General features: G+C 32.9%; 2 protein-coding genes across 2 annotated transcripts in view; both read left to right on the forward strand.

Moving 5' to 3' along the window:
* LOC18595542 (beta-amyrin synthase) lies at nt 6,553-13,894 on the forward strand. Its single transcript, XM_018123931.1, has 18 exons — nt 6,553-6,742; nt 7,088-7,324; nt 8,879-9,064; nt 9,744-9,833; nt 9,918-10,115; nt 10,255-10,339; nt 10,586-10,752; nt 10,860-11,051; nt 11,162-11,275; nt 11,562-11,681; nt 11,783-11,905; nt 12,009-12,107; nt 12,200-12,256; nt 12,384-12,574; nt 12,664-12,841; nt 12,956-13,036; nt 13,133-13,216; nt 13,436-13,894. Exons 2-18 carry the CDS (start codon nt 7,124-7,126, stop codon nt 13,544-13,546), a joined length of 2,277 nt encoding a protein of 758 aa, XP_017979420.1. The 5' UTR covers nt 6,553-6,742; nt 7,088-7,123; the 3' UTR covers nt 13,547-13,894.
* Nucleotides 64,848-72,089, forward strand: part of LOC18595543 (ABC transporter G family member 39) — an 8,862-nt gene continuing 1,620 nt past the window's right edge. Inside the window, exons 1-16 of the mRNA XM_018123879.1 lie at nt 64,848-65,515; nt 65,612-65,732; nt 66,491-66,579; nt 67,396-67,480; nt 67,579-67,869; nt 67,948-68,038; nt 68,361-69,261; nt 69,477-69,637; nt 69,837-69,940; nt 70,074-70,239; nt 70,412-70,498; nt 70,647-70,783; nt 70,912-71,244; nt 71,344-71,634; nt 71,742-71,825; nt 72,001-72,089. The exon at nt 72,001-72,089 is cut by the window's right edge and continues 45 nt beyond it. Coding sequence (XP_017979368.1) covers nt 65,157-65,515; nt 65,612-65,732; nt 66,491-66,579; nt 67,396-67,480; nt 67,579-67,869; nt 67,948-68,038; nt 68,361-69,261; nt 69,477-69,637; nt 69,837-69,940; nt 70,074-70,239; nt 70,412-70,498; nt 70,647-70,783; nt 70,912-71,244; nt 71,344-71,634; nt 71,742-71,825; nt 72,001-72,089 — 3,389 coding nt within the window. The 5' untranslated portion in view covers nt 64,848-65,156. The remainder of the gene's footprint in view (nt 65,516-65,611; nt 65,733-66,490; nt 66,580-67,395; nt 67,481-67,578; nt 67,870-67,947; nt 68,039-68,360; nt 69,262-69,476; nt 69,638-69,836; nt 69,941-70,073; nt 70,240-70,411; nt 70,499-70,646; nt 70,784-70,911; nt 71,245-71,343; nt 71,635-71,741; nt 71,826-72,000) is intronic.

Raw genomic sequence — 72,089 nt, forward strand, 5'->3', positions numbered from 1 at the left:
GTTAAAAGGTGACTTATATAGTTAGGTTAAAATAACTTCAATTTTTTAATTAAGCCCTAAATATTATAACACATTATAATATTGGACCCATTACTTAATTAAGCTCTTTTAATTAAGTCCTTGAAAATTAAAATCAAATTAATTTCCTTTATATTTTGCAATCAATGCCTTATAATTATAATTATTTATAATTATGTCTAAAACTTAATTAAACTCTTTTTAATTAAGTTTATAAAAGTTAATTATCTAGCATGTGATTTAAGTCTAACTTAAATCATTACTATCCCAATTTAATTCAAATGCAATCATTGTGTGTGACCTATTAAGTTCCCAACATTTTGGCGATGGAATTGATTAATGACTTAACTGATTAATATAAAATTTCAATCAATTAATTTATAATTAATTCCATAAACCAAGATTGATATTTAGCAATGCATCATAGCCACCCAAATATTACGAAAGTCAATATGGTTTGACTAACCATTTCGTGTACATTCTATTAGTATAATTCATTCCCTCAACATATATCCCAAAGATGATAAGACCTTGATACAGTGTCTACTCTTNTAAGAGCTTGGTACAGTGTCTACTTTTATTGACCTCCATATTTATTCCTGCAATTATAGCATTAGCTTTATAGAAAGTTATGAAACCTTTTTCCTAATCTCCATGTCGCCTTGGCCAAGGACTTCAATAAGCTAATGTTAACTAAGAATTAATTGGATATGTCTTTTAAAACACTTGAGGTGATGATTCCTATCTTAACCACTCATTTGCCTTCATATGCTTCATACTATACCAAAAAATATCCTGTTTTGGCATCCTTGGTTAGGCACCCTTAGGGATGAAATCAAAGCATAGCACTGCACACATAAGACAATCAGGTGTCTCAAGTCTAGGGAGTATTTACATAACTGACACATGATAAGTGTTTCATAGACGCTGGAGTGTATTATCAAATGCATTTCTTATGGCGGGTCATGTTCAGTGAACTTGCTCTCTTAGGCAAGCACCTATATACTAGTTCTAAGCATCTCTATACTTCAATCTATGAGATCGATTGTTTACTTTCAAAGTAAGGAACATAGAATATACCAGTCTCTAAGCATCATTGATGTCCAGTCTCAATGATACATTGACCAGGAACATTTTGAGATTATGTTTTGATGCATAGAAATCTCATAACTGCAACCCATTACAGTTTCTTTGCAGGGCATATTAATCCCATGGACTTCATCCAATTAGACTTATAACTCATTATAATTGATGTTTTATTAATGAAGGAAAATCTCTAATCATTCAACATGAATGATATTGTTGCATGATTGGAATCAAGCCTTAACCAATCCCAATTGGTTGCAGAGCTCATCCCAACATTTCTTTTGTAGAAGATTTTCAATGTTTGAAAATAAGAAAAGGAAAGAGGAAAAAATAAAAAGTCGAAGTGTGAAACTAAATAGTCAATGATCAATAACCGAAAGGAGCTGTTTGAGAATGGGAATGAAGTATGAGAGCATATAATGCCAAATTAACCAAATTAAGTACACGAAATGGCTTCAACAATAGACATTTTTAGGCAATCTAAGCTTTGAAATGGCTTCAACAATAGACATCTTTGGGCAATCTAAGCTTTGTCTTCCCCTTACAATGGTCTGTAATTACAACCTAGCTTGATACTTGGTGAATTTATCAAGTACCCATTATCTCCTTTTAAGATAAGTCATCTCTCCCTTTCCAATGAATCAGATTGATTTCAGCTTGACAGCAGCCAATTCAGACAAATCAAGGAGTCTCTATATATGTCTTTGTTCTTTGGATGAAGATCACGACCTTTTTAGTTTATTGATCATCTGTATTTTTTTGAAGTCAACATCTAAATTTATTTGTAATGTTATGAATTTTTTTGAGGAGTAACTTATTTCTTACCTTTTTGAATTTAAGTCAAAGTTTTATTGAAACAAAATTGGAGTATTGGAATTTATCTTCTAGCTTGCAACTAGCAATAGTCATAGAATTCAAATCATGCATTTCCCAATTTTTTAACATAATTGGATGTGTTACATATTTAAGAAGGTTGTTCCTTTCAATTAATTTCTTTACCTACGTCTATCATTTATCAAAATTTGAATTCAAAACTTTGTCATTTTTTCAAGATTCAATTCAAAACTTCTTTAGAAATAAGATATATCACTAAATCACTATCTGGTCATCAAGAAATTCTATATATATATTGCTTAGTATGTAAGTTAGTTCTTCTTGGTTTTGAATAAAGTGCTATTTCAATAATTTTAATTTGATTTTCAAGTTTTCCATGATTTCTCTGAAGAAATTCAAGTAATCATGAAAATATATCAAATTATAACATACCAAAAAGCAATATGATGTGCCATATATAGTTTGCCTGCAGCAAAGTGTAAAACAATTAATCCTGTTCTATGAAAACAACGTTAATTATAAAAGTAGTTACTATGTAATTGAAATAAATGCATCGAGTTAAGGAAATGGGTAAATGTTCCTGTCATGCTTCTGTCAAGTGTACTATCGGATGGCTTTAGATTGTAGCATTAAAATAAAAGTTTAAAACATATATATATATATATATATATATATATATATGCTAGAAGTGAAAATGTCAAAATAGAATGTGTGACAAGCATTTTAGGACTTTAAATTAATATTTGCAATAAAAAAACTAAGCTAGACAACATTTTAAAGAAAGTCATGGACAAATTAGTCAGCATATTGACTTCAAACAGCCCACAGGATTTTTGAAAAATAAAATTAACCTTATTCAAAGGTCTCCGAAATGTAGGTAGAGTCCCATATAACTAAAGCCATTGTTTTCCCACTGATAATGCTTGTGCCATGTGTCCAAATCTGAAAACACCAACTCACTTTTTCTTGTTGGGTAAATAATTAACTTGTGCTACCGTGCAGGAGTTAGTCAAATTAATAAAGCTACGGCTAAATTGGCTTAAACCAAGTTTCACAAGAAATAGGTTGACTTAAAAAATCATAGGGTATGATGCTGATTTGTAGATGTTTTCTTCTTGTTTTCAGATTAATTAACTTCCAACTTCACATGCCAACTTTGATAGAGTCCATTTGGTATCGCATTTGAAAGAGTAAAGGGCCCCTCCCCACCAAAGAATTCCTTTATTATAATTATTATTCCATGCTTACTTTCCCTTTCAAGTCTATCATCACATCACAAGTTAAACTAATCAATATTCTCAATTATCATAAACCCAAAATGAAAAAAAAAATTACCTGATCACTGGCTCTGAAATCGTTAGAGCAATTAAAATATTTATATCCTAATATTGAATATAATAATATATGTTCACCGTTGATAGGGCAAACTTGAACGAGCCAAGCACTTTACATAAGCAAGGATAGGAACAAGGCTAAAATGGTGTGTTTATGTGTGTTGTTTTATAATGCATATAATTATGCACTAACCTTTGAATACTTCCATCAAATTTTCATGACTTTTGCCAATTCAAACATATGGCGCCCTGTATGAAAACATTCAGACATTACTCAGTTGTATTTATCAATATTATGTCATATGAAATGACAAACATGAGTATGTAGATCCAAGAACTATAAGCTCCAATATCGCGTCATGACTAGAGAAGGGAAGAAAGATTCAAGGACTTGCATGGTTATAATTTTGACTAATTATTTCTATGTAATAGTGATTTAATATATATTAGATAGATGCTAAATAGTCCAAATTTGAAAAAAGAAGAAGATAGATTGCAATAATACAAGTATACTTAATAATACAAACTTTAATCAAGGTAAATATTTACACATTTTTTAAGATTATTTGGATTGCGGTAATTTTTAAATAAAAATTTATTAATATTTTAATAAATAAAAAATAAATATTTTAAATTAAAAGTCAAATTATTATAATAAAGGTTTATTTTTGTTTTTTCATCACTTATCTCTTTATTATTCTACTTTTCAAAAAAATCTCTTTATTATTCTAAAACTATTTTTACCAACCAAACATTAAGATAAATCATAATAATAATTTCTATCCTATTTCATTTCATAAACAAACTAAATAATAATTATTCATACTCTATTTTATTCCTATAGAATAATCATTTTATTCTCCTCTATTACATTCTATGAAGCAAACCTACCATCAGAGTGTTGTATAAAGATAGGAGTCTGGTCAAGAATTATGTGAATTTTTATTTATTTTTCTTAAAAAATAATTTTCTTTTCGCGGACAGAAAGACAAAAGTTAGCATGAAATACACGTTTTGCAAAAATGGAGCACCCCTTTTTCTGGTCTTCAAAGATGTGCTTTATCTTGACAGCATTTATTTCAATTATAAGATATAATATCAATATGATAATAAAGACGACATTACTATCAATGATCATAAAAAACATAACCATAGTCATTGTAAATATTGGTAAGTTTTAGGTAATATAAGAAGCTAATCAACCTATAAATGGCCAACTGCAATGGATATTGATTATTGATCTGAAAATAATTTGCTATACTGCAAGCTAATAGAGTGGTTGAGGACGCTATTTTTTCCACATTTTGTTTTCTAGGAAAAACAATTCCAAGTGGCTAAAATTCTATTTATCATCATTATAGGGTAGATTTCACAGAAAAAATGTGTGAATCTAGTTCAATTCTGGCCAAGTGCAACGAAAGAATATTAACAACAATTCAATTAATTGATATATTGATTTTTATTTTATTTATTTCCTGTTTGAAGTGGACCTAATACTATATATTATCAACATTTTACATATACATGGGAACCACTTTTGATCACTGGAAAGAATAATAACCAAGATCTTTTAGTTATTTCTTTGATTTAATTGCCATGAACACGACTTTTTAGCAGGCATATAACACGAGTCAACTTAACGTATAGTTTGATGCATCGCAAATCATCCACATAATTACCAATATTGGGAGAGCTATTTGTGGGCATGTGGGGTCTTTTCTCACTGATCACCATGGCCTGCCATCTTAGACTAACTTGCCTTTTTCACTTTGTTTTTCCACGAGTTACTTTTCTCCCTCTGATTCATTCGATATATATATATATATAACAAAGTAAATTAAATATAAATAGCTCAAAATTTTCAATATAGATTTTAGGATAAACACTCGTTCCAAAATCTAATTTATCAAAATTTTTTATTTACTGATTTAACATTTTTTTCTCTTGTATTAAATATGGAACGTTTTTTATTTTATATATATGAGAAAAATTGATAAAAAAAAGTTAATAATTACATTTTATGGAATTAAAGTTACCATGCATGTGAGAGTAACTTTCGCAGACATAGATTTACATTCGTTAGTTCAATAAATAATTAAATCAACAAAATAAAATAAAAAGTAATAAATGTTGAATCCTAAAATGATTATTAAGTCAAATTTTTATACTCTATTAATTTCGTTTGAGAAAAAGTTAACTAAAAGTAAAATAAAATCATGAGTTGCCATTTTCTCATGTGTTGGCTGAAGTGAAAAAAAGTGAGGGATGACTTTGTCAGTTAAAGCCATGTTTCCGCGGCTTAGAAAGCTTTGTGGCTTTCATATTAGCTGGAGACGTTAGACTCTTACTTTGGACTACCCCACTAACTATTGTCTATTAATTATATAAATTAAAAATGTCCTTTGGTAACTTGGTCTACTTTATTATCATATAATTATCATACACATAAATTTCAATTTCAACCTATGAAATTGAGGTTATTAAATTAAGATAGGTGTTTAATTATTTTTTAATGGAACAAAATAAATTTTATTAGTTCGCAAGTATTCGGTTATGTGCTTCTACCCATTGATTCCTTTTTTTTTTTATTAAGGAAAACAATTTTCCCTTTTCCCTTAATATTTTCCTTTGTTTAAAATTTTTTATGAGCCAAATAGGGTAATTAGAAAAGGTTAGGACGTAATTAATTAATGGTGTTCTTTTGGATACGTGGGAGGTTATTATGATGAAAAAGTAATTAATTTACTAGTAATGAAGGAAATATTTTTATTGTATCTAACAAACAACGTAAGAGATCCAACCCTTAAGTTCTTGTTCAAAGATAAATAGCAAAACAAAATGAATCAGTCAGCACTAATATATTATTATTATTATGCCTGACTTAAAGAACATATACATCATGCAGATTTAACCGACTGCATTAATTTGTTTCCTCAAAACCATCATGCATTTCATTTTGTTGGTGAGAAAAACCAAAGAAAAAGAAAACAATTAATCTGGTTAAATGTAGTAGTAAAGGGCCAAGGTAGCCTTTTTGTTTAGAGCAGCACCCATATGGTAGCGCACCCAAATTAATTAAAGTCATTAAGCACATTACCACCCACTTGAATTTCCTGTGAAAGTGCCAAAGACAATCTTTTCTTTTGCCGGTTCTTGCGTTGGTATTCCATTTTTTGTTTTATTAGTCTTTGTAACACACTGACTTCAACCACGAAAACAGAGGGAAAAGGGAATATAAGTAAGCCATAGTGGGCTGCCATCTTACTCTTAACTCTATATAAACCATTGTTCCCTTGGCACCCAAAAATCAAAACACCTGGTTTCCTGCCTTTGAGTTCCAGATCCAGGAAACAATAAACTCTTCTGTTTTCCTTTTCCCAAATCTTTTTGAGTATTGAGAGGTCGATAAAATTTCTGCTAATATTCCCTTGATCTTTTGGAAAGTAGTGCAGCACATACTATCTTATCAGGTTGAGTCCAAAATCTAATACCACTTGTTTGCAGCTGCTTTCTCCTTGTATATTTTTCCATCTTTGTCTCCTAAATGGTTTTGTTGACACCTTAAACGAAATTGCTGTTATGGAAAACGTCTCAGCCGTATAATCCTTTCAATGATTAGATTCCAATGGTTTTTTTAGTTGTTTCTTAGATATTACAAGACAACTTCCAATCGTTTCTTTGGGAAAACTTGCCGTTTCCAACTTATTTTCTTCAGATCTGTGTTCCCCTTTTAAGCTCTTGTTTCATTCAAGTAAAGTTTGTAGTTTTTGATGTTTTCCTGACTAGAGTATGTTATACGCATCTCCATGCAACAGGTGCTAGTTTGATTGTATAAGCCAAGTTTTAGAAGAATGTGGAAGCTTAAGATTGCAGAGGGTGTAGATGGCCCGTACTTGTACAGCACAAACAACTACGTGGGCAGGCAAACCTGGGAATTCGACCCTGATGCTGGCACCCCTGAAGAGCGAGCCGAGGTTGAAGAGGCTCGCCAAAATTTCTACAAAGACCGTTACCAAGTCAAGCCTAGTGGCGATCTCCTTTGGCGTATGCAGGTATCAATACACAGTTTTCTTTTTTGTCTTCCCTTTGGAGTTCTGAACCCAGAATCCTGCGAGAAATTATTAATTGCTTCCTTCCTCTGCCTAGTCTAAGTTATATTTGAATGAATAGATAGTTACACTTTTTCTTGTGGATCTCCATCGACAATCCAACAGAGCCATCTTCTCACTAATTGGGATTATTGCGCCTAATTATTGGAAGCTTCTCTTCTGACTACTATTAGATACCTCTTAGCTACTCAAGTACGGATTGTTTCTTCTTTCATTCAAACTGGTTTTTACTAAAATCTGGCTCTTATTCTATTTGCACTAAGTTTTATGTGATTTCTCTGGATGGGGTTGTAGGGAATTATTCTATTGTCAAAGTAGGTTACTTCTGATGACTTTTCTTTTTCCCCAAACTACTATTTGATCCAAAAGATGGAAAAGGAGAAATTGCCTCTCTTTTACAATGTCAATTCCTATTTTCTTTTTCTAAATGTGCAGATAAATATAACCCTAGTCCAAAGTTTAAACGTAAAATGGAAAAAGATAATATTATGATTACTCATTTGGCATAAACAAAACAAAGATGCCGATTTCGTTGACTAAAACATATGGCATGCATGGCGAAGACCCTTGCTGCATGTATAGAGACGAAATCCAGGGGCTAAAAACAAGTACAAAGGTCATGTTTTGATAGAGATGTGCATAACTGTGAATGTTGGCTGAAGGGGAAGACGTAAACGCATTTAGGCTGTGCCAAACTACGTTATTTCCAAATCAAATAGTACAAGAAAAAGAAAAGAAAATGACTGGGTCTTGCATGCCGGGCTGCCCTAGTTTACCTTGTTTTCCTACCGATACAAATGTCATATGATTTTTTTGCAATTAAAATACAAGTTATAGATGGGTAGAATTATAGGTGGAAATAAATAGAATTAATTTACGTTGAACAGAAAAAAAGTTGATTTCAAAATCGGGTAATCCTTAAAGAAAGACAAACTTTTGACTTTTAATATCTAGGGGAAAATCCAAGAATAAAAAATATATATATAAAAGAGGGTGGGGTGGGTGGAATGTTTTTCGTGTGGGAAAAGAGGAAAACAGCAAAAGTGGCGAAAGCGGAACAAAGGAGGAAATAGCAACGACTTGGAAAAGTTTGGGCAGCCTACACTTCTATCAAGGAAGGGACACGGCTTTGTTCTTATGGATTTTCTGTTTATATTCCATCTCTTCGGCTGCCTTCCATCTTTTCACTTCTTACTATGGCTCCTCACATCCTTAACCTTATCAAATCATAGACTGCCAGCCTAAAGCTACATCCGCAGTGTCGGACCCATTCCTTTTGGATGATTTATGACTACACTCCCTAGCATAAAATTTTATTAGGTGATGACAACAAATTTGTCAGATATAATAACCCTTCAGACAAGGTAGGCAGATCACTTTACAAGAAATTTATTGTACTGGTAATATAAATAATTTGGGTTGGTCACGCATACGATGAGTGTTTATAGCTTGAATGGATTTGTTGCCTAATTTCTTAATTTGACTTAAAATTTGCAGTTTCTGAGGGAAAAGAATTTCAAGCAAACCATCCCAGCAGTGAAAATTGAGGAGGGCGAGCAGATCTCGTATGAGAAGGCCACTGCAGCACTGAGGAGGGCTGTCCATTTCTTCTCAGCTTTGCAGGCTAGTGACGGTCATTGGCCGGCAGAAAATGCTGGTCCATTGTTTTTCCTTCCACCCTTGGTAAGCACGAGGGAGGGGAGCCCTACAAGCCCCCTCCTCCCAAAATTTTAAAAATTTATAATTTTATTATTTTATTTTAAATATTTATCTTTTTTTAATTTTTTTTAAAATTTTATAATTTTTATTTTCATTTCTTCAAATTTGAAATTCTGATTGCGGGACTGGGGAGCATCCTTCAGCTTTCATACTTAGTCACAAAATGATGCAACTTTTGACTATATCAGGCCCCCATAGGGTCAACAGTTGGCCTACCTAGATGGCGAGTGTGCCTCCTACAGTATAGGAAAATTAGTAATCATAATAATAATAAGAGAAAGGCACTCTAAACCGTACCAGGTGGGAAATGTGGTGGGCATATATTAATCTTATACTGGCAAAAAGAAATTCTACTCTCTTCTTCTGTAGCAATTACGATATAAATTTAGAATGGCTTAACAAACACAAGCAAAGAAACTGCACAACATAACAGAACAGCAACCCAGTGTGTTAACATACAAAGAGCAGCAGATAGAGGCTGTAGCAGAATCGAAACAATAATTCTGTAGCAAACTAGCTAGTTCATAATAATTGACTGTGCTAGTCGTAGTTCAATGAGTTCCGCAGTATTCCTGACTTGCCTATCCACTCTATCTAAATGCAAATGCTAATCACCATTATTGTTAACAACTCAAAATTGCAGGTTTTCAGTACATACATCACTGGACACCTTAACACTGTATTCCCTGAAGAGCATCGCAGAGAAATCCTTCGTTATATATACTACCATCAGGTACACACTCTATAATGTGTTAATTATATAAAATTGAATTGAAGGATTTAGGTCAAGCTTGGTGACGGCCTTTTTGTAATGCAGAATGAAGATGGCGGCTGGGGATTGCATATAGAGGGTCACAGCACCATGTTCTGTACGGCTCTTAGCTACATTTGCATGCGTATTCTTGGGGTAGAACCCGATGGCGGACAGGACAATGCTTGTGCAAGAGCCCGCAAGTGGATTCTTGATCATGGCAGTGTGACTCACATGCCCTCTTGGGGAAAGACTTGGCTTTCGGTATGATTCCCATGCGTTACAAGTTCACTTTTAAAATTTTAAGCCACCCACATTAGGGAAGAAAAAAACAATAAACTGTAGAGAGTAAAGTGAATGAAGGACAAACGTTTGCTAATTATACAAAGTTCTTTTGCTGCAGATACTTGGTGTTTTTGACTGGTCTGGAAGTAACCCAATGCCCCCAGAGTTCTGGATCCTTCCTTCTTTCCTTCCTATGCATCCAGGTTTGCATGACTTCTTTTCATTGCATTGTTGTACAAATATATGGTGTCAGCAACATCACTGCATACCGATAGAGGGCAATAGTAGATCTGATTAGTTTTGAATAGGACACTTGTTATGAAATCCTCTGTTGCTAACGGAGGCTATGCATTCCCTTGTTTGGTTTTGGTATAATGCTGTCCTCAATTTTTTTTGTTGATTTTGATATTAATCTAAGAGTTTTTTCTTTTTCCCTTTCAAATGCGCAGCTAAAATGTGGTGCTACTGTCGTATGGTGTACATGCCTATGTCATATCTATATGGCAAAAGGTTCGTCGGGCCAATCACACCTCTCATTGAACAATTGAGAGAAGAACTCTACCTTCAGCCTTACAATGAAATTAATTGGAGGAAAGTACGCCATTTATGTGCACCGGTAAGTTTTATCTTTGTCATGTGCAAACTGCAGAGGCATTTGAATAACACCACAATTATGCTCTTAAAACATTGATAAACGAATTAATAATTAATTTGTTATTACAGGAGGATATCTACTATCCACATCCTCTGATTCAGGATCTCATGTGGGACAGTCTTTATATATGTACCGAGCCTCTGCTTACTCGTTGGCCCTTGAACAAGTTGGTCAGAGAGAAGGCTCTTCAAGTAACAATAAAACACATCCATTACGAAGATGAGAATAGTAGATACATCACCATTGGTTGTGTGGAGAAGGTAATTTTACTATCATAGTTAATTCAAGTAAATAGGAATATTGAGGTCGTGCGTTCAATGCAAATGTGGCTATTTGGTTGCTAATGATCTGGTATCATTGGATGAAATAGGTGTTATGCATGCTTGCTTGCTGGGCTGAAGAACCAAATAGTGATTATTTTAAGAAGCATCTTGCTCGAATCCCAGATTATCTTTGGGTTGCTGAAGATGGAATGAAGATGCAGGTTTGTTCACAAGCATTCTCCAAAATATTCTTATTTATTTGTTTATTTAGTATGATGATACGGTCAGGGATATCTCAAGGTTTACCTGATCCTAATACCCTTAAGAACCCAAACCCTCACATCAGCCAATGCATTAGGATTCTAGTTTCGAAATGTTCCCCACAAGGATCACACCCTGGTTTGATTTAATGCTGATCGAGTCAATAAAAATGAAAGGTCTTGCAAGCTTTGATTTTCCTTTAAATTTCCTTCCAAGTGCTGATGAACACGTGATTCTGGTCTGCAGAGTTTCGGAAGCCAAGAGTGGGATACTGGTTTTGCTATTCAAGCTTTGCTTGCTAGTAACCTCACTGACGAAATTGGACCTGTTCTCAAGAGAGGACATGACTTCATCAAGAAATCTCAGGTTTAATATACTGTCATTCATCATGAAGCCATTTCCTTTTATTTTTTTGTTCATTAAGTATTAGCAGAAATAATTGTTATGTTCTGATTAAAATTGTGCAGGTCAAGGATAATCCATCTGGTGACTTTAAGAAAATGTACCGCCATATTTCCAAGGGATCTTGGACTTTCTCTGATCAAGATCACGGATGGCAAGTTTCTGATTGCACTGCAGAAGGCTTGAAGGTAACTGGTTCTTTTAGTCTTAGTCAAATGCTTTAAAGAAATTGAGGGATGCATCTATCCTTTAATATCATCTTGCCTTAATAGATATTCCTCTGTTTTGCAGTGCTGCCTGCTAATGTCCATGCTGCCACCAGAAATCGTGGGTGAGAAAATGGAACCTCAGCAATTATACAATGCTGTCAATGTTCTGCTCTCTTTGCAGGTAAGAATTTACTCGCCTTGGGTTTTCAAAGATAGTTTTCACTTATTTTCAGCCGTCAATTTAAATAAGCCTCATTGCTTCACTCCGTACAGAGCAAAAATGGTGGATTGGCTGCATGGGAGCCAGCTGGAGCTCAAGACTGGTTGGAAGTATGTGCTTAAGCATTGAAATGCATCTGTTTTGCCAGGAAATTTGTTATAGATTATTAAACTCTGCCATATTCCTTCTTAATTTTCATATATTAATGATATCTCTTTCTACGGTTTTCCTCCTCAGATGCTTAATCCCACAGAATTTTTCGCTGACATAGTCGTTGAGCATGAATATGTTGAGTGCACTGCATCTGCAATCCATGCCTTGTTTTTGTTCAAGAAGCTGTATCCTGGGCACAGAAAGAAGGAAATCGACAACTTTATCACAAATGCTGTACGCTACCTTGAAAATATACAAATGCCTGATGGTTCATGGTATGTTCTCTTCAAATTCATGAAGTATGTTATAGTGTTATGATTGCTCTTCAAAGCATCAGAGATTAATTATAAGAACACTTCAATAGGTATGGAAACTGGGGAGTTTGCTTCACATATGGTTCATGGTTTGCACTTGGAGGGCTAGCAGCAGCTGGCAAGACATACACCAATTGTCTAGCTGTGCGCAAAGGTGTTGAATTTCTACTCAGAACCCAGCGAGAGAATGGTGGCTGGGGAGAGAGCTACAAATCATGCCCTGACAAGGTAGATCTTTTATGCCATATATTATCCGTCCTGTTTCATTTTTGACATATGATAAACATTTTCTCTAATCTCAGCCTTGATTCAACTAGTAATACCTTGTGGTTGGTGATACAGAGATATGTACCTCTAGAAGAAGGCAGATCAAACTTGGTGCATACTGCATGGGCCATGATGGGTTTGATTCATGCTGGACAGGTGAGTCTAAAAGTCTGTTGTTCAAGTAGTGCCCATTGTAACTGTCATTATCGTTCTTCCCATGGTTGTTTCACATTGAATTTTTCTTTGTAACAGGCGGAAAGGGACCCGACGCCTCTTCACCGTGCTGCAAAGCTGATAATCAATTCTCAATTGGAGGATGGTGACTTTCCGCAACAGGTGCTCATCCTTACTGTAGCTTACTTGAAAATGATACTAATAGGAAAGAGGAAACTGCCTATCCTAGCGTCTTTAGTAGACTTACTTTATAGAATCCAAGTAGTCATTTTAAGATGCTAGTTTCAAGCATTTAGAATATATAATTAACTTATTAATACATTATACTATTACTTTCCTGCACCTGTACTTTATCTAACGATTGAATCTTATTCCTGACAGGAAATTACTGGAGTCTTCATGAAGAACTGCATGTTACACTATGCAGCATATAGGAACATTTACCCACTCTGGGCACTCGCAGAGTACCGCAAACGTGTTCCATTGGCTTAATCCTTTGCAAAAGGGTCACAAACCTGTGAATCTAAAGTGATCAAACAGAAAAGAAGGGACGGATTTTAGAGATTTATTGATTCTGTTTTACTACTTTGTACTTTTTTCTTTTGTATCTATCAACGAGGCTGGTTATGAGTGTACAAATGTCAATGAGTATATGTTCTATCCTAAAAATGGATACGAAAAAGCATGTAAAAAAGGTATATCTTTAAATAATAGAAAAGAAATAAGTTTAGTTTTATTTTTCTCAATACTTTGTATTATCTTTAGGAACCAACTATTGGTGTATTTTCAGAATAAAAAGTTATCACATAATGAAAAACTATATTAACTCAAAGTTTATGTCACATAAAGTGACATAGTGTGACTATTGGATTATAAGTAAGTTTTTCATGTGACTAGTTATATTTCTTGAAAAGTGACATGTTGGAAAAATATCTCTAAATCCAAAAATTATGAGACAATTGGAAAAATATTATAACTCAAAAGCTTGGATATCAAAAGTTATTTTTTCATGTTATAGATCAAAAATTTTGTTTTATGGATTGAATGGTTGTTCTTTTATAAGATAATTATTGAAACAATACCTTTATCCAAGGATTGTGTCTTGCAAAATGCAAAGATATCTTTAAGATAAAGAGGTGCCTTGATGAATGGGTTGTGTCCTTGAAGAAGAGACACTTGCAAGCCTATATAAAGGACTTGCTATCAACCATTTTGACACACCAAAACAAATAAAATAAGTGCAAAAAATCAAGAGAGATAAAAAGTGTTATATTCTGAAAATAAACATAAACACTTGAGTTCTTCATTCTAAATACAGAAAAAGTGTTTGAGGTTAGTTGTAACATTTTCAGATTTGTAAAGTGTCATAATTGTACTTCTTTCTCTTCTCTTTCTTGAGAAATTAGAGTATGGGAAGCACTCTAAAACTTATTGTAGAGGATTAGAGCTTGGGTTAAAGCTCATCTTGTAAAAGCTTGATGGAAGCTGTTAATTCCATTGGTTTAGTGATGTTGAGTTGAAAATCTTTGATTGGGAGATCAAGGTAGTGGATGTAGGTCAAGGGGACCGAACCACTATAAATAGTCTTGCATTGTCCACTTCCTTCTAGCTTTTTTTACTTGGTGTCTTTTAGCTACCATAAGCTTTATATCCATCTCCCTCTAATCAGTCAAAAGTTCTATAAGTCAAAAAGGGCTAAGTTTAAAATTTTTAGTGCTATTCATCCCCATCTAACACTGCAACGGGACCAACATTTATGAAATTTGGTGGTTTGAAGAGTTGCAAATTAGTTAGATACTGTTGTTTCATTTGTAGCTGACCAAGCACATTGAAAAAAATTAGGTTCATTGAATGTCAAATGTTTGTAGAAAATAAAAGACTTCATTCATGCAAATTTTTTCATTTCAATGTGTAGAAATATTGTAATTTAAAATCTCAAATATTAAGTAGATTTAGGAATTATAAACAAAGAAAATGTATAAGACAAAAGAATTCAGTTTAAACAAAAGCAAATTAGAAATACTAAGAAATAGAGTACAGTTTAATCAAGTAATAGAATGTATCGATGATGAGTGCACAATATAAAAGAAGTTAGTTCGGCCAAAAGGAAATAAGAAAGAGTAAAAAAAATACAAAGTAATGATTTTTCTAGCAAAGGAAAAAATCACAATAACCTGTTTGGAAATTGCCAAAAATTTCTCAGTAAACTATGTTTTTTGTATGATTTGACTATTGTTTGTTGTCATTCAAAACAATAATCTTCAACCCTTGTTGTAATGTTACTCTTGATAAAGCTACATACAATTGACCATGTGTAAACACCGGTTTTGGTAAATATAAACTAACAATATCTAAAGTTTATTCCTGACTTTTATTTATTGTTGATAATTCTATTTTATAGAATTATTTTATTCCAATTTTGTTATTAAATATTAGCTAAGTTCTCAATTTTCAATTATAATTTACTTATTTTTAGTTGTTTTTATAATTAGGTTACTTTTAAGTTAGTTATTTTAATTTATGTTATTCTTTTTAATTTGGTTATTATTTATTAGTTTTTATATTTTTTTGTATGATTAAAAGTGATTGGGTTTAATTTTGGAAAGTAAGGTGTAGACAGACCTAGAATCTGCTTGCATATGCTTCAGTATTTTGGCCATATCTTGAGCTACAGAATTTCAAATGATGCGATTCTTGGACCAGTGGAAATCTGAGAGACAGAGTTACAACTTTTATGAAGATCACTTTGCCCAGTTCTGATTTGAAGATAGAGAAAATCGCATTGGAAAATGGCTGAATGTATTGTACTGGGAATGAAAATTTGTAAAGAATGATAATTGATTTTTGGGCCTCTTATTACACCTTTAAGCCCAATTAAACCCTAGATCAACTTAAGGAACTTTAGGTTAAGTTTATTAATATAAATAGGATATGTTTAAGAACATTAAGCAGAGAACCTTTGGGAGATTCAAGAAACTAGAAGTTGAGGTTGAAACTTGGAGATCAAGTCGGCAATAATTGTTTTGTGTTCTTCCTTAGCTTTTAATTTTCTTGTTACTTTCAATGGTTAAATTTATTATAATGTTATTTGTTTTTGCAATTATGAGTGGCTAAATTTTCTTTTTCTAAGATTGCAATTGAACTCACATGTAGTTTAAATTTTTAAATCTCTTTCTTAGTTATTTTAATGAGATTTGAATTGTTTATTCCAATTTGTTCTTACTGCTTTTAATTGCTTGATCACCAATTAAATTGATCTAGGAACCTAAACAAACTTGAGAAAAGGAGTTTAGAGTAGACTAAAATTGGGATAGCATATGATCAAATTAATTGATTTGCGTATAGGATAGGGATATACCTATAGGCCGTATGTAGCCAGATTAGAACCTGAACTTAATGAGTCTGTTTTAATTTCAAATCACATAGGGATATAGTGTTTTGGTTAAAATAGATATTTTTAGGTTGAGTCAGGAGACCCTTATAAATAATTTAGGACTCTAGGTTAGCAATTCAACCCATTGAAATAAGTTAAGTAAGAGAGATAAGATTTAAATGAAGTGTAAGGGATATTGTGATCCTAGGCTTGTTTGATTTGATATTTTCTCAAGTTATTATTACTTCTATTTTTCTTGTTGGTTTTAATTTTAGTTAATTAGTTTTAGTTAATTAATAAATTTTGATTGTTTGGATAAGATTGAATTGTTCTAATTTTAATAATTAGTAAAGTTTTAGATCAATTCCTTGTGGGATCGATACCATGCTTGCTAATATACTATCTATTTGATACGTATACTTGCGTAGTAGGATTTTAACTGAAAAGTTTTTGGCGCCATTGCCGGGGAATTAATTCTAGATTTATTACTAATACTAATACCAAGCAATTTAGTCTTACTTCAAATTTTATTTTTCTTGTTTTAATTTTAGCTTTTGTTTTCTTGCAGATATCTTTGGTCATTGTATGCAAAGAAGAGACAACTTGAATCTTGTTCCTTTTGATCCTGAGATAGAAAGAACTTTCAAAAGACGTCGAAGGGAGAATTTACAAGTTGCAGCTTTAAATCAGACAATGGCCGAGGATAACATTAATAATGGTAATAATGTCATTAATGTGGTTCCCGAAGCAAATAGAGCATTGTGAGATTATGCAATTCCTCTATTGCAAGGTTTGCACCAAAGCATTAGGAGACCTTCCATCAATGCGAATAATTTTGAAATTAAACCAGCCTATATTCAGATGATTCAGTCTTCAGTCCAGTTTGGTGGGTTACCTAGTGATTGTCCTAATGCTCATTTAGTAAATTTCCTAGAGATTTGCGATTCTTTTAAATACAATGGAGTAACTGATGATGCTATTAGATTGAGACTGTTTCCATTCTCTATGAGGGATAAAGCAAAAAGCTAGCTTAATTCATTGCCGAATGGGTCTATCATTACATAGGAGGAATTGGCTCAAAAGTTTTTCGCAAAGTTCTTTCCGCTTGCAAAGACTGCAACATTGAGGAACGATATCACCTCATTCACACAATTTGATGGTGAGTCCTTGTATGAAGCTTGGGAGAGGTTTAAAGAACTACTGCGAAGATTCCCACATAATGGGCTTCCTGATTGGCTGCAAGTTCAGACATTCTACAATGGGTTGATTGGGTGAATTAAAGCCACAATTGATGCTGCTGCTGGTGGGGCATTGATGAGTAAGAATGCGGCAGATGCTTATAATTTGTTGGAAGAGATGGCTTCAAATAATTATCAATGGCCTTCAGAAAGGTCGAGTTCGAGAAAAGCTGTTGGAGCCTATGAAATTGATGAAATGAGCAACTTAGCGCGCAAGTGGCTGCACTATCCAAGAAGATTGACACACTAGGAGTTCATGCAATTCAAAATCCAATTTGTGAGTTGTGTGGGGATGGCCATTCAAATGATCAATGTCCATACAATTCTGAATCAGTCCAGTTTGTGGGGAACTTTAACAGACAGCAGAACAACCCATATTCCAATACTTATAATCCTTGTTGGAGAAACCATCCCAATTTTTCATGGAATAACAATGCAAGGCCTTCCAATCCAAAACCCAACATGCCTCTAGGATTTCAACAACAAATTAGACTACCAGTTCTTGAAAAGAAACCCAAAGTGGAAGAACTTCTCTTGCAGTATATATCCAAGAATGTTGCGATAATTCAAAGTTGTGGAGCATCCTTGAGAAATCTTGAAACCCAAGTGGGACAGCTTGCAAATTTCATCAATAGTAGACCTCAAGGTTCCTTACCTAGTGACACACAAATCAATCCTAAAGGTAAGGAACAATGCCAAGCAATCACCTTAAGGAATGGAAAAGAGATTGATGGGGTGAATGAAAAAGTAGTTGAACCTGAGAATGAACATGTTGATAATGAAAGAATTTGTGAGAAAGAGAGTGAAGTTGAACAGAAATAGGAGGTTAAGGTTGAAAATCAAGGAGTTTCTCAAGTCATCCATCCTCCACCACCTTTTCCCCAAAGGCTCCAAAAGCAAAAGCTTGAAAAGCAATTTCAGAAGTTCATTGATGTCTTCAAGAAATTACACATAAATATCCCTTTTGCTGAAGCTTTGGAACAAATGCCCAGTTATGTCAAGTTCTTGAAAGACATCCTCTCCAAAAAAAGAAAGTTAGGTGAGTTTGAAACTGTCTCCCTTACAAAAGAATGTAGTGCAATTCTCTGAAACAAACTGCCACCAAAGCTCAAAGATCCAGGTAGTTTCACAATTCCTTGCACTATTGGTAATTTATTTTTTGCTAAAGCTTTGAGTGATTTAAGTGCAATTATCAATTTAATGCCTTGGTCAATTTTTTAGAAACTTGGTTTAGGGGAATGCAAACCCACTTCTGTTACTTTGCAATTGGCTGATCGTTCTTATGTGTACTTAAGGGGAATTATTGAAAATGTTCTTGTTAAGGTAGATAAATTTATTTTCTCAGTTGATTTGTAATTCTTGACATGGAAGAAGATAAGCAAATTCCAATCATTCTTGGGAGGCCATTCTTAGCAACTGCTAGAGCTTTGATTGATGTTGAAAAAGGTGAGCTCACTTTGAGATTTCAAGACCAAAAGGTAACATTTAATATTTTCAAAGCTTTAAAATTGCCTATGACATCTGAAGACTGTTTTTCTGTGAGTGTAGTGAATAACTTGACTCATGATGTTTTCTTAGAAGAAATTCCCAATGATCCTCTTTAAGCATGTTTATTTGCTAACTTTGATAAGGATGATGATGAGTTCATTGAATATTCAAACTTGTTGAATGATCACTCCAAATTTAAAACTAATCATCAATTTGAGTCTTTAGATATTTCAGCTTCTTTGATGCCAACTTCTAAGCCTTCTATTGAGGAGCCACCTACTTTGAAACTCAAACCTCTGCCTGCACACTTGAGATATTCTTTTCTTGGAAAATCTTCTACTATTCCGGTTATTATTTCTGCTGCTCTTACTAACATGCAAGAGAAAAAGTTGTTGAGAACACTTAAAGAATTCAAGAAAGTAATAGGATGGACCATAGCTGATATTAAGGGAATTAGCCCTTCTATTTGCATGCATAAAATTCTTCTTGAAGAAAATCACAAAGCCACAATTGAACAACAAAGAAGATTGAACCCTATCATGAAGGAAGTGGTCAAGAATGAAATCATTAAGTGGTTGAATGCTAGAATAATTTATCCTATCTCTGATAGCTCATAGGTAAGTCTAGTTCAATGTGTGCCTAAGAAAGGAGGAATGATTGTGGTGGCCAATGACAATAATGAGCACATTCCAACAAGAACTGTGACTGGATGGAGAGTGTGCATGGACTACCGCAAGCTCAATAAGGCTACAAGGAAAGATCATTTTCCTTTTCCTTTCATTGATCAAATGTTGGATCGCTTGGCTAGTAAGGAATACTATTATTTTCTAGATGGTTATTCTGGTTATAACCAAATTGCTATTGCTCCTGAAGATCAAGAAAAGACTACATTTGTCACGATCCGTAACTCTCATCGGGCCCATGACAACAGCTGCGACATCCTGATAGGCACTCATTACCTTGAATGCCGATCGAAACCCCGCAAGGCTTACATCAGCTTCCGCATCTCCCCGGTGAGCGACAATTATTAAATCTCGTATTTCAAGAAATCATAAGTCGTTTCCAAATCAAAATAATAAAATATTGTTTTCTAGTTCACAGGGGCATTTTCGTCATTTTTTTTAAAATATCGAAACTTGCCAAAAACATGGTGTAAAAGCTAAATATGTTCATACATACTTTAAATCAGATAACTGAAGTATAAAATTACTTTTACAGTGACACGTGGGCCCCCAACTAACCAAAATGTATGAAAAGCTGAAAACCTACAGCTTTTGCCTATTCAAGTCCAAATGAAAGGTTCTTGTCAAAGTCAGCTAACTATGAAATTCCTTGAGCCTGAAATGTGAGGAAAGGAGGGTGGTGAGATTATAAAATTCTAGTGAGTAAATAGACACCATCTAAACTATTTAAAGGCGAGTAAATGGAGACAAATTAAAATATTCTTTTCCAATATATGTTTCATAACATGAATATTCAGTTTACTCAATTAATTAATATGGCTTATATATCTCACAAAACTTGGCTCCTGCCAAAATCATTCTCGCGGGTACCTTCGTCAAGGTATCCCACTGAGACCGCCAAGGCTGTTAAAGTCCCATACCCATAAACATGTTTTCGCATCTGACATACAACCGTTCCTTGGCGTTGGCTGAGTATCACTCTCACGCGGTGGTCCACGTGAAGTGCACTCAAATCTTCACCTCAGGAGATACTTCATCCAACATCTCCCCCGGGAGGTAAATATATAACTGAGTTACCGTGCCCCTCTCATAGGCAGTTCACGGAAACCCCCACCATTGCAGTGACTATGGATTATTTTATCTACCACCTGATTTATAAAATCTTTATCTGCATGACATGGCAATTTATCGCAGTCTAGCCTCTCAAGGCTGAATACATAGTATATATAATTTTGATACAAATACCGACTTTGCCATTCATGCTCACGTATTGCTATAAGCCATATAATTTAAAACACAATTTATAACACAAACAGATAGTCTCCAATTACTCTATTTTCAAAACCAGTATTCAATTTTTCAGAAAATTTATAAAATCATTTTATAAAATCAGAATTTCTCCTAAAACATCGCAATTTACCATTTAAACCCATTTTCTATAAAATCACACAATTGAATAAAACTACTCTAGATAATTAAGACGATAATAAGTTTACTCATAGTTCTAGGAGTCAATGTACTCCTAATCCCAATCTCCAAGCACAATCTCTGTACTTTTACCAGTGTAATTTACTCACCACCTATCCACAATGTACAATACATAATTCACCACATCAATGCTTGACTATTATAAAATCAATTCAGGCTCGGTGTATATGCATGATATGATATGCAACTTATCCGACTACCGCTTAAATGCGGTGTTGACTTAATTCGGCCTATTACTTGATTAAATGACAATTGTGTCCGATTTGGCTCCAAATCGCTCCATTTCATTTCTAATATTTCAATTCACTAAATACAATTCCAATAATCTAAAATTCAGCCTAACAACCCTCACAATTCTTTTTGAAAATTTCGGCCATTGTGGTGCACTATCACTAAAAATTTTTTCATTTCATTTTCTCACCATAAATCATCATTTCATCAATTTTTCAACCAATTCACTTGATCACAAAATCAATTCATTACTTCTACACTTCACATAGGGTTCGACCATTGAAGGTTCATGGGGAAAAGGGATTCTTTTCTTGTTGTTTTGTTTCTAAACATGCTTAACTAACTAAAAACACTAACATAACTTAGAATCAAATCAATCTAACATCATTCTCTCTCCATACCCATTCCAACCAGCCATGAATTCATCATGAAAACATGTAATTTAACAATGGAAATTAAGGGAAAATGCATGGGTAAGGTAAATCACTAGCAAAATCAAAGAAATTTTACCTTTGCTTGATCAAATCCTTGAATTCCAACACTTTCTCTTTGATTTTTTCCACCTAGGGTTTGTTCTTCCTTGGTTTCTCTTATTTTCTGGTTTGGTTGATCACTATGGGAGAAATGGGCTGATTTTTATGCCTTTTTATAAAGAAATAATAAAATAATAAAAGCATAACACATGGCATTTCCTTATTGGTTCAAATTTTAAATATTTGTCTTTTAATTATTTAATTCTCCACCACACATTTCTCATGTTTATCCATTTCCATGATGAATAAAATCCCTTAGTCTTGACAAGTGTAGGGGGTGAAAATTTACCGATTTGGCCCCGAGTGACAAAATTACCATTTCGCCTTTATACTCTAAATTATACCGAAAATTAAAACTTTTCACTTCTAAACCTCCAATCACACTCTAATACTCAAATGATACTCCAATAAGTCAAATGGGGCCAAAAAAATCTTTTTTAAAAATTTCTATTTTGTCCCCAAGTGACAAATGATCATTTTACCCCTAGATAGTGAAAATTCCAATTTGACTCCAAATTGATCCTCGAACTCCGAATTACCATTTTGAGTCATTCCTAGACTGTGAAACTTTTAATTTCACCTTAAAATTCCTATTTTAATTAGTTTGAGGTATGAATCAATTTACTTATACTTCTAAGCACAATACCGACTTTTTAATATTCTTTCGGGGCTTTTCAAATATACAATCACTCTATCAGTCTCATGTGTAACACGGTAGATAATTTAGGGCTGGGCTTAACAACATTTACATGTCCTTATGGCACCTTTGCTTTTAGAAGAATGTCATTTGGATTATGTAATGCACCTGCCACCTTTTAGCGATGCATGATGGCCATATTCACAGACATGGTGGAAAAATGCTTGGAGGTATTTATGGATGATTTCTCAGTCTTTGGAAATAATTTTGATGATTGTCTTTTTAATCTTGCTAGGGTACTCAAGAGGTGCAAAGAGACAAATTTGGTGCTCAATTGGGAGAAATGTCACTTCATGGTGCGAGAATGTATTGTTCTTGGGCACAAGATCTCTAGTAATGGCATTGAGGTAGATAAAGCAAAAATTGTAGCAATCGAGAAATTACCACCTCCAATAAATGTCAAAGGTATTAAAAGTTTTCTTGGTCATGCTGGTTTTTATAGAAGATTTATTAAGGACTTTTCAAAGTATTCTAAACCACTTTGCAATTTATTGGAGAAAGATGTGCCATTTAAGTTTGATAATGAATGTCTTGTTGCTTTTGATGAATTGAAGAAAAGATTAATATCTGCACCTATCATAATTAGTCCCGATTGGACTTTTCCTTTTGAGCTAATGTGTGATGCTAGTGATTATGCGGTGGGAGTTGTTTTGGGACGAAGGAAGGATAAAATCTTCCATTCCATCTATTATGCTAGCAAAACTTTGAATGAAGCTCAAAAAAATTATACCACGATAGAAAAGGAGCTTTTGGCTGTGGTTTTTGCTTTTAACAAATTTCGCTCCTATCTCATGGGGACAAAGGTGATAGTGTACATTGATCACTCAGCTATCAAGTATTTGATTGCCAAAAAGGATGCTAAGCCAAGATTGATAAGGTGGATTCTCTTACTTAAAGAATTTGATCTTGAGATTCGTGATAGAAAAGGAATAGAAAATCAAGTTGCAGACCACCTCTCGAGATTAGAGATTGAAGCTCAAGGTAAGTATTCAACCTTAATCAAAGAGACTTTTCCTGATGAACAAATCCTTCAAGTTGGTAAGAAATCACTTCCTTTGTATGCTGATTTTGTAAACTATTTGGTAAGCAATATTATTCCCCCTGATTTAAATTTTCATCAGAAAAAGAAATTTTTACATGATGTTAAATTTTATTTTTAGGATGAGCCTTACTTGTTCAAACAGTGTAAAGACCAGATGTTCAGAAAATGTGTCTCGGAAGAAGAGATCAAAGTGTGCCTCACCATTGCCATTCTTCAGATTATGGAAGACACTTTGAAGGAACTAGAACTGCTGCTAAAGTTCTCCAATCAGGTTTGTATTGGCCTACATTATTTAAGGATGCTCACAATTTTGTTTTGCATTGTGACAGATGCCAAGGAGTGGGAAAATCTCAAGGAGACATGAGATGCCTCTCAACAACATAATGGAGATGGAAATTTTTGATGTATGGGTTATTGACTTCATGGGTCCATTTATATCTTCATATAACAACAAATACATTTTGCTTGCTGTGGATTATGTCTCCAAGTGGGTTGAAGTGGCAGCCTTTCCTCATAATGATTCGAAGGTGGTAATGAATTTTATCAAGCAGAATATTTTCACTCAATTCGTCACTCCAAGGGCAATCATTAGTGATGAGGGAAGTCACTTTTGCAAAAAATATTTTGATGCCCTTCTGGCAAAATATGAAGTTAAACACAAGATTGCCACTGCGCACCATCCTCAAACTAGTGGCCAAGCGGAAGTATCGAATCGCGAAATCAAGAGAATTTTGGAGAAAACTGTGTATCCCATAAGAAAAGATTGGTCAAAGAGATTGAATGATGCACTGTGGGCATATAGGATTGCTTACAAGACCCCGATTGGTATGTCTCCATATAAGTTGGTCTTTGGCAAAGCCTGTCGCTTACCGGTGGAACTTGAACACAATGCTTATTGGGTTGTGAAGAAGTTAAATTTTGATCTACAAGCAGCAGGTGAGCAAAGGTTGTTGCAATTAAATGAACTTGATGAATTTCGCCTTCAAGCTTATGAGAATGCCAAACTCTACAAAGAGAAAACGAAGCAATGGCATGATAAGAAGATATTGGCAAGAAGCTTTAAGCCAGGACAAACAGTGTTGCTCTATAATTCTTGCTTGAAATTATTTCCAAGAAAGCTCAAATCAAGGTGGTCTGGTCCTTTTATTGTCAATGAGGTATTCCCACATGAAGCGATCGAAGTTAGAGGGATAGATGGTCGAAAATTTAAAGTCAATGGACAAAGATTAAAGCATTATTGGGGAGGTGAAATTAATCGTCAATAATCCTCAATTCGCTTGCTTGATACGACCTAAGTCTAAGTTAGTCCAGCTGAAGACTATAAATGAAGTGCTTCTTGGGAGGCAATCCAAGCTTCTTAACCTTACTCGATTTTATTTTATTTTATTTTATTTTATTTCATTTTTTTACTTTCTTATGATTATTATTATTATTATTATTATTATTATTATTTAATCTATTCTTTTCTCTTTTTGCAGGTCATTGAAAAAACAAATCAAAAAATAATATAAAAAAAACTACAAAAAGAAAGAAAAAAAAAGGTTAGAGCTACGACCTTGGATTATGCACGGGATGGCAGCTGAAACAGAGAGTTTCAGTGCCGCGGCCCTCAAATTGAGGGTCGCGACGCTGAACGATGGAATAAAGACCCAACAAACAGAAAGTTTCAACGCCGTGGCCTTCACCTTGAGGGCAGCGACGCTGAACAAATCAAAAAATTTGGCAGAGAGGTTGAGTGCCATGGCGCTCAAACTCGAAGCGTGATGCTTCGGGATAGTATAGTTGAAGATCGTGGCCCTCACTGGGTCGGGGCCCAGACCCAAAATTTTTTTTAAAACCTTTTTTACTTTCTTCTTCTATCACTTTCTTTGTCTCCTGCGGCCAAACACAATCTCCCCCATTCTTCTTCTGCAACTCTCTTGCTTCACTTTTTTTCTTTTTTCAGTCCATAAGTCTACATTTTGATTTTTACTTTGATTTTTTTTCCTGCACTTGTTGCACTCTTAAGGTAACCATTCCACCTTCTCTCCTACAAATATTTTTTTTCCATTTTTTTTATGTAGAGAGAAAAAGAGGTTGTGAATCATATAATTTTTGCTTCTTGGATGAGTCTATTGTGCATGTTGGTTAAAGGGTTTCTCACACTTTTTCCTTATTAACGCTTGAATTGAAAACAATTTTGATGTTTGCTACCATTTTTGTGATACCCATATAATAAATTCATAGATTTTTGGTTGCTGCAAAATTATTTGATAAATGCTTGATTGTTGAAAGTATATGATGGGTTTGTTTACATTCTTATGCTTGGTTGAGCCAGTATAATTAAATTTTGGACTTGTGATGCAACACATGCCATATTTATAATGTTGGATGAGTACATTGACATAGATATAATTTTCGAATTTTTTTGGATTATGGTATTGTGAAGATTAGGATTATAAGAAGGCTGTCTTAATGTTGTGAGGCATAGGGACTTTATGTGCATCTTAAGAAGTAAGATTGTCAATGGAAATCTTGAATTTGATTTGTTGCATTGGACAGGCACTAATTAAACTCATGCTTATAAGTTTTTCATATTTTCATACTTGTTGACATAATACTACTTGCATAGTTTTCCTCTGAATTTGTTTTGATAATTAAATTTCTTTTGTAGGAATGGCACCGAAACGATCCAAACCAAGTTCTAGTGGATCTTTTGATAGATCGAAGTTCATATCTGCCGAAGCCTCTGCGTAATATCATACATCCTTGATCAACAAAGTGCCAATTCCCAAATAAGGAATAGAGATCCCCATTCTGCCTTACAAAGAGATTAATGACATGATTAGCGACAGCTATTGGGATCAATTTTGTAACCAACCTGATGCGGCAGTGGTTCCTGTAGTACGAGAGTTTTATGCGAATGCGGTTGAGCATGTTGATGGTGTGGCGTTTGTTCGTGGTAAACGTGTTCCTTTTCATAGCTGAGCTATCCATGAATTTTTTGGAACGCCAAACATTGAAAATGATGAATATGGGCAGTACTTGGGTGATCATCAGGATTCCAATAAGATTATATCGACGTTGTACATTGAAGGAGCCCAATGGAAGACATCGCATGGTGAGCCAGTTTCATTCAAATTGAGTGCTATGAAAAAAGAGTTGAAAGTTTGGTTACATTTTGTAACAGCACGGTTACTCCCTTCCACTCATATTAGTGATGTCACGAGGGATCGTGCAGTGCTTATTTATGCCATTGTCACACAAATCCATTGATGTTGGTAAGGTTATCTCTCATGCCATCCTACATACGGGTCGCACTAAACGAGATGGTATCGGTTTTCCTTCCCTCATCATTGCCTTATGTGCGCGAGCTAGTGTGCAATGGAGTGATAAAGAAGAGCTTCAACAACCAAAACTTCTTATCACCATGAGCATTCTTAAGAGATTAGAGGAATCTACACCGGTTGCTGGTAGTTCTTCCCACACCGCTTTCCCACCTCCACAGGCAGCGCCCACACGTAGTGTTGCTCAATGGATGGAATGCATTGATCATCGTTTAGATCATCAGGAAAGGTAGAATCGGGCAATTGAACAGATGATGCGAGCCTATGATACACACGTTGGGATGGATATGTCTACTTTTCCTTCGTTACCCACGGATTCTAACTCTGAAGATGATTTTGGTGGTGATGATGCGGAGGACTTGTAGACTATCAATTCGGCGTGAGAGGAGTGTTCTTGTCCCTTTTCTTTTATTTTCGTTTATCACATTGCGGGCAATGTTCATTTCAAGTTCGAGGGAGTAGTTTAGAATTTTGTTAGTTTATTTTTAGTATTTTGCTTGTTTTTATTTATATTTGCATGTTTTGTTGTGTTTTCAAAAAAAAAAAATTTGAGATAGTTGTACCTCATTCATGATTGTCCTAATCCTAGGATGATATTTTAATTATTTTTTGATTCTTAGCTTTTGGGAAGCATATATTTATGAATTAAATTTTGTGATATTCTTGTGTTAGCTTTATTTTAGAATGTGATTTCCAATAATTTGAGCACTATACTCTTTTACTTAGAATTTTTGTGTGATTTAGAGAAAGTTTATGTTGAATAAAAAGTATAGTGAAGTCAAGAATTTTAGAATTTGTTTGATTCTCTCTCGAGGCGAAATCTTAGATAACACTTAGGATAGGAAGTGATTTAGGCCGTCTTTGGATCGCTTGAGCCTTTTTGAGCCCACCTTGTTATATTTATCCTTAGTCACCCTTTTTGAGCCTAATTTACCTTTTCTTTGTAATTAGATAGTTATATTAGCCTTGGTCTATTGATTTAATCTCAACAATTTGAACCTTTCACCCTCTAAGTATGTTAATCTTTCTAAAGAATGGTTTGAGCTTAAAGATAAATTGAGGGAGAAAGTTGAAAAAAAATGATGGCTGTTGGTAAAAAAAAAAAAGTTTGGCGGTTGAAAAAAAAAAGTGAAATAAAATGTGTGGTACAAAGAAAAATTTACTTCAAGTTTGAAGCTGCTATAAAAAATTTTTGAGCTCTTTATATGATTTAGATTGATTAAGTGCTTAGGGTGAATTTGAGCTTAAGTATATCCTTTATCATACCTTGACCCTAGCCTTACATTACAAGCTTGATAAAGAACTATTGATCCTTGAATAAGTGTTCATCTACATTAGTGGAGAGAGAGATGAAAAGTAAACTTATAGAATCTTAGTACTAATCTATGCTTAGATTTGGCATAAATTGATTTGAATTGCATGATATTCTTTGCAAGAGAGCATTCACACACACACAAGGAAGTCCATTCGAAAAATAAATTTTCACTTGAATTGATGCATGAATTTAAGGATTAGCTGTATGTTACCTTAAGTTGGAATTAGAGTTAATTTCTGAGGAAAAATTGGGAAATCATGATTTGGTATTTTTATCTCTTGTTTAAGGATTTTTTTTTATGATTCAGTTTTCTTTTTGTGATTTTCTTTTGCTCGAGGACTAGCAAAATCTTAAGTTTGGGGGTGTGATAATTCTATTTTATAGAATTATTTTATTCTAATTTTGTTGTTAAATATTAGCTAAGTTCTCAATTTTCAATTATAATTTACTTATTTTTAGTTGTTTTTATAATTAGGTTACTGTTAAGTTAGTTATTTTAATTTTATGTTATTCCTTTTAATTTGGTCATTATTTATTAGTTTTTATTTTTATTTTTGTAGGATTAAAAGTGATTGGACTTAATTTTGGAAAGTAAGGTGTAAATAGACCCAAAATCTGCTTGCATATGCTTCAGTATTTTGGCCATATCTTGGGCTAAAGAATTCAAAATGATGCAATTCTTGGACCAGTGGAAATATAAGAGACAGAGTTACAGCTTTTATGAAGATTACTTTGCCCAGTTCTGACTCGAAGATAGAGAAAAATGCATTGGAAAATGGCTGAACGTATTGTACCGGGAATAGAAATTTGTAAAGACTGATAATTGATTTTTGAGCCTCTTATTACACCTTTAAGCCCAATTAAACCCTAGATCAGCTTAAGGAACTTTAGGTTAAGTTTATTAATATAAATAGGATATGTTTAAGAACATTAAGCAGAGAACCTTTGGGAGATTCAAGAAACTAGAAGTTGAGGCTGAAACTTGGAGATCAAGTCGGCAATAATTGTTTTGTGTTCTTCCTTAGCTTTTAATTTTCTTGTTACTTTCAATGGTTAAATTTATTATAATGTTATTTGTTTTTGCAATTATGAGTGGCTAAATTTTCTTTTTCTAGGATTGCAATTGAACTCACATATAGTCTAATTTTTTAAATCTCTTTCTTACTTATTTTAATGGGATTTGAATTGTTTATTCCAATTTGTTCTTAATGCTTTTAATTGCTTGATCACCAATTAAATTGATCTAGGAACCTAAACAAACTTGGGAAAGAGAGTTTAGAGTAGACTAAAACTGGGAAAGCATATGATCAAATTAATTGATTTGCGTATAGGATAGGGATATACCTATAGGCTGTATGTAGAAAGATTAGAGCCTGAACTTAATGAGTCTATTTTAATTTCAAATCACATAGAGATATAGTGTTTTGGTTAAAATAGATATTTTTATAAGTTGAGTCGGGAGACCCTTATAAATAATTTAGGATTATATGTTAACAATTCAAACCATTGAAATAAGTTAAGTAAGAGAGGTAAGGTTTAGATGAAGTGTGAGGGATATTGTGATCCTAGGGTTGTTTGATTTGATATTTTTTCAAGTTATTATTAATTCGATTTTTCTTATTGGTTTTAATTTTAGTTAATTAGTTTTAGTTAATTAATAAATTTTGATTGTTTGGATAAGATTGAATTGTTCTAATTTTAGTAATTAGTAAAATTTTAGATCAATTCCCTATAGGATCGATACCCTGCTTGCTAATATACTATCTATTCGATACGTATACTTGCGTAGTAGGATTTTAACTGACAATTATCATGTTATAAGATAGACTAATTGGAAACTGTTTCCTTTGAAATATAAAAGGCCATTTCTTTTGTTTGACTGTCATGACAATTCTCAAAATGAATAATATATTATTTGCAAAATTTCTTGATATAATTTTTCCTTCTATGACATACTACTTAACTTGGTAATCAAAATCCTAGTTCCATTTCATAAACCAGAATTCTAGTTTATGTTTCTTAACATCATCACAACTGTACTTACCTTCATATTGAGTCCATGACTTGGAATACCAAGAAAGTTAAGTGAGTTTAAGAATTCTATCAAGTATAATAGTTCATGTTCCAAAGAACGATCAGAGACTTTTGATATTTCATCAATGCTACAATCAAATCAACGGTTTCATTATATGGAGTAATGATTGACCTTTGTCTTAAATAACCTGCTTCTGAAAAATTATCTTGAAGATTAATAGACACTGCTAAGACAATAGTGTCTACTACATTTTCATTAAAAAGTAATAATAACTCTTCAGGAAACTTTATCCATGATGGCTCTTCTTTAACCTCATAGGAAGAGGCCTCAATTTTCCTATCTCCTATATCTAATAACCATTGAGCAAAAGTAGAAATTTCTAATTTGGTCTTTTAATCAAGATTAGGCTGTAAAGGTCTCATGTTTGTTTTCAATCGATATATGCAAGAATGTTTCTATAATAAAGATTGGCTTATTGATCCATTAACTATTTCTGATCTTGTTCTAGCTTCCACTACAGGTAAAATTTTTCTAAAATCTCCTCCTAACAATATTGTCTTCCACCAAAAGGTTTGTAAGCACTATTAGTATCATTGTTATTAGGTAAATCTCGTTAACTTTTGTCTAAAGCCTCAAAAGAATATCTATGCACCATAGGAGCTTCATCCCAAACAATAAGACTAGTATTCTTAATCAAGCTAGCCAGTTGTGTACCTTTCTTTTATATGACATGTTAAACACTCTTTAATATTTAATGGTATCTTGAATCTAGAATGTGTTGTCTTTCCTCTTGGCAATAATAGAGATGTTGTTCCAGATGAAGCAACATTAGGCACAATTCTTCCTATAGATCTAATTCCTGAAATTCTTGGGTTCTATAAGTACGTCTTTCCTGTTCCACCATGTCCATACACAAACAACATCTATCCCTCATTATTTTCTACAAATTGTTTAACAACTTTATATATATGTAACTTCTCCAAATTCAAGTTTGCTAAGTACTGTAAATGCACTTGTTGTAGTTCATGTAAGTCGTATTTTAGCTCTTCATGGATTAGTTTATTATCCAAAACATACATTGACCCTTCTCATGGTGTTGGTAAGTTAAAATCTAAAAGCGAACTACAATTTTTGTTGAAAATTTGCTCAATAGATACCAATGTATAGTTCTTGAGATCTCTATGTGAAATTTCATAGCGATCAGCCCTAAAAGTTTGCTTTAATCTATATTCAATGTCTTCACTAAGTAATTTCCAACTCTGTTCTCGTAATTTCAATGAATCTCCAACTTGACAATACATAATGATTGTAAAAAATTGTTCTCGTATTTGTTCACTTGTTGCCCATTTTGAAGCTTGTTCAATTGCATCAATCCATTCACGATCATCCCTAAAAAGACCTAATGCCTCACACACTACTTGAAATGTTGGGTATACACACCTTCTATTATCTTTATTTCTTCAAAACTTCTTGGACATTTGACAACATTTAACAGCATTTTCATGAAATAAAGTTTGCTTGCTACTAGATGAATATAAGTGATCCTCCTAAGTGATTTACTTCATTTTCGTTTCTTCCATATTGTCTCAGACTTTGACCAAACCCATTCCATCGAAAAGTCAGCATAAATAAGTCTTCTTGCTTCTTCACACATTTGATTTGTTTGGAACCACTCCGTTAGCATTGTTTTTCTTACATCTAGTCTCTATATCACTTTAGACAAATCACCTGCCTCAATGAAACACACATTCTGTTTTTATGGCAAATGAAGAATTAATATTTTCACTAATGGTCGATGATGATGTATATCAAATACAAACATTCTCCAACATGATTCGTATGTTGATAACTACTGACAATCTAAGTACGTCCTTACTTCATCAAAATCTCTAGTTGCATCATTCTCATGTCTATCAATAATTAAATTACCATTTAGAATCATAGCCTTCGCTCTATTTGGGCCCTTGTTAATATACTTAAATAAGTACTTTATGACCTTTGACTTATTGCACAATTCGACATTAACATGAGCATGATATTTAATAACTAAATCTACATTATGAGAAACAACAAACCTATTGTCCAATTTCACACCATTTTTCACAATAACAGATGACTTGTCCATTGTTTCTCTTCTCCTATAAAGAGCATATCCATCCTCATTAACCACAATTTTAGATTGATCCTTCATTGAAAAATATTTAGAACATTTACCTTTAACCATGCATGGAGAAAAAGGATTTAGAGTGCTACATAGTCTATGAATCATGAAGTTTATCACAACTTCATAGCCAATGGGATCATCATTTTTAATTGGTATCTTAGCTAATATAATTTTGTTCACATCATTTCCATTTTTACACTTTGTAGCAAAATCTAACCAAAGTAGTATGTGAACATGTGGAAGGCCACGGTTTTGAAATTCAATGGTATATGTCACTACCTCACATGCAAAGAAAATAAAAAACAAAACAAAAAAAATTGTTAGTAATATACCACAATTAAAACATAATAATATTTATAATTTAAGCAACATTTAATAGACAAAATAGAAAAAAGAAATTTACCTCCATATATTGGTTCAAAATGTTTTTTTAAGCAAATCTTCCATAAAATAATGTAGTTTTAACTTAAACACTTTTGAAACAATATCAGGTCTATCTTGTGCTCGTTGACTAGGTATAATTGATAAAGCTTCATCAATTTTTCATCGTCATGCATTGCAGATAAATGTGATGAACAAATCTAGACATCCATAATATTGGAAAATGGCCATCGCATCTTGAGAACTTTGGAACAAATATCAAGCACTTTTAATAAACGTTGCAGGAGAAATGACCTGTTTCCTTACTGTATTAGCTTGTACATAACCTTTCGAAACAACATCCCTTAACCCTTTATAAACTTCAGACCTTAGACTCTTTTGATTATCCTTATAAATTGTAACCTCATCTTTTCAACTGCAGTAAATGAATTAGCAATAAATTGTTGAAAAAATCTACTACCTCTCAACAATGCGCTCTTTATAGGATACCGTTGCTGAATTACATAAGCATAGTATTCTCTCATTGTGACCTACTTCTTTTCTGGTTGTTGCTTCACTAGGGAACAAACATAACTAATATCTAGCATATATTTATCCTCCCCATAAGGAAATAACAGAGGATACTACATTGCTATAAAAGAGAGATGAAGCTCATTATTTGTTTAACACTATCAGTTTTATGCTCAACAATAATATCACGATGGCTATTTGATTGTCTTATATCACTAACTATTAATGCAGTAACTTCTGATGTAGTAGGAATTACATAAGTTCTATTACTACCGTTGCGAGAACTAATTAATTTTAGAAGAATAAAAGTATTATCCGATTCTTTAAACCTGTCTCTTGCCATTCTAAACATTTTAACTATTCCATTAGTTTCATCAAATATTTTAATTAAACCTTCTACTATAGATTTATCAATCACATTATTCGAATTTACATGTCTAAAGACAAACATTCTATTTGAAACCTCATTTTCAATATCATATATATAAAACTGTGCAAATTTTGGTCTGTAGCCTAATGGAAGTAAGGAACCAATCTGATTATGGTTTTATCCATTTATTTTAAAGATATATAGACTTGGAGTATTATTTACAGTATTATCTATCCTACCTCTTATAGATGTAAATTGAAATATAGAATTGTAAATGCTAATGATTTCTCTAAAATGACTACCCATGTACTTTCCTGCATAATTTAACAAAGAGTCTAAAAAATCAGGTGTACATCTAAACAAAAGTAATTGAACCGTACCTTGTTGATAGCATAATGTAAATGTCCAAAAACCTGCAGTATGAGTTGTGTGAACTCTTTTTCCATGCCACATTATAGCATCACAAAAAAGACAAATACAATTTGGTCTTCTAAAGCTAAAGATTGTGTTGTACCTTCTCATTGTCGCAAAAGAAAACAATAAACTACCAATCACAAAAATTGTAGAACTAATTGTGCTAACTTAAATTTGTTAAAATTTAAAGGTCACTTACTTGTATGTCCATTATTCTCGAACTCGTTTGACATTTCAATGTGACTTTGAAGATATTCAATGCCATAATTAATAATTCTATGACTACCTTTTTGTTTTACAAACAAAAAAAAAATCATAAATTAGCAAATGCCAACAGTATTAAATATTCTTTTAACAACTATCAAACAATTGTTTATGTTAAGCCAATCACACAAATATTTGTACTTATACCTTGAAAGTTATTTCATGTCTCGGTATCACTGGTTGAAGAAAAATCCACTGTAAATTGATGATCCATAATAGGCACATCATATGGGCTTTTAAAATCAAAATTACATCTTCCTATGGTTTCTGCTAACAGATTATGTACAATCGGAACATAATTTAATTTTTCAAAATCAAAATTATATGTTCTGTTGACATACTCACAATTGATTGAAATTTGACTATTCAAATGATAATCAATAGTTTCATAGTTAACATTGTCGATAACATTCCTATCGTTTACTACAGAAGAATGACTCATAGTAAATGACAATTCTGAACAATCAAGAAGAGGAACATCATAAAGCTTATAAGAAAAAACATCACTATAATTTGAATGATTAGTAGTTTGTATATATCTTGTTCTTTTCCTCATGCTTTTATTTGACATTGCATCTGTACAATGTACACAATACACAAATTAAACTTACAAAACCAATATATTAATTTAATATCCCTTACTCTCAATAGTTGACTTCTAGGTACCAAAAGAGAAAACTATTCTTACTATCTTAAGCACAAAGTAATATTTTTCAAAAAAACAAAAGTAAACCATAAGCATCTTAACAATTTATTGTGCATACTTGTTTACACAAACAAAACACTCAAAGGAAAAATATACAAATAAAGTTTCTATCAAAGTAACAAAGAAATGAGAATATAATGAAATAACCTAAAGAGGAAAAATATATAAAAAATGAGAAGTTATTTGTAAACATTGTAAACTCATAGGTTAACAAATTTATCCAATTTCAAACAATTGAATTTGAATGACAAAATTTGAGCACTTGAAACAATAAAGAAATATTACAATTAAATAACAAACAATCAAACAATTTGAAACCCAATCAATATAAAAATAAAAAAATATAATACCAAAATCAAAGAAACTAAAACAAATATAAAGAACAGAATAGTAAAACCAAATAGGAAATTCAAAATGAAACAGAAGATTTCATTGCTTTCTTAATATGGCTAAAAAGGGAACAAAAAAGTAAAATGATAACAAGACTCTACAATACATACTAAAACACTACAACATTAAACCCTAAACTATAGGAAAACAAAAAGCACGAAATTAGAGAATGATAAAATAAAAGGAAAATCAAAAGCTATCATAAGGAGAAAATATCACTGGAAAAACTAATTAACAAAGATAGCATATAATAGAAAAGAAAGAATAACAAAACCTTACAACACATACTAAAATACTGCAACATTAAACTTTATACCATACCTTAAACCACAGAAAACCAAAAAAATCAAATCAGAGAATGATAAAATAAAAATAAAAAATAAAAATCATAATAAAAAAAATTACGTGCTAAACTAGGTAAGAAAAAAAGCCTAAAACAAAGAAGAAAAAAAACCCTAAATCATGCTTTCGAACTTTTACAGCAAAAAAATAGGAGAAATCGATCATAAAAAAATGACGACAAGCATTACTTAATAAACTCTTCCGAAAGAGGAATAGAAAGGATCAGTTATCATTCAATGAACCCAAGCAACCAGTTAGTAGACTCTTCCAAAAGAGGAATAGAAAGGACCAGAATCTTGGTAAAAGATTTCACACACATACGAAAATCCATCCGAGAATGTCCTTGCATTAGAATTGAAACAAGAATTTGAATGTTGCCTAATTTTTCCTTGAGTTAATGATTGATAGACATACTTTTGAGAAAATTATGGGGAATCATTGAGTTGGGGCACTATATCTCTAGTAGTAACTATATTTATTTTGTTTTCACCATCTGAAATTTATTTTCATATGTTAGTTTCTTTTCTATGTTTTGCTCAAGGACTAACAAAATCTTAAGTTTGGGAGTGTAAAAACTCTATGATATATAGTTATTTGGGTTTAATTTTGATAGTAATTTGGCTTAGTTCTTGTGGTAATGCATAGAAATTAGTAAATTTTATTTTAATTATTTTAATTTAGTTAATTTAGGTGAGTCAATCTAATCTTAGTTAATTTTATATTTAATTTGGTGTTAATGTGATTAAGATAGGTTGTTGTTGATTTAATTTTGCTATTGTAGGAAGAATTTTAATGGAAGGAGAGCAATTTTGAGGTGTAGACCTCTACTGCACATATTTTAGCTTTTCGACCATAACTCTCTTTACAAAGTCTAAATGAGATGATTCTTAGACCATTGAAAATCTAAGAGAATAAGCTACAACTTTAATGCTTACCACTTTACCAAATTCAGCCAAAAAGATGGCCAAAATAATGTCAACATTGAAGCACTACAACAGTCCTAGAGCAATTACAATTTCTACAAATTAATGGGTCTAGACCGCGTGTCATGAACTTTGCTCCTTTGCTTAAGTATGCGATAGTTTGTGCAATGCTTGAGTGGACGCTTCCACTCAAGCCAGCCAATAACTCGTCTAGATTTGAATAAACACCAACATTAGCCACAAATTAGATTAAGGCAATGCACATGAAAATAATAAGGCATACCAAATGCCATACATGCAACCACCGGAGCCATATAAAGAAAAATGTTTTATTAATATGAGAAGAGTACAAAGGGACCAAGGCAAGCCATTGTCGGGCCATAGGGTTAGCCCTAAATGGTTCACTACATACATACCTTTACTAGTAAAGTAGCCCAACAATTTACCGACTGCTCACTCCTTATAAAGAGTTTACGAGATTTTACAAGTATTCTACCAATAGCCATTACAATGCTTGAAATGAGGACATTCTTTTCCTAAAGGGTCTTTTCCCTTAAAGACTTAACAAATATTTCTAGAGATATCACCATGAGCCATTACAATGTTTGAAAGGGGGATATTTCTTTTACTAATATAAAAGACTCTATTTCCTAGACAACTCTACCTTATCATAGTCGGATACAAGGTTGGCTCATGACATCCTCCCCCACTCAATCTGTCGATGTCCTTGTTGATTGGTTGGCTTAGAATTCTTCAATCTTCTGCTAGAAGGTACAGAGATCGACTTCTTTCTCTCAAGTGATCTCATTTGGCCCCAAACCTTCCCATCTCACTAGGTACTCTTGTGTCGATCGTCGACTGATTATCGTCGTCCACCCTAGCAGAATCTCCTCTACTCGACACTGTGATGGTGGCTTGGTGCTGATGGAGGCTTTTGTGGCTCTACTCTTGTTTGCATTTGTTGGATCTACATGGAACAACTTCGAGTTGCTGACTTAAAACACGAGGTGTACCTTCATCCACTTGGGTGGATCAATCTTGTAAGAAGTCTTCCTTACCTTGACTATAGTTGGTACTAGACCTTCATATTTTCGTACTAGTCTTCGATCTCTCTTCCTTAGGAATCGAAGTTGTTCAGGTACTAACTTCACCAACACTAGGTTTCCAACCTTAAAGTATTGCTCCCTTCGACCTTTATCTGCCTATTTTTTCATGAGACTAAAGGCTTTCTCTAAATAGGCTCTGGCGATTTCAGTATTTTGTCTCCACTCCTCAGCAAAGTTGAATGCCCTAGAACTCTTCTCACTATACGATTTTATCAAGGTATGGGGAAGTCTAGGTTGTATGGTGACAACCTCAAAAAGGGTTCCATTTTTGTGAATTGAAACATAGTTGAGCCACGTCTCGTAAGTTAGGCCAATTCTTTGATTCTCTTGTACAAAGTGTCACAAGTATTCTTCTAACAACCCATTGAAGTGTTTTGTCTGACCATCTGTTTGCGGATGATAACTAGAAGATATGTTGAGTTCCAACACCAATAGCTTGAAAAGCTCTTTCTAGAAAAAGCTTGTAAACCTTGGATCTCTTTCGCTAATAATGCTTTTAGGAACACCCCAATATTTTACCACATGTTTAAAAATTGTACAATCCGTTTCTTCTGTGGAGCTAAACTTTTGAACCAGAATGAACATTGTGTACTTGGAGAAACGGTCCACCCCTACCACAATCACTATCATATCTCCTACTTTAGGAAGTCTTACAATGAAGTTGAGAGAAATACTTTCTCACGGTTTGGTAGGCATTAGTAGAGGTTTGAGCATTCTCATTGGTCTCTTTTTGTCTACTTTGTCTTGCTAGCAAATGAGGCACATCTTCGTATAATCCATCACATCCTACTGCATATGAGGCCAATAGTAACCCTGTTTCAGTTGTGCAACGGTCCGCTACCAACTCGGATGCCCTGCCCAAAGAGTGTCGTGATATTCTCGCATTAATTTTTGCCTAAGTTTTCCCATTCTTGGAACCAATATGCAGGGTCGTTTCGTTAATAAGAGTCCATTTTCCACCCAAAAGTATTTCGACTTTCCACTCTCCGCCAACTTCATAATGGCAGGAGATCTCGGTGCAAGTTCTCTTCAATAAGATTACAGATATCTGTGGTCACGTTGTTAGCTGTCATTGGTGTGATTACCTAAAGTTGGGTTGGTTTTGGGTCACTGGCAAATACCTCACATGGTTGCAAGGTGTCACACACTTATAATCCACTTGGAGAGAGATTTCTAATGCAAATATTAAATTTAACAATAGCAACATTGTCAAAGGGAATAGGGTTTTTAATCCTATCACAAACAAGGTGGTAAATTACAGAGATATAAGATTTGATGAAGGGGCAGCTTGGAATTGGGCCATATTAGAACTAGTTGAAATGAAAGACAAGGCAGATGATGTTTTAATGCAAAACCATTGACAGTTGAGGATGGAATTAATGATGCACCAATGGGAGGCACAAGAACATCGTTAGATGTGTATGGAAGGTTCAATGTTGTTGTTTTGGAGCTTGTCAACTTTGAGGAAGTTGCAAAATCCTCTAGTTATAAGCAAGTATTTGAAGATGAGATTGAGATGATTGAGAAACACCATACATTGAAGCTTGCTAATAGACCAAGTCATAAGATGTTATTGGGTGAAATGGGTGTATAGAACAAAGCCAAATGATGGTGGTTACAACAACAAATTAAGGCGAGGGAGGATTTACAAGGCTACACATGATAATATGAAATGGACTACTTAGAAACTTTTGCTTCAGTTTTAAGACTTAACAATATTAGGTTGTTTCAGTGATGAGATTTTTCAAGAAAATTGTAAAGATATACTTCTTGAAAATTCTTGAGGTTTGAAAATATTTTTAAATTTCAGTAAAGTGCTCGGAGAATTAATTAGAAGAGTTTCCAACATAACTGATCTCATTTATTTAAGGAAATAAATAAATGTTTCAGAGACAATAAGTAGATAAAAATTAATAAAATAGCAATAAAAATTAAAAATGAAAAACGTTTAAAATCAAAAGCACATACCATAAAATACTGAATGAATCTTGCAACAAAGCCTTCTCAAGAAAATAAGCATGTTTTCTTGAATCCTCTTGAGTTGAGGAAAAATTCAAGTCCTGCCAAAGTGTTGGGAAGACATATGAAAGTCTCTAAAATTTAGTTATGGGTATAAAAGAAAAGAAAAATTGAAAAAAAAATAGTAAGTAAGGGAAACATAATTAAATATGAAATTAAAGATTATTAATTAAGGTTAAAATAAGATAATACATAATTAATTGATACTATTCTTTGAACGGGCATCGTAAACATGCTAATATCTTCCCTGCATAATTATTCCCGAATTGTAATTTATTTTCATAGATTGGAACTTATCATTTTTAATGCACCTACGTTAAACATAAGATCTCATTAGAAAAGATTGATCTAATTATGTGCCCAATAACATTAAGACGAAAAAGATTGATGTTGACCCCTTATTTACATTGACTAGTCGGGTTCTCATACTAGAACGTTGTGATGTTTATTTAATTTTTTAAATTGATATTGATATTTGATTTATTTTTCTTAGTCATATAAGTATATTCATGTTTTGATTTGTCAATTTTGATATTTAAAACATTGATATAACCTTTGACAATGTAACATTCTTTTGAATGGAATGAATTAGGAATTGATTACTTGGTGGGTTGTCAATGTTTCGCATTAAGCTCATCAATGTCTTCTAATGAATTTAATTTCTGCTAGAATTAGGTAGATAGTGGCTGAATGTCTTCTAATGAATTTAATTTCTTCTAGTATTAGGTAGATAATATGACCTATGGAGAATTGAGTGGCCAAAGGAGAGGTAATGTCTCGTAGATGAATAATCTTATACTTTTATAATTTGGAAATAAGATTATGACATAATACTAAAAAATTAAAATTCTTAAATTATTCAAAAGAATTTACATAATTCTTTATTCTTTTATTGCGTTTGATTAAATTTTTATATCTTTATTTTGGGTCAAATAAGTCGTTATTACTAATGGTTGGCTAATTGTCACTCGTCAAAATGTCATTTATTATTTTATGCTCACATGATGTTGAGGTGGAGAGTATAAATATCACATGGCCATATCATCATGCCACATCAACATGCCATGTTATCATCCATTATAACATATTAGCATACCACGTCCATGTCACATTACATAAAATAACAAGTAACATTTTGACTAATGGTAATTAGTCAACTATTAGTTATAAAGATTTATTTGATTTAAAATAAAAATATAAGAGTTTTATTGAATATAATAAAAAAATAAAAACTTATTTAAATTTTTTAAAAATAATTTTAAAAAATCTTTAAATATTATGTTTAAAATTATATACGGAAGTCAGTAGTTTTGAACCTAACTAGTTCATTTGAGCTCATGACATGTGATTGCATGCCACTAATAACTATGCAGGGCTCAAGTGGGTGGGGAGTGAGAATTCTTTAATTAGTAATTAGAGCTCTTTTTTTTTTTTCTTTTGACAGTAAGAGTGAGTTAATGTTTATGGGCTACGGGAAAAACAATCACCAGGTTTCTAGGTATAGCAAAACTTGGCAACTAACCATGCCTAAAATTTAAGATTATGGAGATAATAGTTGTCATAACAGAATGACCAAACTTTTATATGTGGTGATTAGTGATGAACCTTTCCTATTTGAATCGAACCCTCGTTTGCACGTTATCAGATCATCACTTAGATTTAGCCCACATTTGAAAGCTTGTTTCCATTATAAGCATTGTCACTCACTTTCGCTATTACACTTGATTGATGACGAATCTAAAATTTTGTATGAGGAATGATTAAAGGACCATATATATTTATACTTATCTATAAAATTATATATATATATATATATAATAACAAAAAAATTAAAAATTGAAAGATAATAGTCATCACCACGCACCACTTTTTGACTCTGACTCTTCTTGGTATTTTTTGGATTGGATGGGACAATTAAAGGGATACCATGAATTCGGACCCAAAACTAAATTAGTATTGACTAAATCTATTCATTGATTGAATAATGGATATATGTATTAATAATTACAAAGTGACAATGGCCCATCTCCTTATATATTTTCTTTCCAAAACTTTTTTCTTTCTATCAACTTCACGAGGAAAATCAGATACAATGATTGATAGATAAAGGCATAAATTATTACTAGGAGACTAGAAAAGTAAACTTAAATGACCCAAAATCACTAATCCTCAAAGGAGAAGACTAAGGCACTACCACAGCACAGCCTTTGCATAACATTTTTCAAATTCCTACAAATATTTGTTTAAATAAAAAAGCTTAATTCATATTAAAAGTAGTTCGTTTGAGATAGAAGTTCAAAAGTGGAGTAATAGTTACTCTTTTTAGAGCACTTGTTAAGGTTATCATTAAAAAAGAAAGTGCGAAGCAAAAAAAAAATTAAAAAGAGAGTAAGATTTAGTTGAATGTTTTTATATGAAGTTCGTGATATTTTTTACAAAAAAAATTATTGAATAACAATTATACCTAAAAATCAAAGTTGATAAATTAATTAATTTATACATAAAAAATTTAAATAATTTAAAATTTTTTAGTGTTTTATTTAAATAAGTATTTCTATTAAAGTTGTGATAAAATTTTATTATTAATCAATAATTATAATTTATATTAAACACTATATTTTCATTTAATTATCATATATTATTATCTAAGCATTGAAATTTATAAAATAGACAATTTCAGTTTTTGTTTTAATTGAGTTTATGTGAAAATATTATAACACTCACCTAAAGAATTTAAAACTATGACATCATACCTAATTAACAAAAATATTTCTTTAACTAAGGAGCGTATATGTAAGAGTGTTTTTAGGTTAATTGTATGCAAAACCTTTACATATAAGATCGTTAATTATAATTAAAATTTTATATCGAATGCTCATTGCGAAATTGATTGATATGTTATTAACTTTTATATATAAATTTACGTCATTTAATAAATTAAATGTTGTCTCCACTTGACGAAGATATTAATGTTTCGATGAGGAATGGAGAGCCCATTAGAACATTGGAGATATTATAGAGAAAAGCTAAATTTGATTGTATCATTTCCAAAGATAATTATCAATTAGTCATTATAATATATAACTAGGTAGAAGACTCGTGCGTTGCTGCGAGCTGTTTAGTTTATGAAAATTGAATGTTAAAAAGAATGTTATAATGTTTGGATGTAGTATATTTTTAATAATGTTGTGTGCTTAATAAATTTAACATTGCAACTTTAGACATTGAAAATGGAGAAGAATTTTCAGAATCTGTTTACTGATAGGCCAAACTCAAAGTTGAATGTAGAAAAAGAACATCCATATAGGTGGTCATACATTTTTTGTACAACAAAATATTAAATTGATATTGTTCCAACAGTTAACGTAACACAACTATCAGTTATGGTGTACAAAATTTGATTGTTCTTGCATTGTTTGCACATTTTAACCATAGCAGTTGCAATACATTGGAGCTATAAAAAAATTGCTCCATCTATGATAAAATTTACCTATTTTCTTTGCAGTGAAGTTGTCTACAAACTGTTGCTTTCTTTGCAACATGCTTGAACCTCCTGTTTTCACATCATCAAGTACGATGTGAAGTTAGTTTATAGTTTCTTTATACTAATTTAAATAAAGAATACTACCATTTTGCATAATTTACCTACTCAATTTTCATTTTTTTTTCCAGGTGACTCTTTTTAAAATAGTTCCTTTGAAACTTGTATACTTGTCAGAAATGGTGAGACTTCCATTTGAGATTGTCCAATGCCAAATGATGGAGTAAGATAGATAGTTGATTCTTGACTTGCAGAACTTGTACACTCTTGTATTGTGGTACTTGAACCCACAACTTGCTTAACATGTTACAGTCAAAGATTTTAAAAACTGTGTATCCGTGATCAATGGCTTTTGCTATGAATCCTACTCTTAATGTTCTTTTAATGTTAATTAGTCCCTTCATAGGAGATGGAAAAGTCATATTGTCTAATGTTCTAATAGCAGCAAGTTCTACAATTGTAGTTCTAATCATTTTTTCAGCTTGTTGTCCAAAGGCTAACAGTTCAATGGTACCAATTTTATCTTGGACCATTAACTGTAAAATCATTCTATAAAATATTTTAAAATGTTCTATTAGATTCTTTTTTTTTGTAAATATGTAGTTTTTAGTAAATTCAGTAACAAATAAGTATTAGGTTACTTACATAAAAATCGATGTCTTCTCACTGTGTTTCAAGCACTAAATTTTGCCAGCTCAAAACCGTTGACCTACTGCGCATTGATTGCAAGCATTATAGTACCATCCATTTGGCACTTCGACAATGATAATTGTCACTGTGACCTCAAATTTGACATTCTAGCATGGAAAAGAATAGAAATATTTTTATATAGTTAATTATTTTAGTATTCATTTGTCAACATCATGTGAATATTGAGTGTCATTAATGTTATAGTACTATAAATAGATAATCTTACCAACTTTTGTTTTGGATCCATAGCTAATAAATCTGCCACTGTTGCCTTTGAAAGACTTGTCTGCTGACTTAGCTGTGAATGTGTTTCTATCTCCAGTGGTTGTAAGTGTCGTTGTATTGCTTTTTCTTCATATCTAACAGTAAATGTAGGATTAAATATTGGTATAGTGTATTGACAATTGTTATTGATTGTAAAAAGACACAGCAGAGTTGATTTGTACATTACTTTGATTTAAGTTAATGGACTTTTGGAATGTCTGGAACTATGTATATTCTTGTTGTTAAACAAGATGAGGTGTATAAGGATCCTACGATGAATGACCAGTTAAAGATCAATGCAATTTATGTGTACAATGATTTTTAAACTAAGTAAAAGAGTAATGAGAATTATACTAACGCTAATAAGTTTTGATCATCAGTCCTGTAAATGCAAGAATGACATTTGTGTTGTTGCAAAAAAAAAGTTATTGTTCTATGGTTGATTCTAAGTCTCCATACAGCACTACTTTCAGAGTCTCATAACTATTGAAAATTATTGTAAAATATAAAAGTTATGCATACAAACAAAAGATAGGTTGAAGTGTTTAAGTACTTGTTTCTTTGCTTTTCTTACTTTGAGTCTTGAATGTATATGTCACGTTTCTGGACCAGTGTGTTCCTACTATTAACGTGGACATTTGTTACTGGAGTTATTATTGTAAGAACTCCAATTACATCTACAACATTATTAGACATAAACATGAGCATCCAAGTTAGACAATATATTATACAATATAGTTTTATCATTGAGTATTTTAATAGCAGTACTTGTTAACACTTTCTTCTAGTATATCCTGTCATGGATAGCTCTATAACCTGCCAAGTTAAAATGGTAGAAAGGATATATAGTGCTATCTTTATGAATTTCTTTACTGTCTATTATCCTTGAGAGAACAATCATTAACTCTCAAGACAGCACATTGAAGTTATTTTTGGGTTTCATGACTCAAAACTTGTCAATCAAGTATAAACCACCTTCTTTCAGTATTGGTGCAAAGTGCGATGCATCTAAACCTCTAATCATTGCTTGCATCACATTTTTCTATCATTTGATAGAATAACTTATGGTTAATTTAATATTAATTTATAATTATACAAATATTTGTGATATAATGAAACAAAAGTTGTTTGACAATTTACCTTTTCATCAGTAACTAAAAAGTCGAGGCTTAGTAAATTTTAAGGATTATTTGGTGTTGTGGATTGCCACATCTTTAGTACCTTAACCTTTATTGTTGACTCCATATGTTTTTGATTATAACAAAACATTTCTCATTCATTAATGTCTAATCTTATTATCTAAGTGTGTAGGATTTAATTTAATACCCCTATCAAAGTTGTTAATTAAAGGCAAGACAAGAAGCTTCCCAAATTTAATGGAAAGTTAATCAGTTAAGAGAAAGAAAGAGCAAGGTGATTAATAAAGATAAAAGTTTAGTAACTGATTAATAAAGAGCTGTATTCGATTAAGGGATTCCTAATTGTTGAGTTAAAGCAAGGTAGAAGAGCCTTAATCAATTAACTCTAGGCTTGACTGATTAAGGAAGTGCTTGAAGCTAAACAAAAAGTCATGCTAATTGGTTAAAAGGTATGGTTAATCGGTTAGAGTACAAAAACCTAATACTCTCAAGCGTCAAAATCAAGTTTGAAAAGATAATTGACAATTGAATGGAGCCAATATGAAGAAGTTCAAAATTCGAAGATCTTCTAGTCGATTAAAGCTGTTTTTAATCGATTATGGTTGAAGGAAATAAAGCTTCAATCAGTTAAGGGAAGAGTTAACCAATTAAAGGAAGACTGTTGTGTAGATAAAAAATGAAAACAGAAAGTTTGTAATCGGTTAAAGCCTACCCTAACCAGTCAGAGGAAGTTTGCTGAAGAAGAAAAATTTAAAGACAAAGATCTCTTAATCGGTTAAAGTCTCCTACAATCAATTAGAGCAAAGAAAACAGTAACAAGACAGTGCAAGGTAAAGAAGTTGTAATCAGTTAGAGCTGTTTATAATTAGTTAATTGAACTCTGTCTCCCTTTTTGAATTTAAGCACTAAATGACAAAATCATGGCTAGAATAACATCAGAGTTGTTTCTAATAGCTGGAAACTATCTCTAACAAAACAATCTGACTCCTTAAGTATAAAAAGAAGCTCTAATGGTCAAAGAAAGGAGATTGGAAGTGAAAAGAGCCATTTTGAGTAAAAAAAAATATCCTTCACCAAAAACACATGTTCTTCATTCTAAATCCAATAAAAGTGTTTGAGCTTAGCTGTAATATTTCCAAATTTGTAAGGTGTCATAGTTGTACTTTTTTCTCTTTTCTTTATTGGGAAATTAGAGTGTGAGAAGTACTCTAAAACTTATTGTAAAGGATTAGAGCTTGGTTTAGAAGCTCACCTTGTAAAAGCTTGGTGGAAGCTGTTTATTCCACTGGTATAGCAAAGTTGGGTTGAAAATCCTTGATTCGGAGATCAGGATAGTGGATGTAGGTCAAGGGGACTGAACCACTATAAATAGTCTTGCATTGTCAACTTCTCTCTACCTTTCTTTACTTGGTGTCTTTTAGCTACCATAAACTTTACATCTATCACCCTCCAATCAGTCAAAAGTTTTATAACTCGGAAAGGGCTAAGCTTTAAATTTTTAGTGTTATTCATCCCTATCTAGCACTCCAACGGGACCAACATTTATGAAACTTGGTGGTTTGAAAAGTTACAAATCAGTCAGATATTGTTGGTTCATTTGTAGCTGACCAAGCACATTGAACAAAATTAGGTTCATTGAATGTCAAATGTTTGTAGAAAATAAAAGACTTCATTCATGCAAGTTTTTTCATTTCAATGTGTAGAAATATTGTAATATGAAATCTCAAATATTAAGTAGATTTAGGAATTATAAACAGAGAAAATGTATAGGACAAAAGAATTTAGTTTAAACAAAAGAAAAGCAGAAATACTAAGAAATAGAGTACAATTTAATCAAGTAATAGAATGTATCAATGATGAGTACACAGTACAAAAGAAGTTAGTTCAGGCAAAAGGAAATATGAAAGAGTAAGATGTTGGCTCCATAAGTTTTTTATGATAACAAAACATTCCCACTCATTAATGTCTAACTATACTACTTGAGTGGGCAAGATGAAAATGTATGTCAATAATAAATTAATCACTAGAAAACAAACATCAAAACTCATTAGAATAAGAAGTTACAAATGAGCCACAAACAGAAACCTCTTAGTTAGATAACCAAGGGAGTTAGTCAGCTAAAGTCCATAAGTGAAATTGACTGCTTCAAAGACAATAAGCTCTTAATCGGTTAAAATCTTACTTAACCGATTAATAAAGCAAAGCAAATTACGAAACAAAGAAGATTTAATCAACTAAAAAGTATTGTTAGCCAGTTAAGAGCTCACTGCTAGAGAATCTAATTACAAGACAAAGAAGACTTAATCAATTAAGATGTATAGTTAGTCAAATAAAAGCACATTGTTTGAGAATTTGAATTTGAATAACTAAAGACAGACTAACAGCTAGAATAGACTCTAAATTGTTTCCAACGGTCTGAAGCTATCAACATCCATCAGAGTTGATTTTTCAAGTATAAAAAACTTCTCCAACAGCTAAGAAGAAAATTAGATGCTTCCAAGGTCAAAAAGAGCTCAAAAATAGCAAAATTCTCTCAACTCTTTTTGTTTTTCACTCCAATCTTTGTAATAGAGTTTAATACTTCATCTTGTACCATTCAGATTAGGTTAGTGATCATAGGTACTTCTTTATATCTATACTCCTGGATTACTTAGAGTGTGCAAGTTACTTTAAGGGGATTAATCAAGCTTGGGTTGGCTTGATTGGTATTATAGGTTCTAACTTAGTCTAGAAAGGTTAGATTTGGGTTTTGGTTGATCTCGGGAAAAACCATTGTTAAAGGTTGTGGCTGAGCTTGTGAAAAGCCATTGTAAAAGCTTGGTGGAAGCTTGGAAATTTCACTTATTATAGTGATTTGGTTTGAAAATTATTGATTAGAAGATCAAGATAGTGGATGTAGATCAAAAAGACGAAACACTATAAATCTTTGTGCATTGTCTACCTTTTTTATTTTTCATTTCATTCTTTTTTAAATCATTTTTTCATCTGGCATTTAACTTCTCATCATTGATCTTTAACTAGCCAACAATTAGAAGTCAAGTTTAGTACCATTCACAAAGTGCTATTCACCCCCTCTAACACACTGCTTTGGGACCAATATAAGAAAATAGAAAGTAATAATTTTTTTAGTAAAGGAATAAATCACAATAACTTGTTTGGAAATTGCTAAAAATTTCTTTGTAAACTATGTGTTTTGTATGATTTGACTATTGTTTGTTGTCATTCAAAACAATAATCTTCAACCCTTGTCGTGATGTTACTCTTGATAAAGCTACATACAACTGACCATGTGTAAACACAAGTTTTAGTAAATATAAACTAACAATATCTAAAGTTTGTCCCTGACTTTTTTGTTTGACTGTTTCTTGTGAAATACAAAAGGCCATATCCTGTGTTTGACTGTCATGACAATTCTCAAAATGAATAATATACTATTTGAAAATTTTCTTGATATAATTTTTCCTTCTATGACATACTACTTAATTTGGTAATCAAAATCCTAGTTCCATTACATAAACTAGAATTCTAATTTATGTTTCTTAACAGCATCACAACTTTATTTACCTTTAATTGAGTTCATGATTTGGAATACCAAGAATGTTAAGTGAGTTTAAGAATTCTACCAGGTATAATAGTTTATGTTCCAAAGAACGATCGGAAGCTTTTGATATTTCATCAATGCTATAATCAAATTGACAATTTCATTATATGGAGTAATGATTGACCTTTGTCTTAAATAACCTACTTCAAAAAAATTATCTTAAAAATTAGCATACATTGCTAAGACAATTGTCTTTACTACATTTTCACTAAAAGGTAATAATAAATCTTCAAGAAACTTTATCCATGATGGCTCTTCTTTAGCCTTATTGGAAAAGGCCTCAATTTTTTCGTCTCCTATATCTAATAATCCTTGAGCAAAAGTAGAAATTTTTAACCTAGTCCTTTAATCAAGGTTAGACTGTAAAAGTCTCATGTTTGTTTTCAATCAATATATGCACAAATGTTTCCATAATAGAGATAGGCTTATTGATCCGTTAACTATTTCTAATCTTGTTCCAACTTCTATTACAGGTAAATTTTTTCTAAAATCTCCTTTTAACAATATTGTCTTCCACCAAAAGGTTTGTTAGCACTGTTAGTATCATAGTTATTAGGTAAATCTCATAAACTTTTGTCCAAAGCCTTAAAAGAATATCTATGCACCATAAGAGCTTCATCCTAAACAATAAGTCTGGTATTCTCAATCAAGCAAGCAAGTTGTGTACTTTTCTTTATTTGACATGTTAAACACTCCTCAATATTTAGTGGTATCTTGAATCAAGAATGTGTTGTCTTTCCTCTTGCAATAATAGAGATGCTATTCTAGATGAAGCAACACCAAGCACAATTCTTCCTATAGATCTAATTCCTGAAATTATTGTGTACCATAAGTACATCTTTTCTGTTCCACCATGTCCATACACAAACAGCATCTGTCCTTCATTATTTTCTACAGATTGTTCAACAACTTCATATATATGTTGTCACGACCCGGTACTCCCCTCGAGCCCGTGACAACCGTCGCGGTGTCCCGGTAGACACTTATTGCCAGGAATGTCAACCCGAAACCCCGCAAGGCTTTACTATCAGTTTCTCTATTCCCTTGTGAGCAACCATTGTCAAATATCGTGTTCTAAAAGATTTTAAGCTGTTTCCAATTTTAAACAAATAAAATNTAGTTCGAGGATTAAATAAACTTTATTGTACCTCTAGGTACAATACCGACTTTTGTAAATTTTTCGGGACTCTCCTAGCATGCAATCATGCTATCATCACATGTATGTCATGAATAGTATTTTATAAGGTCGGGCTTTACATATGTAATTTCTCTAAATTAGAGTTTGCTAAGTATTGTAAATGCACTTGCTATAGTTCATGTAAGTCATACTTAAACTCTTCAGGAATTAGTTTATTATCTAAAACATACATTGAACCTTCTCTTGGTGTTGGTAAGTTAAAATCTGAAAGTGAACTGCAATTTCTGTTGAAAATTTGCTCAATAGCTACCAAAGTATAGTTCTTGAAATCTTTATGTGGAATTTCACAACGATCAGCCCTAAAAGCTTGCTTTAATTTATATTCAATGTCTTCACTAAGTAATTTCCAACTTTGTTCCCATAGTTTCAATGAATCTCCAACTTGACAATACATAATGATTCTAACAAATAGTTTTTGTATTTATTCACTTGTTGCCCATTTTGAAGCTTGTTCAACTGCATCAATCCATTCTCGATCATCCCTAAGAAGACCCAATGCCTCACACGCTACTTCAAATGTAGGGTATACCACACCTTCTATTGTCTTTATTTTTTCAAAACTTCTTGGACCTTTGACAACATTTAATAGCATTCTCATGAAATAAAGTTTGTTTGTTACTAGATGAATATAAGTGATCCTTCCAATTGATTTACCACTTTTTCACTTCTTCCATATTGTCTCAGACTTTGACCAAACCCATTCCCTTAGAAAGTCAGCATAAATAAGTCTTCTTGTTTCTTCACACAGTTGATTTATTTGGAACCACTCCGTTAGCATTGTTTTTCTTACATGTAGTCTCTGCATCACTTTAGACAAATCATCTACCTCTTTGAAACACACATTCTATTCTTCTGGTAGATGAATGATTAATCTTCTCACTATAAGTTGATGATGATGTATATCAAATGCAAACATTCTTCAACATGATTCGTATGCTGATAAATATCGACAATCTAAGTATGTCCTAACTTCATCAAATCTCTAGTTGCATCATTCTCATGTCTATCAATAATTAAATTACCATTTAGAATCATAGCCCTTACTCTATTTTGACCTTTGTTAATATACTTAAACAAGTACTTTATGACCCTTGACTTATTGCACAATTCCACATTAACATGAGCATGATATTTAACAACTAAATCTGCATTCTGAGGAACAACAAACCTATTGTCTAATTTCACACCATTTTTCACAATAATAGATGACTTGTCCATTGTTTCTCTTTTCCTATAAAGAGCATATCCAGCCTCATTAACCACAGTTTTAGACGGATCCTTCATTGAAAAATATTTAGAACATTTACCTTCGACCATGCATGGAGAAAAAGGATTTAAAGAGCCGCACGGTCCATGAATCATGAAGTTTACCATAGCGTCATAGCCAATGGGATAATCATTTTTAATTGGTATCTTAGCTAATATAATTTTGTTCACATCATTTCCATTTTTACACTTTGCAGCAACATCTAACCAAAGTAGTATGTGAACATGTGGAAGGCAACGTTTTTGAAATTCAATGGTATATGTCACTACCTCACATGCAAAGAAAATAAAAAAATAAAACAAAAAAATTTGTTAGTAATATACCACAATTAAAACATAATAATATTTATAATTAAAACAACATTTAATAGACAAAATAGATAAAAGAAATGTACCTCCACATACTAGCTCGAAATTTTTTTTAAGCGAATTTTCCATAAAATAATGTAGTTTTAACTTAAACACTCTTGAAACAATATTAGGTTTGTCTTGCGCTCACTGAGCAGATATGATAGATAAAGCTTTATCAATTTTTCACCATCATGCATTACAGGTAAATGTAATGAACAAATCTAGACAACCATAATATTGGCAAATGGCCATCTCATCATGATAACTTTGGAACAAATATCGAGTACTCCTAATAAACGTTGCTGGAAAAATGACCTGTTTCCTTACTATATTAACTTGTACATCACTTTTCAAAACAACATCTTTCAACCCTTTATAAACTTCAGACCTTAGACTCTTTTGATTACCCCTTATAAACTGTAACTTTATTTCCTCAACTACAGCAAATGCATCAGCAATCAATTGTTGAAAAAATCTACCACCTCTCAACAATGTGCTCTTTATAGGATTCCGTTATTGAATTACATAAGCATAATATTGTTTCATTGTGACTTACTTCCTTTTTGGTTGTTGCTTCACAAGGGAACCGACATAACTAATATCTAGCATATATTTATCCTCCCCATAAGAAAATAATAGAGGATATTGCTGTCACGACTCGAAACCTCCCTCTGGCCCATGACAATCGCCGCGACGTCCCGATTTATACTCATTACCCAAAATGCCAATTGGAACCCTGCAAGGCTTACGTATCAGTTTCTTGCCTTTCCTGTGAGCAATCATTGTTAAACATTCCGTTTTAAACAATTACCAATTGTTTCTGACTCAAGTAAATCAAAAGACAAAATTATTTTTTTTAAGGATTTATAGACAAATATTACTATTCAAAATATTGATTAAAATATAGCATTTTTATATAAAACAATATTTATAGAAACACGTGTAAGTAAAATAAATTCATACATACAATAATTTACAAAGTTATAATGTACAATAATAATTACAATGACAAGTGGCCCATAAATACACGAGTGTTGGTGATAGTAACCTACTATTTGTGAGATAGAGGGGTCAACTAGAATCCTCGACAAAATCGGGTATCTACAAGCTACCATAGGCCTGAAATATTTGGAAAGGAGGTGGGTGAGATTTTGCAATCCCAATGAGTAAACAGACATTATCATAAATATCTAAAGGTCAGTAAAATGGAAGCAAGTTTAAACAACAAATCACAAACCATTTCATAAGGTTTTCAATTTATTTCTTAAACCATAAAATATTTGTAATTTACCAAAACAGTTGTTAAGGCTTATGACTTTTATTAAAAATAGGGCTCAAGCCAAAAACTAATCCTCGGGGATACCTTGGTCAAGGCATCTAACCGAGTCCGCCAAGGTTGTTAAGATATTTACATGTTAAACACATGTTAGTTGTGAAATCAAACCGTTCCTTGGTGTTGGCCGAGTTACACATTCACGTGGGGGTTCGACGTGAAGTGAGCTCTAACACTACCCCAAGAGTTACCCTCTTCGCCTTTACAACCGGAGTAACTATATAACCGAGTTTACCGTGCCCCTCTAATAGGCAGTCCACAAAAACCCGTCACTGCAGTGACTAAACCCACTAATGTTAATAAATTTCGACAATATAACGTGTCTTTTATTTATTTACCCAGCCTGCATAGTAAAAGACAGCTTACATAAATTCCCAATATAATTATAAAATATAGCCACATATACTCATATATCATAAGCCATTCATAGGAAAATATATTTTTCAAGACAATTGGCAGCCTCCAATTACTCAATTTCATAATCAAAAGTTTCTTATTTCAGATAATCAACATAATATATTTATTTGTCACATTTATTTCTAAAACATCATAAGTCCCATTTTAATCTCATTTTTGTTTCATAAAATATATAAAGAGCATTTAAAAATAAACTCTAGATAATTTACAATAATAATAGGTTTACTCACCGTTTGTACAAATTAAGTGCTTTCTAGGTGCCCCGATCACTGTTCATCGGGTACGACTTCCTTGCCTTTACCGGAAGGCTCTCCTCCTAGACACATTGCAAAAATTACACAATTCACCACATTGATGTTAAATCACTATATAATTGACTTAAATCCTATACTAATGCATGGTATGGAAATGCAATAGCCTAAAACGGCTTAAACGCGGTATTAGCCTATTTCGATATTTTACCCGATAAATCGATATACGCATTCGTTTAAATTCTAAATTAATTTTTTTTAGTTTCTATACCTCAATTGCACCCAAATTGACTTAATGTCCCTCAGTGTGGTGCAAATTATCAGTCTCGATAGCAAATTATGAAAATACCCCTAGTGGGTAAAAATTCATATTTTTGCTCCGAAAATTCCCATTATTTTTCTAGGCTCATAGTTCATCATTATTCATCATAATTTCTCAAATAAAAATCAAGATTAGCAGCCAATATTCCCCTAGAAAATTCGGCATAATGGGTTTCAATGGGAGAAAATTATTTCTCTAGCTTATTTTTGCTATATTACAATATAACCTAACTAAAATCACTTAATTCNTAGCTTATTTTTGCTATATTTCAATATAACTTAACTAAAATCACTTAATTCAATTAAAATCAACCAAAAATCAAGCTCAAAACTCATCCATGGAGGTTTGGCCAGCATGGGTGTCCATACCCACTTTCTAATTTTGCATGGAAATGAGAAAAAAATGCATGGGTAGTGAAAATCACAAGGAAAATCAATGAAATTTACCTTTTTAATGCTTGATTTCTTGATTTCTCTTGATTTTCCCCAAATTTTTCAGGTAGGGTTCTTATTTCTTTTCCCTCTTTTCTCTTCTGGTTTGGACGGCTGAAGAAGATGAGAATTCTGGAATTTTGATCTTTTTAAAGGCTAAAATAATATAATATTATTTTATTCATTTTTTTAATGTTTTATTAATTCCTTAAATTCTAGCCATCCATTTGTTTCCAAATTTTCATCATACACTTGTCCCACATATCCATAGCTTAGATAAAACTCTCAAACTTATCCAAAGTCTTGGTGGAGTAATTTTTGAAATTTACACTTTTACCCCCGTAAAAGTAAAAAATTACATTTTTGCCCCAAAAATTGAAAAATTGCCCATAGACATATTTTTCATCCCTTATAATCATACCATTCTCCAATTTGTCAAATTTGATCTAAATTCTCTCAAAATCTCAAATTTTGTCCGTGAGTGGCAAAATTACGATTTTGCCCCTACACTCCAGAAATCACCAGAATTAAAACTTTTTCACTTCCTATCATTAAATTATACTCCAAATAGTTAATCTTGGTCAAAAATTTCACTCCATGATCAAATTATTATCTTAGGTGGCAAAATAACGATTTTACCCCTAAACATCAAAATTTTCAATTTTTCCCCAAATGAACCCTCGAACTCCAAACAATCATTTTTAGTCATTCCTAGACTATAAAATATTAAATATCATCCTACGATTCTTATTTGAACTAGTTCGAGGTTATATCAACTCAAATGTACCGTTAGGTACAATACCAGGTTTCGTCTATTCTTAGGAACTTTCCTAGTGTAATAACATATTACTCAGTGCATGTATGTCATGGCATGTGTTTATGGGGTTGAGTTTTACAATTGCATTCCTATAAAAGAGGGATGAAGCTCACTTATTCATTTAACACCATCAGTTCTATGCTCAACAATAATATCGCGATGGCTATTTGATTGTCCTATATCCCTAACTATCAATGCAACAACTTTTGATGTAGTAGGAATTGCATAAGTTCTATTACTACCATTGCGAGAACCAATTAATTTTAGCCAAACAAAAGTATTATCCGATTCTTTAAACCTGTCTCTTGCTATTCTAAACATTTTAACTATTCCATTAGTTTCATCAAGCATTTTAATTAAACATTCTACTATAGATTTATCAATCACAGTATTGGAATTTACATGTCTAAAGATAAACATTCTATTTGAAACCTCATTTTCAGTATAATATATATAAAGCTGTGCAAATTTTGGTCTATAGCCTAATGGAAGTAAGGAACCAATCCGATGATGGTTTTATCCATTTATTTTAAAGATATACAGACTTAGAGTATTATTTACACCATTATCTATTCTACCTTTTATAGATGTAAACTGAAACATAGAATTGTAAAATGCTAATGATTTCTCTAAAATGACTACCCATGTACCTTCTTGCATAATTTAACAAAGAGTCTAAAAAATCAGGTGCACATTTAAACAAAAGTAATTGAACCATACCTTGCTGATAGCATAATATAAATGTACAAAAACCTACAGTCTGAGTTGTGTGAACTCTTTCTTCATGCCACATTATAGCAGCACAAAAAGGACAAATACAATTTGGTCTTCTAAAGCTAAAGATTGTGTTATACTTTTCTATTGTCAGGAAAGAAAATAATAAACTACCAATCACCAAAATTGTAGAACTAATTGTGCTAACTTAAATTTGTTAAAATTTAAAGATCACTTACTTGTATGTCCTTTATTCCTGAACTCATTTGACATTTCAATGTGACTTTGAAGCTATTCAATACCCGAATTAATAACTCTATGACTACCTTTTTGTTTTGCAGACAAACAAAAATCATAAATTGGCAAATACCAACAATACTAAACATTCCTTTAACAACTATCAAACAATTGTATATGTTAAGCCAATCATACATATATTTGTACATATACCTTGAATGTTATTTCACGCCTCGGTACCACTAGTTGAAGCAAAATTCACTGTAAGTTGACGGTCCATAATAGGCACATCATATGGACTTTTAAAATCAGAATTACAACTTCCTATGGTTTCTGCTATCAAATTATGTACAATTAGAGCATCATATAAATTTTCAAAATCAAAATTATATGTTTTGTTGACATACTCACAATTGATTGAACTTTCTTTTCTATGCTGAAAATTCTCGCAGGGCCTAGCTACCCTATAATTATTTTATTAATAATCGAAAAAAAATTCAGTACAGCAGGGAGGGGGACATAAACCGAACCTCTAAAATTACATGAGTTCGAGAAGAATTTTGATAAGTACCTAAAAGGAAGTGTTTTATTTTATGTGCAAATTTATGAATGCAATCATAAAATTAAAACCCATCCTTATTACAGAAATCGAAATACATAACAAATAACAGAAATAAATTAGGAGTACTACTCCTTTACATTTATTTAAAATGAACGTAAGGTAAGTTTATTTTATCTAATATAATAATACCTTTCAGCTAACCTTCTGCTTGTGAATATACATACAGGCTCTGGTGTGTGTGTCCCTGGTTGGAGAGATGATCTGCAGCTTGGTTCCCTTCACTATGAATATGCAAAATTCGAAAAGAAAAACCACTCAAGCATCTATGGATGGAAGCCAACAAGTATCGAGTCTTGGAGGAACCTGGATGTCCCTCTTGTATCATTTGTTCCACTATTTTTGCATCCATTTCTATCCAAAGTCTATATACATTGTGCTTAATACATAAAAGCAAACCCCTATATAATGCCATTAACTCTGCTTGTAAAGAATTATAAGGTCCAAAATTTTCAGAAAATCTAAAAATCATAGTACTTGTATGGTCTCGAAGAAGTCCACCTCCAGCAGCATTCTGAAAATTATGTTTGGAACTATAATCAACATTTAACTTAAACTCACCTGCTAATGGTTTATGCCAAGACAATATTTTTGGTGGAATTGGTGATGCCTTCTGAAAGATTAAACCCCATGCTTGAGCAATCTGTAAATCACCCCTCCATTGCCATTGTTGGAATTGCCTCCCATGGAATAATTGGTGAATAAGCTGTAAAACTCTCCACACCACTTTGTTAGAATACATGCCTAGGTTTTTATGCTTCGCATCATTACGTTCAACCTATAGAAATCAAAAAATAAATAAAGGCATTAACGTACGGATGTGCCCTTTTTTCGTAGAATCACCAAAGTAAAACCATGCCCATATAATCTAATAAATATTTTGTGGGTGAGAAATGTAGATTTGAAAGAATTTTGCAAAATACTTCCAAACCTGTGTAGCTATTGGACATTCTCACATGACATGCAAAAGAGATTCCTTTGAGTTGCAATGTTGGCTTTTGGAAGCTAACAAGAAACCCTTAGTTTTCAACCTCAAATCAACTAGAATCCAATCCTGTAACAACTTCCACAGGAAAAAAGAAATAGTAAGAGGAATGTTTCTATGCCAAAGTAAATTCAATACAGAATTTACCACCTGACGTTGTCGTATTATCTCCCAAACGGATTTAGTAGTGAATTGACCATTCGAAGTGGGGACTTAATACGCCTTATCAGTACTAGATGTGTCTATCGGAATTGTTAGAATCTCCGTTACCACCTCCTCTGGTAATACATTATTCAACTTGTCAACATCCCATGCACCATTATCATAAAAATAGCAAACTCATGACATAGAATATGCAAAGGATGGAAAGCTACTGATTAATGGTTCCTCACCCATCCAACAATCATGCCAAAAAAATAACTCACCCTTCCAAATCTGCCACCTCATGTGTTGTTCCATAACCGGACAGCAAGCTAACATCCATAACAATAGTTTCAATGATAATCAATAGTTTCACAATTAACACTGTCGACAACATTCCTATCTTTTACTATAGAAGAATGACCCATAGTAAATGACAATTCTGAACAATCAAGAAAAGGAACATCATAAAGCTCATAAGAAAAAACATCACTATAATTTGAATGATTAGTAGTTTGCATGTATCTTGTTCTTTTCCTCATACCTTCATTTGACATTGCATCTGTACAATATACACAATACACAAATTAAACTTATAAAACCTATATATTAATTTAGTATCCCTTACCCTCAATAGTTGACTTCTAGGTATCAAAAGAGAAACTATTCTTACTATCTTAAGTACAAAGTAAATATTTTTTAAGAAACCAAAAGTAAACCATAAGCATCTTAACAATTTATTGTGCATACTTGTTTATACAAACAAAATACACAAAGGAAAAGAATACCAATAAAATTTCTATCAAAGTAACAAAGCAATGAGAATATAACGAAATAACCTAAAGAGAAAAAATATAAAACACAAGAAGTTATTTGTAAACATTGTAAACTCATAGGTAAGCAAATTTATCCAATTTCAAATGACTGAAAACCCCAAGTACAGAATTCAATAATTTGATTGACCAAATCTGAGCACCTAAAACAATAAAAGAAAATATTACAATTAAATAACAAATAATCAAACAATTTGAAACCAAATCAATATGAAAAAAAAAACAAAATACTAAAATAAATATAAAGAACAGAATAGTTAAACCAAACAGAAAATTCGAAATGAAACAAAAGATTTCATTGCTTTCTTAATATGGCTAAAAAGAGAACAAAAAAGTAAAATGATAACAAGACCCTACAATACATACTAAAACACTGCAACATTGAACCCTAAACCACAGGAAAACAGAAAGCACGAAATTAGAGAAAGATAAAATAAAAGGAAAATCAAAAGCTATGATAAGGAGAAAATATCACTAGATAAACTAATCAACAAAGAGAGTCTGTAATTGAAAAGAAAGAATAACAAAACCTTACAACATATACTAAAATACTGCAAACATACCATACCTTAAACCACAAAAAACCAAAAAAATCAAATCAGAGAATGATAAAATAAAAGGAAAAGATAACAATCATAATAAAAAAAATCACTTACTAAACTAATTAAGAAAAAGAGCCTAAAACAGAGAAGAAAAAAAATCCTAAATCATGCTTTTAAACTCTCGTAGAAAAGAAATCGGTCGCAGAGAAATGAAGGCAAGCATTACTCAATAGGCTCTTCCAAAAGAGGAATAGAAAGGATCGATTATTATGCAATGAACCCAAGCAATCGGTTAATAGAGTTCCTCAGAACACAAAGTCAGATCAGCAGATAAATCATTGACATTTTCTCTTTTTTTTTTCTTTTACATTCATATGTGCAAAACGACATCATTTTGAAGCAGTAAGTAAACCCTAAAACCATCAATCCCACAACCAACTCCATCGACAAAAAATGAAGATCAACCATTGGGAAAAAACTGACCACTTCAATCGAATCCTAAAACAAATCCCTAAGCCAATCAATAGAAGAACCGTCTCATCCCTGCAACTCTTACAGCCAAAAACCTATCTAGCAAAACTGATAACCCATCACCATCAATCCTCCTTTCCCTAGACAAATAAACAAAACCCCTAATACCATACTCTTTCTTATCCACCCCCAATAGCCACCCCTCAGATAACAAACCCTAAAGCCCTTCCTTTATCCATCCTTATCCCTTGTTCCTCATTTCTTCCACTCAATCAAAGCACTAAATAACCAAAACTGTAAAAAAACAAAGAAAAGGTCACAGCAAAGGAACCAAAATAGAGAAAACAAAAAGAGACATAGAAACTTACTAAACCCTACCTAGGCAAGCCAAATGGTAAGTTTCAAAATGATGTCATTTTCAGCAACCCAACAAGAAAGGGGAAAAAGCTCCTAAACATGCAAAATAACATTGTTTTGCAAGATGAGGAGAAAAAAAAAGATGTAGCCCTCCAATTTAATGACAAACTTGTCATTCAATTAGAGGCCCAATCAAGGACAATTGGAACAGTAGCTTGCTGAGCTACTTTTATATATATAGTATAGATATGGTTCAATGTTGAATTTGTTATATAGCGAACATAAAAAATATAATTATAAAATTCAATATTGAAATATAATGTAGTACTCAAGTATTTGATTTATTGATTAATATATGTTCTTTTTCTCAAAAAAGTAAGATTTGAATCTCATTTCTTTCAAATATAAAATAAAAAAATTGAAACATAATATATGATAAATTTGGTATTTATATCTATCTTTAATTTATTTCCAATTACTTTGCCTCTTGTCTTTGCCGTCTGTTTGCCCATATTGATAAACTAGAAACCAAGGAATAATTTATCTAGTGTACAGATTGGTAGTAGCTTGGTATAAGTTTTCTCATGAGCTTTCACGTGACAATAGACAAGCTAGGCTTAATTGCATTTGCTTTTGGACCATCATAAAACAAAACTTAGTTCGAATCTAATAATTTTTTGAATAAGACAAGCGATATACATTTTAAATTAAACTAAATACTGGAGTAAACTTTATATGAGTTGAAGCACAGGAGAACTGTAAGACCCCAACCTCTATAGGCTTGTAACTAAGCATAGATGTAATAATACGAGCTAGGGGTAGTTTCGTCATTTTCTCTAATAAGCTCCCAAAGTAAGTTTTAAACAATATTATGGCCTAAGTAGGCTTAAGGCATAAATGGATGGTGAAATTAAGGGTGAAATGGAAAGAAAACCAAAATTTTGATGATTTTCACGATAGAGGCAAAATGGTCATTTTTCACCTCGGGTTACAATTTTATGTTTTCGTGAACCCGAGTATGTCTAGACCATTATAGACCTTGTCCTAGAGTCAAAAGAACAAAAGATTGCATAAAAGATTGGAGGAGAATAAGTTACTTGGTGGAAAGGCATTTTCATAATTTTAAGGGAATGGATAAGATTGGCTATAAATATCTTGAATTTCCAGCAACTTCTAGAGATTTTCCAACAGCTGGTCTTCTTCTTCCCTTCTCCTCTCTCACGTTTCTTCAATTCCTCCATGGGAGTTTTCTTCAAGCTTCCATAACTTTCTCTATCTAGCTTCATTTTTCATGCTTTTGGTGCACCCTTCCATAAACCCTTGTGCTATTTCATCCTCTCACCTTAAAACCCTTTATAAATCTCATTTCTACACTTTCTCTCACTAGTTGGACATTCTAAAGAGAGAAAAAGAGAATTACCCCATTGATTTGGAAGTAATTAGAAGAGAATTTGACTACAAAGGAGCCCTAGGGTAAGTGATTAATTAAGCTTGGTTTTTGGCTGCAGAAAATGGCTAGTAATTGGGATTTATGAGCTATTTTGTTGTTGATGATGTTCATTACTTTTTAGTGATTAAGATAGTGAACATAGATAGCCATTGAATGTGGCAATTGAAAGCTAGTTAAGAGATAGCTTTTAGGGTTCATAGTGTGTAAATTGACCTATTGCTTATGCTAATGTGATCCTAGGTTTTAAGGAAGTCCCATCATCTCATTTGGACAATTAGGGGAATTGGAGTCATCTAAAGACTCTACAATCAATTGGTGAGTGGACTGCCTTCAAAACTTGTTTTGGGAAATATAATGTATTTGCCACCCATTTGAATGAATTATCAAGTTTTTCATAAAGACAAGTGCCTTGGGAACAAGCTTTTGCAAAATGGTTTTATATTGTGATATGTGAATGCTATGGATTCATGCACTATTGTAGTATGATGATATATAAATGTGTGTGTTGTGCATGATGAATGATATTATGTATAATGACTGTAACCGTGTGTGTGCACGATGTGGGGGGATGCACATGCCGGTGATGATGGTGGTGTAAGAGATGGATGATGATAGTGCCCGTGTGCACGATGTGGAGGGATATACACGATGGCACTGATTGTGCACAATGTAGGGGGATGCACATGATGGTGCCGGCTATGTGCACGATGTGGGGGGATATACATGAGCCGGGTGTGTTTATGATGATGTTGATGTTTATCTATGTAATTATGCACATCTAGAATTATGACATGAAAACTTATGAATGTGATATATGATTGATATATATATATATATATATGAGAAATTTGATACATTGCACTTTGGGAATTTTCATGTGCTATATGTTTATTTTGTTGGTTTAGCAGGATGGCCTTTTTGTTGAGAGAGGGGAAACTTTTCTCTTGTTGCTCTGTTTTCATTGCAGCGAAATTCATTCTCGCTGCAGCGAGAAACTCTCGGGTTTGAGAACCTTCACCAGAACTGGTTCTCGCTGCAGCGAGATAGTCACCATAGCTTCTCGCTGTAGTGAAAAAGGAATCTCGCTACAGCGAAAAACTCTTTGTTTCATCAGTTGAATTTCGCTGCAGCGAGAAACCTTCTGTTTTTGGGTTACAATTTCGCTGCAGCGAGATTCAAAAAACCTTCTGTTTTGGTCTCCTATCTTGTCCAATTGTTGCCCTATCTTTCACTTCTTTGCTACCATATCGGAGCATGGACTTCCAACATTAAGGATTAAATGAGTTAAGTTTAAAATGGGGAGGTTTAGTGAGAAACCCTCGGCTAGTTGAGAAACCCTCGTTCAGCTAATAACTAAATCCCAATATCGCTGCAACGAAAATTCATTTTCGCTGCAGCGAAGATTCATTGTCATATTTGACTTGCTTGTGTAATATTGAAGCTTTCATTCTTCAAATGGTTCGTTATGTATGGGTTCATGATTTTCAAATGGTTAATCATTTAAGGGCTTGATGATGGGTTTTTAATAAGAATAGAAACAAATTGCATTGTTTTGAAAAAGAATGCATCATGATTTCATTAAAGATTCCTTATGGTATGCTTGTTCCCTTTCTTGTTCACTCACTGGGTTTATACTCACCATTTTCAACTTCATGTTTTCAGATCATGAGGCAGCCAGTAACTATGACGAGATGTCATTGTAGACTTGTATCCATATTTTGGTAAGTGTCTCGGCATTCAGTAGCTGTACATTCGTCCGAGTCCCTCCGCTAGAAGTCGAGTATTCTTTTGTTGTGTATAGACGAACCTAATGTAAATTATTAGAATACATGCTGTAGACAATGTATGTATGTTTTAAATGAGTAATGCCAAAACGAGTTGGCAATGTTTATCACCATTTTGATTTAAAGTTATAAATTATGACTTAGCAATATTTGATGGAATGATGAGTGGGATAAATAGATAGGCTTGCTTGGGCTTAATGGACTACGTCTATTGAGCCCTTACGTCGATCATGGCCCGAAATTTGGGTCGTGACAAAAACAATGTGCTTAAATAGGTATTTCTTTGTTCCTTTTTCGGAAGTCAAACAATCATGAGAGGCCAATTGCGAATGCCTGCATAGTCTAAAGTAGTAGCGGAAAGTGGTAGTGATTGATACTTAGTAGCAATCGTGAGGGTCATTTCGATAGATGGACTGTAACATAATGCTCACTTCACAAGGTTTTCATAAAAACAAACTCAGGTAGTTCAGCAATTAATGACTCTCTTCAAGATATTAGTTGGGAGATTGTGGTCATTGTCACACACATATATATACATAATATAAACTTAAATTATCACTAAAATTATACTTCAATATTTCAATCACTGCATCCTTTTATATATATATAAGATAGGAACAAAGTTAAACTAGTGTGTCAATTATTAACAATTATGTCGTCTGGTGTGCGTATATGTAAGGGTGTATATATAGGGGAATTACTACTCGAATACCTATGCAAGAAAATGAATTGAATTAATTTCACTGGATTTGAATCAAAAAGATCCCAATCCCTAAGGTGACATTTCTTACCCAACCACAACCAATTGTAAGAGTGAGAATAATTAGGAACATACAAACTGGCAACTAGAACTTGAACCTTATTCTTACTCATGAGCTCCCCTAGTTAGGCTAGTCGATGCTGGCTTCTACTGTTTCATTATTTGTACTGTAGTAGAAAATTGATGTACAGAGTAATTATGGCCAATCATTAGACGACCTTCTCGTGATCTTTTTCAACTAACAAAAGTCATCACTTGGAGCTGTACCAAAAGAACGTTTTAACGAGGAAACACCCTCTCCTGTTTGATTACATTACTTTTTGGCAGATTCAGCAAACGAACTAGTTACCTCTGCAACAAAAGCACTCAATTCTCTCATCAAGAAACGCTCCGTGCTCTTTCTTTCTTGGCTTACAATGAAACTACTTTTTGAGAAGTTGGTGAAATGAAAGTTCTCAAGATCAAATAGAAACATTTTTATTCATATCAAACGTATGGCAAGCAAGCTACGACTTGACTTTTGCTGAAATCTTGTTACAACGAATCCAATATGGCATCAGCTTTAGCGGGAGATGATCTAGCAGCAAGATCACTGAGCAGCGGACGGAGGTGGGGGTCGGCAAGGTTCCGGGAAATTTGGCAATCTCCACCAGAAGTTTTCGACCGGAGCCAACGGCATGATACGGAAGAAGACCTCATGTGGGCTGCCATCGAACGACTTCCCATGTATGATCGTTTGAGAAAAGGCATGCTAAGGAAAGTTGCTGATAATGGGAACGTTGTTCTTGACGAAGTTGACGTAACTAAGCTTGGAACGCAACATAAGAAGCAGCTGATGGGGAGTATTTTGAAGGTTGTTGAAGAAGACAATGAAAACTTTCTTAGGAGATTAAGGGACAGAACTGATAGGTATATGCTGTCATTTTTTTTTTCCAGATTAATCTTTCTTGGCCTCTTTTTAAGATTTTAACCGATTTATGGCTTTGGGTTTTTTGATTGATGAAGAGTTGGTATTGAAATTCCAAAGATTGAAGTTCGATTTGAGCGTTTGTCAGTGGAAGGAGACGTGTATGTAGGAAGCAGAGCTCTTCCTACGCTGCTTAATGTTACCTTGAACACAATGGAGGTATCTCTTCTCTGTTTTATTTCGTTAGACATAATTTAAAATTTTGGATAGGGATGGTAATGTTTTGATCAACATCCTTTGTATTCATCAGATAAGATTTCATATATAGAAGCAAAGAAGTTTACAGAGAAAAAGTGTTTCTGTTGCAGAAAGCTTGAAAAAGATAAAAAAAAAAAAATATATTTTAAATATTCTAAATTATTAAAAAATTAAAATAAATATTTATTTTTTATTGGGTTCAATAAAATCATTATAAATTTTGTTCAAGTCAAATAAGTTATTATAAGTAGTCTTTAATTAATTGTTATTAATCAAAATATTACTTGTCATTTTATATAGGTGACACTAACATGGTATGTTAACATGTCATAATAAATAATAACATATCATGTTAATATGACATAATAATATGCATCACGTGAGTATAAAATAACAAATAATATTTTTATTAATAATAATTAATCTATCATTATTTGTGAGAATTTATTTTATTTTAAAATGAGATTAAACGTAATAAAAAATAATAATTTATTTAAGATTTTTAAAATAATTTTGAAAAATTTTCATGGACCATTTTAAAAGTAATTATTATTATTTTTTATAATTGTCTTTCTAACTCTCTCTCGGTTGACGTGACCTGTTGTAAGTCAAGAAGAACGTTGAATGGTGTTTTCTTGTTTCACAATTATTATTCTATTTTCAAAGTTGATACTTGCGGGTAATTGCTTTCCGTCTTTTTCATCTTGCATGGAACACAGAGTATTCTTGGATTGATTCGGCTTGTACCAGCTAAGAAGAGAAAGATTGAGATACTTAAAGATGTTAGTGGAATGGTCAAACCATCAAGGTAAGGAGCACGGTTCGAGTGGAGTTGTTCTAAAAATATTAAAAATTTAATTATTAAATCTATTAGACTATGGAGATCATATTGAAGATACTTTGACATTGACGGTACAAGTTGAAGATATTTTTGACACCACAAATGAAAGGTGGATTTTTGAGTATGAAAGACGCAAGCAGGCTTTGGGATGTCACAGCCGCAATTCTATCAAAATATATTTACAGCTTTTAAGTCATTTTGTAAAAAAAAGTTACAATGGTCACCATGGTTTCTAGTTTGATAATGATTAGTTAAGTTGCAACTGAATTTAGTTTAACTTAAGTCGGTTGCTATATAATATAAATATGTATCAGCTATTAATAAATAAAATTGTAGTGAAGTTTGTCTCTGTTTTCATGTTCTTTCTCTTTCTTAAGAACTCTAACAAAATCAAACATATTTTTTGAAATAAAATAAAGAGAAAATATTGAAACAAATAAAAAAATATAATTATTCATATAATTTTGTAAATTATTGAAAAGTAAAGTGATATATAAGAAGATGTTATTAAATATTTATCACTATATATTAACACATTTTTAAGAAGTTTTTATTAATTTATAGTTTGGTTTAAAAAATGGTTAATAGAAAAGTTCATCCTTTAGTTGAGTCAAGCACCCATTAATTGTACTAGAATGTGTAACAATCCAACTGTCTAATTGTTTGAGAACGTACAATGTTGCATACAAAATGTCAATTTCTTCTTATTGACAGTGAAGCTAATCTGGAAAATGAAATGACTAATACTGTATGAATTAATGATTTGATATGAAAAATTTTTAGGATGACCCTGCTCCTCGGTCCTCCAGCCGCAGGGAAAACGACATTGTTGCTGGCACTTGCAGGAAAGCTTGATCATGATCTAAGGGTGACTTTCTCAGCCTCTTTAAGAATTCTTTTGCTTAGTAGAACTGAATGTTGATAATTATTTGGAATATTTCTCTGATAACTTGGCATTGGGAGCAGTCTTGTGGGAGAATCACATACTGTGGTTATGAAATGAATGAGTTTGTCCCGCAAAGAACATGTGCTTATATCAGTCAACATGATCTCCACCATGGTGAAATGACCGTGAGGGAGACACTGGATTTCTCGGGACGGTGTCTGGGTGTTGGCATGAGGTATGAAATACTGAAAGAGCTCTCTAAGCGAGAGCAAGAAGCAGGAATTAAGCCAGATCCAGAAATTGATGCTTTCATGAAAGCAACAGCAATGGCAGGCCAAGAAACTAGCTTGGTCACAGATTATATTCTTAAGGTTGGCTTTTGCATAATTTTATATATCCATTGAACCGACCAACACAAGCAAACTGACACATCTAATAATCTTTAACAGATACTTGGATTAGAAATTTGTGCGGATACTTTGGTTGGAGACGAAATGCGAAGAGGTATTTCAGGTGGGGAAAAGAAGCGTTTGACCACAGGTATGCTTGTCAGCAGAATTTGCGTCTGTATGGCTAGGATCAGTTTTCTCTGACATAAGAAAAATTTTATTTGCTCCCTCTAAACTGATTGATAGTGTTGGTACAGTGCATATTTTTTATAATTCTAATCTGTTCTTTATTCCACATTATTAAACACCAGGATGTCAAAAATTTTGCTTAACATCGACTATATAATATTAGTTTCCTGGCCTAATTCTCCAACTACTCCTGAGAATATACTGTATATTGGTTTTCTAATGATTGAAGCATATCCCTTATTAGACATTGGTAGTCTAATGGTTTCTGTTCACCTCAATTGTAGGAGAAATGTTGGTTGGGCCAGCAAAGGCCTTCTTTATGGATGAAATATCAACAGGGCTGGACAGTTCTACCACTTTTCAGATTTGCAAGTTCATGAGGCAAATGGTTCATATCATGGATGTAACCATGGTCATTTCTCTTCTACAACCAGCACCAGAGACATATGATCTTTTTGATGACATTATCCTTCTTTCGGAGGGTCAAATTGTCTACCAAGGTTCGACTGAAAGTGTCCTTGAGTTCTTTGAGTACATGGGTTTTAAATGCCCTGAAAGAAAAGGAGTTGCTGATTTTTTGCAACAAGTAACTTCCAAGAAGGACCAAGAGCAATATTGGCTCAAAAAGGACCAACCTTACAGATATGTTACAGTTTCTGACTTTGTGCAGGGCTTCAACTCATTCCACGTAGGCCAAAAGCTTGCATTGGATCTTATGGTTCCTAATGACAGATCCGGAGCACCCTATCCGGCATTAGTTACAGAAAAGTATGGCATTTCAAATTGGGAATTGTTCTGGGCATGCTTTGCGAGGGAGTGGCTGCTAATGAAACGTAACTTATTCGTGTATATATTTAAGACTACCCAAATTACAATCATGTCACTAATTGGCATGACTGTATTCTTTAGAACAGAAATGCATGCAGGCAATTTGGAAGACGGAGGAAAATTTTTTGGAGCATTGTTTTTCAGCCTAATTAATGTGATGTTTAACGGGATGGCAGAACTTGCGTTGACAGTTTTAAGGCTTCCTGTTTTCTATAAACAAAGGGATTACTTGTTCTACCCTGCATGGGCTTTTAGCCTCCCTATTTGGGTCCTCAGGATCCCATTGTCATTTGTGGAATCAGGAATATGGATCATCCTCACATACTACACAATTGGATTTGCTCCAGCTCCTAGCAGGTAGGCAGCCTTCCATTTCCACAATTGGATCAACCTCACATACTACACAATTCGTAGTTTCTTGAGAATCATGCATATTAGGAAATTTATTCAGAGTTTAAATATTCAATTTCTATATCCTAATTGCTGGTTTAGTGTACACTTCAACTAAATAACATCACAACTGTAATACTTAATTTCTTTTATCTAATAATTCTTTTCCTTTATATCTGCAGGTTCTTCAGACAGCTCTTGGCATTTTTCGGCATCCATCAGATGGCTCTATCCCTCTTCAGGTTCATTGCTGCTGTGGGAAGAACACAAGTCATTGCAAGCACAGTGGGTACCTTCACCTTGCTAATCGTTTTTGTGCTTGGAGGATTCATTGTTTCCAGAAGTAAGTAGTTCATCTCTCCCTACTGTCAAATAATGAAGAAGTTAATCCAGGCCATAAACAAAGCCAGAGCATCTTGATATTCCTAAAAATACTAATTACTAGCAGATGATAGTCTTTGATATCCTTTGCTACTTTTTTTTATGTTTTAATGTAAATATCTGCTTCAGTTCAAGCGTGGTAACCCTTTTTCTAAGTGCAGAAGACATTAAGCCATGGATGATATGGGGCTACTATTTGTCTCCTATGATGTATGGACAGAATGCCATAGTCATGAATGAGTTTCTTGATAAAAGATGGAACGCAGTAAGATCTCTTAAGCTTTGTTCATTTCCTGCACCTTATGGCATATGTATAGATGCATCTACACATATAAACTCTGGTTAGGCATCTACTTTTTCTGGAGCTTAAATGTCTTACAAGTTGTTTTAAAATGCAGCAAAATAATGACACCAGAATTAATGCCACCACTGTTGGTCAAGTCCTTCTCAAGACTAGAGGCTTTTTTACAGAAGATTATTGGTTTTGGATTTGTGTTGGGGCACTTTTTGGGTTTTCTATTATCTTCAACATTTTATTTATTGGAGCATTGATTTACCTGAATCGTAAGTTACATTAATTTCTTTTATTTGAATGAAATCTCAATACTTCAAACCATTTTCTGTATGTATCAATATCCAGCTCTGGGGTACTTTCTTTCATTTGTACTCGTAATATCTTTCATCTGAACCGAAATTTGGAGGTTGACAAGCAGTTTCTATGCGGATCAATTTTCAGCTCTGGGTGATTCCAAAGCAATAGTTGTTGACAAAGATGAAACTGAGAAGAATGAAGAGTCATTCTCTGGACAGCACACAGAAGAAGGTGAGGAAACATGTTGAATATTTGATTGAAAAAGTTATATTAATATGTCACTTCAAATCTCAATGAACAAAACAATTCTTCCTAGATGATGCTTTATACCTTTCGTCTATATTGCTCTAAAAACCTGAACTTCTGTGAATGATTGTAGGCACTGCTATATCAGTGAGAAATTCTTCAAATGTTTCCCATGTTGTGGACCGGGCAACTAGAAAAGGAATGGTGTTGCCTTTCCTACCCCTTTCACTTGCATTCAACCACGTTAACTACTATGTAGATATGCCTTCTGTAAGTTACTAATAATTCCTTAATGTTTTACTTGTTGCTGTATAATAAGATCAGTATAAAATTTTTTGGAGAAACTTTAACTTTATGACCAAAAGGCTAAGGTGAAAGATTGGTCTTTTCTATTCTAGGAAATGAAGAATCAGGGAGTTAAAGAGGATCGTCTTCAGCTGCTACGAGATGTCAGTGGTGCTTTTAGAGAAGGTATATTGACAGCATTAGTGGGTGTCACTGGCGCTGGAAAGACAACCCTGATGGATGTTTTAGCAGGAAGGAAAACAGGGGGATATATTGAGGGAAGTATTAGCATCTCTGGTTACCCAAAGAACCAAGCTACATTTAATCGTGTCAGTGGCTACTGCGAACAAAATGATATCCACTCGCCTAATGTCACTGTTTATGAATCTCTCCTGTACTCGGCCTGTCTCCGTCTTTCTTCAGAAATTGACACTAATACAAGGAAGGTATTATTTCTAATAAAATCATCTGGCTTTTCTGTTCTAATTACCAAACCCTGACCTGTTGCTTATAGTATAAAGGTAATTCCTTTGGTCTATGCACAGATGTTCATTGAAGAAGTTATGGAGTTGGTTGAGCTTAAGCCACTAAGGGATGCTTTAGTTGGGCTTCCAGGAATAGATGGTCTTTCAACAGAACAAAGAAAGAGGTTGACGATAGCGGTTGAATTGGTTGCTAATCCTTCTATCATCTTTATGGATGAGCCAACATCTGGACTCGATGCCAGGGCTGCTGCAATTGTCATGCGTACAGTGAGAAACACTGTTGATACAGGTAGAACTATAGTGTGCACAATTCACCAGCCAAGCATAGACATCTTTGAAGCTTTTGATGAGGTTTTTCTCAATTTCTAGATTTTTCTCTCAGAATTTGCTTCCTGCCTTTTTCCCTTCATTATTTCTTTTGTAATACTCATTCTCAACTCAGTATTTTGCTTGTTCAGCTGCTATTGATGAAAAGGGGAGGGCAAATCATCTATGCTGGACCTCTTGGTCGCAACTCTCACAATCTTGTAGAGTATTTTGAGGTGAGCATTTGGTTTTACCCTGTTCTAGTGTTGATTCTATTTATCAATATATAGAACAATAATAAGAGGAAGTTCCTATTAGACAGTTACAATTCATCAACATAGCAAAAACCAAATATTTCTAGTAAGGAAAAGTGAAGCATTCGCTAGAACAAGTGCTTTGATTGCCTTGCAGGCAGTACCGGGGGTTCCAAAGATCAAGGACGGATATAATCCTGCAACATGGATGCTTGAGATCAGCACCCCAGCAGTTGAGGGTCAACT

Source organism: Theobroma cacao, chromosome 6 (assembly GCF_000208745.1).
Source record: "Theobroma cacao cultivar B97-61/B2 chromosome 6, Criollo_cocoa_genome_V2, whole genome shotgun sequence".
In the NCBI taxonomy this organism is placed as follows: domain Eukaryota; kingdom Viridiplantae; phylum Streptophyta; class Magnoliopsida; order Malvales; family Malvaceae; genus Theobroma; species Theobroma cacao.

Excerpts from the sequence above, each read along its gene's own strand:
- LOC18595542 (XM_018123931.1), top strand. The coding sequence starts at position 7,124 with ATGTGGAAGCTTAAGATTGCAGAGGGTGTAGATGGCCCGTACTTGTAC. Across the intron at positions 9,065-9,743 it reads TGTTTTTCCTTCCACCCTTG|GTTTTCAGTACATACATCAC; the intron begins GTAAGCACGAGG and ends TCAAAATTGCAG. Across the intron at positions 9,834-9,917 it reads GTTATATATACTACCATCAG|AATGAAGATGGCGGCTGGGG; the intron begins GTACACACTCTA and ends TTTGTAATGCAG.